General features: G+C 40.6%; 1 protein-coding gene across 2 annotated transcripts; it reads left to right on the top strand.

The window, feature by feature from the left end:
• Window positions 1-18,870: 18,870 nt before the first annotated feature.
• Window positions 18,871-62,135, top strand: BTC (betacellulin). Of its 2 annotated transcripts, none has more exons than XM_059397007.1 (6): window positions 18,871-19,287; window positions 44,487-44,585; window positions 52,581-52,698; window positions 57,481-57,627; window positions 58,706-58,816; window positions 60,219-62,135. In XM_059397007.1, the coding sequence occupies exons 1-5, from the start codon at window positions 19,224-19,226 to the stop codon at window positions 58,812-58,814; spliced, it is 537 nt and encodes a 178-aa protein (XP_059252990.1). In that variant the 5' UTR covers window positions 18,871-19,223; the 3' UTR covers window positions 58,815-58,816; window positions 60,219-62,135. The 2 variants fall into 2 exon arrangements, with proteins under 2 accessions (XP_059252990.1, XP_059252999.1); XM_059397016.1 differs by lacking the exon at window positions 18,871-19,287 and adding an exon at window positions 44,170-44,254.
• Window positions 62,136-72,089: the final 9,954 nt, after the last annotated feature.

Below are 72,089 nucleotides of genomic sequence, written 5' to 3'. Positions count from 1 at the left end.
GCTCATAATATGTTCTTATAATTGTTTGTATTTCTTCGGTGTTTTTTGTGCATAGTGGCATTCTTATTCCTCATCACACCAAGCCATTCCCACTCCAGGGCCTTTGCATTTGCTGTTCCCTCTATCTGAAATATCCTCTTATTTTGTCTTCTAGTTTGTATTTCATATTTTACCTCCTTAGAGTTGTCTACCCTGAGTACCTTATCTAAAAAAGCCCAAACACACACCCGCACACATATGCATGCACACACTACATGTACACACTACAACCTAATTTAAATCTCTACTTCCTAATGCTGCTTTAATTTCTTTACAACACACAACATCGTTCATGAGTGTATTAATTGCTTCAGGATCATTGTGAATCTCCCTTACTCCCCTGTAAGGCAAATACTTCATTTCACTTAATGCTGTATCTGCATTTGACTAGAATTATGTTTCTGCACATAGAGAATGCTCAGACATATATGGGAAATTAATGAATACAAGTATTAAATATATTCTGAGATGGAGACTTTCTGTGAATGCAGAAGACCTCTTTTCCAGATATATGTTCTGGGGAAATTCCACTGCAGCAAGAGCGTCCTCTAATTCTTCCATCTTAAATTAGAGGCATCAAGAGGTTAATGTAGATAGATAATGGAAGTTAGGATTCCATCCACGAAGATTCAAAAATGAGTGAATCTCAGCCTTCCCCACCTTTTTTAAACAGAAGTTATATTCTAAATGGGTATAGATTCTTCTTCCAAAAAGTCCAAGTCCTCTGGAGCCTTCTCAGGCCCATGACAGAGACCAGACCTACCAGTCTGCTAGAATTTGTCTGGTGCCTCTGGCCAGAGTATAGCTTATTTTTCCTCCAGATCTAAAGGATGCCCTAAATAGAAGTCTGCTTTGCCTACATCTTCCTGAACCCGCCTTATGACAACTGGTCATGCACAATGTTGCTAGAAAAATCATGTGATCACAGAAGGATGAGCCTCCTTCCTGCTGCTGTCAGGGGCTGAGACATCCTAGTGCAGTCAGCAAGGGAGCCACATTTATTGAGTGACTTCTGGGTGGAGCAAAGGGGAAGAATGTTGAATTCTGTGATTTTTCCCTGTGAAGATTCACCATGTTCACATGGAGACACTCCCATATCACAGCATCTACATTCTTGATGAGCTAGCCAAAGACCTATGCATGCCAAGGGAATACATGAAAAAGGGGACCAGAATAAGATTGTACTAGCCTGGGTTCTTCAGAGAAACAGAACCAGTGGTATTTATTTTAAGGACTTGGCTGGCACATGAAATTGTGGAAGCCAAGAAATCTCATCGTCTGATGTCTGCAAGCTGGAGAACCAGGAGATCCAATGGTGTGGTTCCAGTCTGAGTGCAGGAGAAGACTGATGTCCCAGCTCAAAAACAGTCAAGAAGAGAGTAAATTTCTCCCCTAGCCCTCCTTTTATTCCATTTAGGCCTCCAGTGGGTTGGATGAGGTCCACCCACAGTAGGGAGGGCAATCTGCTTTACTCAGTCTACCAATTCCAATGTTAATCCCATCCAGAAATACCCACACAGACACACCCAGAAAAACATTTGACCAAGTTTCTGAGCACCCTGTGGCCCAGTGAAGTTGACACATGAAATTCACCATCACAAAAATTGAGGTGGAAACTTCTTTAGGAAAATTTTGAAAGGGGTTTTGAAAGAGGAGAGACTTTCCCAAAGACAAGTGATGGGAGGATTCTCTCTGTTTTTAATGTTTTTTAATTGTTTCCTACTCCTGGTTGTGTGAATTACTTCCAGGGGAAACCTTCCCTAATCCTTACTATGGCTAATAGGCGCACTCCCTGCCCAGCACTTCTTTTGTAACTTATTTATAGCTTTTCTATATACTGCTAAGTGCACCATTTTGCTATTGCAACCTTATATGGCTCCATGCACCATTTAAACTGTGAGGGTTTTGTAGTGTTTCTAGATATCACACAGTGTATGGCACCTAGCAAGTACTCAGTGTATGCCACAGAAGTGCTGGTCAACAAGTCAGTACCAGAGGTTACAGGTGTAGATGTGTAGCTAGGGTAGAAATCAGGAATGATGTCCTAGCCACTCTATATGCTTTATGTGCCTCAGGATATGTGTCTGGGTTTGAATCAGGGCTTGGGCCTTTATCAGTGGGTTAGACGAATTACTTAACTCTCTGTGCTTCACTTTCCTCACCTGCAAAATAGAAAAGAATCATGGTATCTGCCTTTATAGGGCTGTGCGACTTCATACATGAATGAGTTAATAATATGTGAGAAGTAGTGTGTGGCTGGAAGATAGCACAAATTTAATTGATTTCAGCCACCATGGTTATTCTTGTTATTGTCACTTTTATTCTATTCATCGAACTTGACAAAAAAAAAAAATCATTGACTTATTTTTCTGTTCTTTAATCACAGTCTACATTTGGAGAGCAGAGTCTTACTTAATATGCTATTCCCAAAGCCTTGCAATGTACCAGGCACATAGCAGGTACTCTCCTCTTGACTGTTGAATGAATTAATTAGGTCAATGTGAACATGAAGGAAGTGCCGGGGAAGAGGGCAGAGGATTCTCCTGGTCTGTTTATGCTGCAAATGTGTGTTTTGCTGGAAATCATGGGCTGGAGGAAGCAAAGCCATGCCTAGAGTGGGTTATAATATGCTCTGCAAGATAAATTGAGAGCATGGACCACATTTTGGAGAGAACTTTTGGTGGCAGCCCTGTGGGCTTTCCTTATTCCCTGACTCTTGGCCTGCAATTTGAAGTTTAACCGACCTTCACGCACAAAATCCTAGTAATGAATTCAACTCATCTTCGAACAGAAGGTGATAAAAGTAATACTGTGCATCGGGAAAGTAGGGGAATTAATGAAGTAATTAACCTTAGTCAGCATGTTATGTGACCCTGGCCCAGGGAACAGATAACAAAATAGGGAAAAATGCCTGAGCCGAAAGACGGTTTATGATCAGTGGGAAAAGGGAAGGATATTTGAAAGCCATAGTGAAAGGGCACCAGCAGAAAAATTTTATGGGGCTAGGGCTCAGGAATTGCCCCCACTGAAAGGTTATGGGTTGAAATTTAAACCAATGGTGTATCGGGCATTGCAAGGGTGATTTTGATGGAGGAAAAGTAGCACTTTTTTTTTCTTTTCTTCTTTCTTTCTCCTTTACTCTCTCTCTCTCTGGTTTCTCATCTGTTCCTGCCTCAGCATTTTCTTTAGTTTCCACTACTGAATGATTCTTGGAGTCATCCCCTCCTCTGTGATTGCCCATCTCGGGCCCCCACACTTTAGGAGAAACAGCCTGGAGTTGATGCAATTCAGGAAAGCTCTAGAGATCCAGGGTCCTATAGAACCCTTCCTTACCCTCAGGCCTCCTTCAGCAGCTATGAAGGCTGTAGCCGAGGTCTCTGTGTGCTCCTGGTTGGACCCCCGCCTTCCATCCATGCTCAGTACTCTTTGCCTCACCTCCCTTATCTTCCTTGGAAGCATCAGCTCTCGCCTGGAGTTCAAAGCACAGAGGCAGAACAAGCTGACCTGGAGGTGCTTTACTTTCTAACCCACCATCCACTATTAGATGGATTAGAACAAGCAGAATCCAATGGACATTTTCCCCTCCTTCCTATGAATATAGAATCATCTATGCTGAGTATCTGTGATCCATATGACTTGGTTTGCACTGTGCAAAACATTGGGTAAATGAGTAGATTCCTTGCCCTCATGTGGCCTGTAATGTGGTCAAGGTAGAGAGCTATGGAAACAAATGAAGCCAATACAGTGACTGTTGCTGAGATAAAACTCTCAGGATGGACTAGAGGCGCAAAGGGGAGGCAGGGATACGTGTGGCCAGGGATTAGAAAGTCAAGAGAAGCTTCACAGTTGAGGTGTCATCATGAAAGATGGGAGATGTTTTCTGGGAGATAAGGGAGCACAGGCATTCGGGGCAGCCACAGGTGTTCAGCCGGGCAGCTGCAGGTATTCAGCCATGTGACCGGGACACTGTAGATAGTGCAAGTGCTGCAATCTGTCAGAGAGCGGGGCTGAAGGAATGGGGATGGGCTGGATGGTCAGAGCTTTTCGTGTTGGCTAAGAAGTCTGGACTGACCTCTGGCAACAGGGAAATCCTGAAGGGTATTCAGCAGTGTCATAATGTGCCTACTCATTCTTTAGTCAGTTTCATAAGATGCATGTGTTTTGAGTGTGTCACATGCCAGGCACTTTTCCAGGCATTTGCGGCACATCAATAAACTGAGTGGTCCAAGATTTGCAGGAACTGGAGGAAATGATGCAGATTAGGGGGGGGGGGGGGTGGGGGGGAGATGGGGAGAAGGTGTCAAGGGGAGAAGGAACTCTAGTTCACTGGCCCCACTCAAGTTGGGAGCAGGCCAGGCATGTGTGAAGAATCTGAGAGGCCCGAGGGGCTGGAGTTAAGTAAACTAGGAGTAGAATAGGTGGAGAAAAGGTCATGGGCTCTGCAGGACCTTTCAACCACTCTAAGGACTTAGGTTTATGTTGTCGTGAGATGAGTAGCCATTAGGGAGAGAATGAGAGAGAGGGTTGGAGGAGAGCAAGAGCGGGAAGGAGAGTGGGCTCACACAAGCATGAGCAAGAGCAGCAGAAGGTGGCAACTTAACATTCAAAGGGATCATTCAGCTCCTGAGCTAAGCACAGACTGTGGTGTAGGGTCCATAGAGAAGCAGGAAGAACAGTAAAGAGGTTGTTGGAACAATCTAGACAAGCAATGGCAGTGGGTTGGACCAGAAGGGTAACAGTGAAAGAGATGACAAGTGCTGGATTCTGGATAGATCCAGATTTTTATCATAGAATTATCAGTTTTATAGTGTAGAGGATAAAATTTTACATGGGCTTAACATGTTTTGAATGCTTATTATGTGCCAGATACCAGTCTGAACACTTCCCATGTATTGACTCATTTATTTTCCACAGCCACCCAATGAAAGAGGAGTCATTATTATTCTCCACTTTCCATATGAGGGAACCAAAGTTGAGAAATAATAGTGGGGTTGAGAAAATCAGATTATTCCAGGCACAAGATAAGGGTCAGAGTTAATGCTATAGAGTTGGAAATGAAGCAGGAAATCAGGCTGTGAAGTGGTGGGGGAGAGAAGATACTATTTTCCATCTTTTTATTTTATTTCTTTCTTCCTGAGCAGGACATCACGTAAGTGACCATTAAGATGGTACAGACAGCTTGAATCTCTTCTCTGGACAAAAGACTTTTGGAAACATTTTCTCTGTAAAGCCGTGAGAGACGCTTATTGTTTGCAGAACTATCACACTGATTCATGGGGAAAGTATTTTCGATGATAATAAAGCAGACAGTGGAAAGTATATCTTTACACCGGGAGAGATGATAGAAATGTAAAAATTGAGAAGATTGAGGGAAGGTTTTTGTAGTGTTTTAATTTCTTTCCCATGATGTTTTCTGCTAAGTGAATTTCTAAAGAAGGGGTCTAATTTCTTTCTTGTGCCTGCGATGATAGGCAATGACAATTTGCAAGCCTGGATTGACTCAAAATGGGTCTTATTAATGAAGCTGTCAGCATGAAGATGGCAGAAGGAGATAGCGTGCCAGATTATGTGTTGGATTCAGTAGAAAAAGACCTTGATTCTAGCTCTAATGCTGAGGTTTGCTTTATAAAACTTCCTTATGCCTTATTTATAAAACAAAGACCACAAGGGACAACAGTAGGAATGGATGCTTCCAAGGCTTTTTTAGGGTGAAAAAGATGCTAAATAAATGAAAGGTACATAATGAAAAACAAAAATCTCCTACTAGGAACTTTTTGAAGGGAGAGAGTTAAAGTTATTTACTCACTCGAAGGGATTTTTGTGATGCATTTACCGTCTTGACAGTTTGCCCAAAGGAAGGGATATGGCAGTTAGAAGTTATTAAGATTTACAAACGTCATTTGTCATCACAGCTGGAGACTCAGTAACAGCTCTTCAGTCCAGACTGCATTTCAAGGCTTGCCCTTCGTCTTCTCCTGGCATTGGCTATAGTAACAAAGCCTCCTTCCTTTAGATTTCTTTGCTCATGGGAATGTGGACTGTGTTTTAGTGCAATCCACGTTCCTACTGCTGCATTAAATCTCCATACTTAAAAATATACTCCAGACAGCTTAAAGATGGTGATTTGGGCTGTGTCGAAATGTAAGCTATGTAACTCACATTGAAAGGCTTGGGTAATTGACATTACCTTGCGCTTGTGGATAGGCTAAGAAAGCAGAAATTGTTTGGTTGTTATCACTGCTGAGACCAAATAGACCATGATTTGTAAGAAATACATCTCAGTATTTATTTTGGTATTTCCATGGGAGCAAGTGAGCATATAAATATTACGGGTCATAAACCAAAAGTACTCGTTTTAAATTAAATCACAATTTGAAGATAGTCTAGAATATGAGGATGTCTTAGCCATTTATATGCTAATTCACTTTTTAAATTATTTTTTTAAATGTCTAGTTTCATGGAAGATATAAGCAGAAATGGTTTCTTAGTGACCATCTGGTCATTTTAAGCCGCGTTTAAAATGACATGCTGTATTTGCGTTTTATGGCTAAAAAAGACTGTTTAAGGTCATCTCGTCTTGGAATCTCAGCACCTCCAGGTTAGAAGTGAGATGAGATTATTTGAATTTCCTTTTCACTGCACAGCATGAGCATTTCCAGTGCCAAGAAACTCATTATTTCCCGGAGGAATCTATTCTCTCATTAGGACTTTCGACAGATCTTCTTTCCATCGAATCCAAATTCCTCTGACTGTAACCCTCGGGTCCTTGTTGCAGCCACCGGGACTGAGCAGTAAGAATATAACTTATTTTCTATGTGACAACTCTCCAATGTCTACCATGCCAGCCACCTTCCCCAGCTCCCTCCCCGCCTCTGTCCTCTCTGCTTACGGCTGAACAACCGGAAAAATCTATTATTTATGAAACAGGGGCGAGAACCCTCATGAGTCTGGTTATGTTGAGCAACTTATCATCAAGGTGATATACATTCTTCCCTTTTGGGATCACTAAAATATGTTTCCTTATCTTTGGCCTCATGGAACTGATTTCACATAGATGGCTAATAGCTTGTCCTCTCTTCTCCCCGACTCCTGTGTCTTGGGATATAATTCTTATGAATCAAAACTCTTGAATTCATCAAAGGGTTGGGAAACTCTTTTAAAATCTCTATATTGGCTATAGTGTTTGTTTCTTTGTATTTTATTTTCTCGTGGTAAGAACACAACATGAGATTTACCGTCTTAACAAAATTTCAAGCGTACAGTTTATCATTGGCTGTAGGTATAATGTAGTACAACTGGTGTCTAGAGCTTATTTATCATGATAACTGAAGCTTTATGCCAGTTGATTAGTAACTCCTCATTTTCCCCTTAGCATGGCCCCTGAAAATCACCACTCCCCCCAACTCAGTTCTGTGAACTTGACTATTTTAGATACTTCCCATAAATGGAATCGTGCAGTATTTGTCTTTCTATGACTGGTTTAGTTCCCTTAGCATTATATCCTCAAGGTGTATACATGTTGTTACCTAGTACAGAAACTCACACCTGTCAGGATGGGTAGTACCTAAAAAACAAAAGACAATTATTGTTACTGAGGATGTGGAAACATTGAAACCCTTGCACACAGTTGATGGAATGGAAAGTGTAGCGAGTATGGAAAATGATATGGGAGTTCCTCAGAAAACTAAAAATAAAACTACTATATGATCCTGCAATCCCACTTCTGAGTATTGGTACAAAAAAATTGAAATCAGGACCTCAAAGAGATGTAGCACTCATATCTATTTTCACTGAGTTTCTATTCACAGTAGCCAGGATGTGGAAAGAACCTAGATGTCCATCAACTGAAGAATGGGCAAAGAAAATGTGGTGTATACACATATTTTTAAAAAAAAAACATATATAACCTTCAAAAAAAAAAAAAAAAAAAAGAAGAAGGAAATTCTGCACTCATCTCAGATTTTGATACTTCAAATACCCTCTCTGCCTCTTATGTTCTCCAGAAAAATTCAATCACAAAGAAAATACAAACTTTTAGAAGTGCGCATGTGTTTATGGTGAACATAGCATAACATGTAGATGTGCCGAATCACTACTTTGTACACCTGAACTAATGTAGCATTGATACACAATTTTTAAAAAGCTTTAAAAAATGTGTGTGTGTGTGTGGTGCACTATTGGCACAGAGCAACTGGTCATGTTCCCATTTGTTATTTTCATTATTAATATAATTAGGGGAAGTTTTCTGTGGTTGGTCCCAAGTCTTTTGTCTTTTTTTTTTTTTTTTAAGATTTTTAAAATTTATTTGACAGAGAGCGAGAGAGCACAAGCAGGCAGACAGAGGGAGAGGGAGCAGCAGACACCCTGCTGAGCATGGATCCCGATGTGGGACTCAATCCCAGGACCCTGGGATGCTCAACCAACTGAGCAAACCAGGTGCCCCCTAAGTCATTTTCATATATTTCAGCCTTTCAGATTCTGTTGTCACAGGTCTTAACTGGACTTGACTATGTGACTTCCCTTCCAGCTTTTACAGAATTCTTAACTGAAATTGTTAATAATTACATAATTGGTGTCATGTTTTTTGAGAGCTTTTAACTCTTTTAAAGCATTCACTCTTTTAACTTCTCAAGCCTTATAAATGTGGCTGTTTGTCCGTGATATGCCTTTGAAAGCCTGCCTTCTTTCAATTGGGGCTACATAGATGATGCTAGTTTTTCTCCATGTGGCCATAGCTAATGTTAGGGTTGCATAGTTGTTTTTCTCCTATGTTTTATTTTGTTTTAACTGTACAACCAATTTCACCTTGTGAGTTAGAATTACATACAAAGCAGCAATCCCCCCGTCTCTTCCTCTATATTTTGAAAAGATACAATTTTTTCGGGAAGTCAAGTGAAGAACTCATTAGATACGCTCTTGTTTCCACATGAGACCTCCGGCAGGTGGCTGGAGGACCAACTTCACCCATCACTACTATCTGAGCTGTTAAGGTCATAGTCCGTGATTTACTATTCTGGGTCATTGGAGCTGATGAGTGTGCTCAGGGTTGAAAATCTGAACATATCCTAACATTGCTCCGCCACACATCAGCTAGGTGACTTGAGGCAACTTACTTCTGTGTTTTCATTTCCTTATCAGAAATGAGAATGAAAATGAGAAATGAGAATGAAAATCATGCATAACAGTATATTTGGTGAACATGTAGAAAGTGAGTGCCCCTAAAATGCTTAGAATAGTGCCTGGGGCACAGTCCGCATTGCTGAGTGTTCACGGTTACTATTCTTCCAGCCGAGGGATAAGGCACTCCTGTACCTTTAACTGAAAAAAAAAATTTTATTTCTCCCCTACGTGTGAAGGGGACCTATGGAATAACCAGGGAGGACAGGAACATTTGTCTTGTCCAGAATGAGTGTGCCCATAGCTGGGCGAAATAGACGCTCCGTGCGGCAGAACACCCTCATGTCGGATGTGTCTATCTGGGTAACCCCAGCACTTCCTCACAGCATGCCGGGTACCAGGTCAGCTTTCAGTTTCTATTTGACGAACTGGAACATAGGGATGAGAGGAGTGAAAAGTTATTTGGAGACAATTTTGCCATCATATGGATTAGGAAAATTTTCTCTATCTATCCAATTGTTTGCAAGATATTCTCACAGTAACGTTGACCTGTATTCCTCTATCTCCCCTTTCCTTACTGTTAATGCTTTCCACCATGTTTCAGAAGCTCAGCTTTTAGGACCTGAGATTCCCACCGAGACATAAATCTTGATCTCTTCTTCTAAAAAAAAGACTTCCTTTTAATATCCCATACGAGTGATTGCTGTAATTGTACCAAATCTTGGGATAATGTGGAAGCAATCTGGAGTATCATCATCTTAGTAAATATTAAGTATTTAACTATGTGACAGCCACCATGCCCAATGCCTTATAGAAATCTCCCATCTAAGCCTCATATGAACCTTATAAATAGGTTCTGCTATAATTTTCAACTTAAAGATGGAAAACTTTGGGTTTGGAAAAGTTAAATTATTAGCCCAAAGTCACATGGTTGATAAGCCATTGTGCTAAGATTTGAACTAAAGTTGTATCCTTTCTTAAGATTTAAATGTCAAGACTGCAGTATTCCTCACTTTAACTTTTTAATCAATTTTTTTTTTTTTGCTAATAACATTAGCACATATAACACATTGTGGTCTAAAAACTCTTCTAAATTATTTTCCTCATGGAATTTATAGTCGTGGATTAAGTGTTGGTCACTTACATTCATCTCTAGGGGCTGCTCTGTACTCCATCTGTACTATATTCTAAAGAAGGAATGTTGAGGTGAGCCAAAGATATGGGGTCCCCCCAACCTTCACAAGTGAGCCATCACGCTAAGAGATGAAGATTTGAGACAGAGGAGCAAGGGGTCAGTGGTGTTATTTCCATCGTGGTACTATGTACTAGTTTGGAGAAGACTTGGACTTATCATAAGACCAAGATACGGCACAGAGTAAAGGAGGTGGACAGGTAAGGCCAACTTTGCCCTCTATCTGGGGGAAGTGGCTTTCTTTCTAGGGGGAAATGGCTTGGTCTCCTTACTTCCTCTTAAAAACTCTCTGATAAAATTCAAAGGACAGTATCAGGATGTGACCTAGAAAAAAGGTACAAAAGAGAAAATTACGTCTATCATTCTTTAGATTCACTATGCTCGGTTCTCAGTAAGTTCCCCAGGACAATCTGCTAACAGAGTAACGAAATGATGAATCAATTATGGTACCATTTCAGTTGACCAGGAGTTTGCTGACATTTGATATATTTTCCTTTGTTTCCACATTTAAATTTTTATAGTACCTGTCTTTTTCTTGAGCACTAATCTAGAAGTTGGAAGGTGTAATACATTTTCTAGACTTTTTTTTTACAGGTTTTTCAGAAACTTTGCTTCCCCACAAAGGAAGAATTAGTCATTGAGATTATTCCTGGAAGGTCCTCTGAATTTTAGTTATCTGGATTTGGAAAATCTCAAATACAGATTCGTCAAGCTTTATAGAGTCCTATGTTTTTTGCTGTAGTCTATAAAGTTGGTCTAAGATTACTAAGAAGGTTAAATACTTTTCTACTGGGGCTGTAGTGGTAGGATGTTCTACCTTCATCACAGACCTCCCACATCCAGGCTCAGGAAGGAAAGTTGATCAAGGGCCTACAACATTCCATTGTTGGGATGTAGGGCACTATCCATAGAATGCAAGTATGTAGTTACCCGTATTATGTCCCCTATGACTTTATTTTACCTCCACAGCTGCAAACAGAAAGGGAGGCCTGATATTATGTTTTAAAAAGTCTGGAGTTCTAAACCATAGCCCCTGAGAGGCCTATTTATGTCACAAGCCATCTCCATGTCCATAAGCAAGTCATTTAACTTACTTTAGACTTAGTAGTTGTTTGTGTGTGTGTGTGTGTGTATTTTTTTTTTTTTTAAATCTTTAAGGTGGGAGAAGAAACACCTTGTAGGGTTATGATGAAAATTAAATGAGAAAATACAGCAATAGATTCTTTGCATATTATCCACACAGAGAAGGCTTTATAACATCAGCCACAGATACTCACACCGTTACAAGGCTCATCTTAATCAGGTTTTACCTGAGTAAAGAGCGGGCAGAGGAGAAAGGCCTGTTCTCCCCAGGTTCATCTCTACCCCAGCTAGAATGTGGGTTTGCATTTTCAGTGAAATTCTGTAGATCTTTCTGCTAATGGAGGACTGGAAGAAACTGTACCCTGCAGGCCAAAGAGGACCATAAGCAAAATGAAGAAGAGTCAGTAAAGTTTGTCTCGGCCCTCCCTCCCTGGAGCTTTTACTGGGATCTTTCTCCCTTCTCGCATTCCTTTGTCACAGCCAGCTGACCTAATGTTTGAGACTAACATCCCAACCAGTACTCTTTAATGATGCTTTATGTAGCAGTCAGGAATTACTTGTCCCATCTCACCTTTTGTACGAAATTAGTTCATTGAAACTAAGTGGTGATAAATGGTATTAATGCCTCAAGGCGTTAGCTTTCTCAGGGAACAACTTTGAACCTTTTATCAGCCTCTCCAGCAATTTTATTCACTGGAGAACGTAATTTTAGTGAAGGAGAATTTTAGCAAACCATTTGAGTGCTCAGTTGGGGAGCCCTGAAATCACAAATCTGAGTCACTAGAGTATCTCTTGGAGGAGTGCTGCCCAGACGAGAGGGTACTGAGGAGTTCATGATTTTGAGTCCGGGGTGCCTGGGTGGCACCCTCCGTCCAACTCTTGGTTTCCTGTGATCTCAGGGTACAGAGATCAAGCCCCGCATCAGGCTCTACGCTCAGCGGGGAGTCTGCTTCAGATTCTCTCTCTCCCTCTGCTCTCTCTCTCTCAAGTACATAAATAAATCTCTAAGTAAAATAAAATAAAATAAAATCTTCCTTAAAAATAATTTTGAGTCCAAAATGCCATGTTTTATCTAAAATACATTGTCATTGATAAAATGCACCATTATTTTAGGACAATTAAGGAGAATTCGTTTAACATGGATGGAACTAGAGCATATCATGCTTAGCAAAATAAGTCAAGCAGAGAAAGACAACTATCGTATGATCTCCCTGATATGAGGAAGTGGTGATGCAACATGGGGGCTTAAGTGGGTAGGAGAAGACTCAATGAAACAAGATGGGATTGGGAGGGAGACAAACCATAAGTGACTCTTAATCTCACAAAACAAACTGAGGGTTGCTGTGGGGAGGGGTTTTGGGAGAAGGGGGGTGGGGTTATGGACATTGGGGAGGGTATGTGCTTTGGTGAGTGCTGTGAAGTGTGTAAACCTGGTGATTCACAGACCTGTACCCCTGGGGATAAAAATATATGTTTATAAAAAATAAAAAATTAAAAAAAAATTAAACTATGACCAATGCTTTCTTATTACTTAGAATTTTAATTTTACCCTAGTTTAAAGAGATATATTAGTTTTATTTAGACATGGATTCTTAGTATACGTGTTATATTTATACATAATTATTACTATGTATATATTAGATTATGTATACATAAAAAGGAACAATTAATAAGTGAAATAAATTGGTTAATATATTTCTGAGACTTTTTTTGAAGATTATATTTATTTATTTGACAGAGATCACAAGTAGGCAGAGAGGCAGGCTGAGAGAGAAGAGAGAGGAGGAATCAGACTCCCTGATGAGCAGAGAGCCTGATGCGGGACTCCATCCCAGAATCCTGAGATCATGACCCGAGCTGAAGGCAGAGGCTTTAACCCACTGAGCCACCCAAGTGCCCCCTGAGACTTTCTCAATTCCAAGTCCTACTGTTCCTAATCACTTTCAACTTTGAAATCATTGGCATTTTTGTCTTTCCACACATTATTTTCCTTTCTGCCTTTAAAAGGGTTGGTGATGTCGTATTACTTAAAAGGATGTTTCCCTTGGTCTACAGGATTTTCTTCCAAGACTTTGAGACTATGCACAAGCCATAGCAACTTCCCCATAGCTGTGGCCTGACAACAGCACAGATCCAGGCGGAGGTAAATGATGGGAAGACATTAAAAAACTATGCAGCTTAGGACTGATAAAGTCTAAATTCATTATGATTTTTAGGGGTAAATGTTTCCATTTTAAATATGCATTTTTTTCAGTGCATGAAGTTAAATGAGAAATGTTCACAGTATTTCATGCTTGTGTCTAACTTTATATTGTCAAAGCAGGGATGCCTGGGTGGCTCAGTGGGTTAAAGCCTCTGCCTTCGGCTCAGGTCCTGATCCCAGGGTTCTATGATCAGGGAGCCTACTTCCCCACTTCCCCCTCTCTCTACCTGCCTCTCTGCCAACTTGTGATCTCTGTCTACCAAATAAATAAATAAAATCTTAAAAAAAAAAAAAATATATATATATATATATATATATATATATATATATATAGTCAAAGCATTTCCATACATGTCATCTGATTAAGATTTCAGCCTAGAACCAAGGTTAGCAAGAGTATCATTTTCTCTGATGGTAAATAATGTCTTACAAAACAACAAATTAATGTGATATGGATTCACACATGTATTCTTTCATTAGAAGAGACAATAAAGGGCACCTGGGTGGCTCAGTGGGTTAAGCCACTGCCTTCAGCTCAGGTCATGATCTCAGGGTCCTGGGATCGAGCCCCGCATCAGGCTCTCTGCTCAGCAGGGAGCCTGCTTCCTCCTCTCTCTCTCTCTGCCTGCCTTTCTGCCTGCTTGTGATCTCTGTCTGTCAAATTAAATAAATAAAATCTTAAAAAAAAAAGAAGAGACAATAAAAAATTTCAATATACCAGGAGCAGAAGACAAAAATGACAGAATATTCTGCAGGCATGAAATATTTCCTGCTAAGTCACTTGTGAGTATTCTTTTAAAGACTTTTTTATTTATTTGGGAAAGAGAGAGAGGGACACCATGGGTGGGGGAAAGGGTAGAGGGAGAGAGAGAGAAGCTGGCCCCCCACTGAGCATGGAGCTAGACATAACATGAGTCTCCATCCTGGGACTATGAGAAATATAAAAGCAATTCAAAGCCATCATTAAAAGAACACACACGGTTATCTCTGAAAAAACTTAAACTCCAAGGATTAGGAAGTTAGGACATAACTGAGTTGTTTGTAGGAATCAGAAGAGTCACTAAATTATATTGAGGTTAATAACAAATATCCTGATGTTTCACCTTAAAATGAAGGAAAAGTGAGAAACATTCTTGGTATAAGGATAAATATCACCTTCTGTACTAAACCACCCCTTGAAAATACCATTCTGCTTCCATGAAAGATCTTTTAAAAGAATTATTTCAGACGTAAGTCCCCTCTCCTTCCCCGTTTCGCTGCTTCTGACTCCTTACTCTCTCCTGTTACTTTCCTAAGGGGTTGGAGGGAGGAGAGGGACTAAGCATCTAAAGCCTGGAAGATTCGTATTCTACTGACTTTTTTATAAGCTCATTGAAGATTAATTTGTTCGACTTAAAAGATTAATTTATTTTTCTGGACTTTGGAAAACTAGAGAGTTCATTTATGTAAACCTTCAAAACAGTACTTTCTGTTTACTGGTTAATAAATATCACACCCTGGGTTATATGTCATCTTGGTCTCTCCGTAGAGTTGAAAGAGAGAGGAGGGATGAAAAGGAGGGAGAAGCAGGTCAGAAGAGTCTAAGGGAGTATGGAGAGGCAGAGAGTGCCCAGAGCCCCTCAACTTTAGGTTCAGTGTTTCTCTCCCAGCAGGGCTTTTCTGGGTGCTGTGTCCTTCCGTCCACTACAACTCTTAGTGCGAGAGTGATAGTGAAGGAAACCAGTTCCTACTTTCTATGTATCTATAAATAGGTTTAATAGTAATATGACAGCTATTTGCACTGAATAATTTCTAATATGTGAGATTTTTGCCTTACAGAGATATATCTTTGCGAACCATAAACACTGCAAATCAGTACCATCACATTTTATCGATGAGGACACTGGGCTCAGACAGATGAGTCATTTGTGACCACGCGTCTGGTGACCCAGCCCCAATCTGAACAGAATAAACAGAGTCCCAAGCCAGTTGTACATAATATTCCACCTCTGTTGTCTTACCTGGAGGAGTGGCTGGGACCACGGAGGAAGGGGTGAAGCCATGATAGCAGGTTTATGGGGTTGGGATATCCAGGCCCTTGCCATATTAGAGCATTAAAATTATGCCACATAGGTGTTTGCCTACTTAGCCTTACACAAAGCCAACACAAAAGCCCAGATTTTTTAAAAAAAATCAGAAGTTATCTTTTTGGCGTAGATGTGAATATGGGTAAAGGAAACAATCACTATGATGAACTAAAACTCTAGGTATAATATCGCAGAGAAGATTATAGCTTAGATCATTGGATTTGTATTCAGCTGCCACTGAAAAAATATGGCAAGTCAAACAGATTGAGGCATATATATTAAACACAAAAAGGATCCTTTGGAAAGGTGGGTGGGGGGTGGATGAATTAAGTGATAGGGTTTGAGGGTACGCTCGTCACGATGGGCCCAGGGTGGTGTATGGAAGTGTCTCATCACTCTGCCGTACGCCTGAGACTAATAGAAGCCTGTCTGTTCTCGACACTGCAATAAAAATAACAAACTTAATTTAAAAAAGGATCCCTGAGAGACTGAAGAAGAAGGTATAATAAAACAGACAAGGCGGGGGGGGACCAAAACCAAAAACAATAATCCTCTCCTCCCAGAAAAACTAGTGTAAAATGAAATCACCCGAATACAGCTTTCAGGAAGTGATTTTTCACTGGTTTTCCTTAGAGATGAGCTCAGGGACTTCAAGTGGAATATTTGAAAGCTCTCTACATACATCGTGCTTTTAATTTTTAATAATCTACAATGCAAAATATTATCATTATTCCAAAATATTATTTTTAAAACTTTTTAAAAAAGATTTTTTATTTATCAGACGGGGATCACAAGTAGGCAGAGAGGCAGGCAGAGAGAGAGGAGGAAGCAGGCTCTCCATGGAACAGAGAGCCTGATGCGGGGCTTGATCCCAGGACCCGGAGACCATAACCTGAGCCGAAGGGAGAGGCTTTAACCCACTGAGCCACTCCAGTGCCCCAAAATATTATGTTTTAAAGAGCTTTTCACCCTTCCTGTCTCTTTTCATTCACTCACTCTTAGGGAATTAGAGAATGTTAATGACCACTAGGAAGTCTTCTTGTGCTACTGAGTGCCTTAAAGCAACAGGTTGGAGAATGCAAGCTGACCTAGAATGAATACATTCTGAAATTTTCTTTTCTGCCACATGCGTGTCTGCTTATGTGTTGTGTCCCAGAAATAACCACAAGCTTACATTGTCCTGTCCAGAGGCGGGGAGGTGTGTTCCAGCTGGAGGCCGCTTTCTGTGGGAGGAGATGCATGTTACAAAGACCTTCCAAAGGAATCCACTCAAGCTTCATACCAGATTAGGGAGGGCTGGTTTTACCTGCCTAAAGCTGGCACACAGAACACGCCCTCAAGAAATCCCTTGTCTGGGGAGAGTGGGGATGCCAGTCCTCCCTTGTGACTTTGGTGCAGTTTTGACCCACTCTTTCCTTAGTAACAGCTCAGCTTAAAATCTAAAGCCTTGAGACACACCCCAGTTCCCTGAATGAGGCCACAGAAAGGTCAGATTCTCCCAAAGTTTGTAATTGGATCAAAGATTTACCTTCCTCCATGAGTGAATGAATTGAGAGAGAGTGAGGGAGATGAGGAAGAGGAGGAGGAAGAGGAAAGGGGTAGGAAGGAAGGAAGGAAGGATAAAGGAAGTGGCTTGACCTTGAGATTCCAGTGCCAGGAAATTGGGAAGCCATATTCTCCAGAATACATATTTTATTTCTGGCATTAAATAAAGCCCTTAGGAAAGGCTATTAATTTAATCTCTATATTAAATTACACTGGTTCATACTCTAGTGGCCTGAAAAAGTTAATTTACCATTTGAATGGCATAAACGATGAACACTTACATCACATCCGGGCACTTTACGATACCCAACAAACATTTAGACTCATTTATTTATTTATTGTCTAAGTGTGCTTTATTTTTTATTAGTATCTATGGAAAAAGAAGACAGTGATGTTCTGTTGCGGAGAGCAGGACAGCTCCTTGATAGGGTACCATCGCAGAGAGAAAGATGCTTTAGCATGGGGCACTGGAGGGAGGAGAGAATATCAGAAAAGGGAGAGGAGGGGAGATGATGTCAGACCCCTTGCCTTCTCTGCCCCTGCCGTTTTTATTTGGACTGTAGTGACCTTCTATCCCACAGCCTTAGATTTCTCTGAACCCCGTGCCTACCATATCAATGTTTTATGAGCTGTCATGTGAGGGCTAGAACGGGATTCGGGAAATTAACAGCTGATTTTTATTCTCCTGGATGTATCAGTTGCCTGGGGCACTAAAATAATATGAATTGGTTTTGAAATGAAATGTCACTTGTGGAAGAAAAGGGCATCATAATTTGTTTAGTTTAAACAATGGAGAGGAAGGGACAGACATTTGAACTGCATTTCATATGTTAATGAATGTTTATTGGACTTTTGGATACTATATAAACACAAGTCTGGACTGGGGGGGGGCGTGATCACACAGTGATCTTGCAAGAGGGATATGGACCAGCATGAAAACAGGTGGTCCATATTCTAAACAACTAAATAACCTTTAGTTATTTTAGAGGCATATATATTAATTACATAAGGTAACATTGGATGTTGCTTCCCATCTTTGAAAGCTGTGAGGGTGCCCTTGTGTTCCAGAAAATGCTTGGTGCAGAGCCCTTGGATGCCCCTCTCCATGAAGAGGGGGTGAGAAGAAGGAGGGAGAGTGCTTGGCAAGCCACAGGCAAAACGCATTCTCCCTATTTTTATAGAACCAATGCAGTACGTGAATTTTTGAAATAAAGGAGAATGCAGTGAATCAAGGAGTAAATGGATACATAAGAAAACAAATGAAATTGTTAACGTAGCTCTTGGGGAGCTAAACTCCCAGATATGCAACAAATGATGTAGGTAAAGGAAAGGCTTGTAAGTTGTCAAAGCCCTAAGGTTAATCACACTGTGTTGGCTCCGGTCCCTCGGAGACACCAACAGCTGGTTGAAATGAGGGAAGCTAGAATTCAGAGCACGCGTGGGGCTTGAGGCTCCCCCAGCGCCCTGCAGGAGCTTAGAGGAGCTTAGAGCCCGAAGCACCGCCCGCAGGCCCGGCCCCTAACCGCCCTCGGGGGTATTCCCTCCGCTACCGAAGTACCTGGCTCGGTCCCCAAAGGGGAGGGAAGCGGAGAGTCAGGTGCGACCCAGCAGGGGGAGCGGGTGAGCTGGCCCGAGGGCAGCTCGAGCACGTCCCTGAGTGTGGGTGTGGGTGTGGGGCAACTTGGGTGGGAGCAGCGTGGAGGCTACCCCGACCGAGTCCCGCGCCTCGAGGCTGGGGTGTGTGCAGGCAGAGCGAGGATAAATAGGAGGCTCCCTCCGCCCGGGCTGCACTCCCGGAGCCGCCCGCGCCCCGGGTGTTGCCTGCCCAGGCCCGGGTGCCCGGCCGAGAAGTAGTTTCGTTTCCGGCTGGCCGGAGACAGTAGTTTCCAGGCCCGCCCTCGGGCGCCCGCGGCCGGGCAAGGGGCGCAGGACGAGGGGGACTCGTCCAGGGGCTGCCCGGCCCCGCAGCGTGGGGTTGATGGACCGGGCCGCCCCGGGCAGCGGCGCCGGCTCCCTGCCACTGCTCCTGGCCCTCGCCCTGGGTAAGTGGAGCGCCGGACGCCGCAGCCCCCGCAGGAAAGTCGGCGGCGGAGTGGCAGGGGGCGGGAGCCTGCGCCGCGCGCACGTCTGGGCCCCCAGGGCGCGCTGGGCGCTGTCGGAGCCCAGGCGCAGCTCTCTGACCGCTGGGCGGGCGCGAGGTGCAGGTTTCGGCTCTTGGCACCCAGGGCTGCACCTGTTGGGGCTGCCCGAGGGCGGGCGGGATCCCGCGGCTCGGCTGCGGGCGCAGGTGCCCGCGAGTGACGGGGTGGCAGGGGAGCCTGGACGGAGAAGGACCGCTGGGGGAGGCAGAAGAGAGGGAACAGGTGGCTGAAGATGGGGCCCGCGACTGCCGAGGACGGTGGAGAGCAATCGGCGGGCGTGTGTGGGCCTTGGGTGTGCGAGAGATAGGGGGGCGACTCTTAGAGGGGCAGGAATGGATTAAGACCCCCGGCCCTTGTCAGGACAGTGGGGAGGAGCCGGAGGAGAGTGGAAGACAGCTCCTGCGACCTCAGTCCCGGGCTGCTGAGAGGGAAAGGGACATGGCCTGTTTCACGGAGCGCGCTGGCTAAGCCATGCGGAGATGTTCCACTTGGAACTTCTTCTTTCCTATTTTAGGATGACATGGGGGAGAGAAAACTTTCCTTCACTGAGAAAAAGTACACTTGGGCTGTTCGGTTCGGGAGCTCTGGGTGCGGCCCGGCCCGAGGGCGGAGTGGGGGGCTGGAGGAGCAGGACCCCTGGACCCGCTCGAGGCTCGCCGCGCTTCCTCCGAGGCGGTGTTGGCAGAGCGCGCGGGACCGCAGGTGCGGGGACAGTTCTTGCCGCTGGATGTGGGAAGGGACCAAGGAAGGCACGCAGGTGGGCACATCCTACTACATCAAGACATCCCTTCTACACCATGATCATTTTGAGGCAGGTAGGGGAAGGGAGAAGCAATATTTTGTAGTTTTAGGTGAGCTGAGGGTAGGGGCACCTGGGCTTGAGGGGTTGATGTGGGAGCGGGGAGGGGGGGGGTCTCCGCAGCTTTAAGTGTCTCCAAGATATCACCTCTACCTTCAAGCCTGGGAACGACTGGATTTCTCCCGTGGTGGGGAAAGAGGTGAAAACTTTGCGGACACTTTCATCTGGCTTTGGGCCTTGCAGTAGGAGAGGTGGCTAAAATGTGTCATGACCTTGGCTGGAAGTGGATCTGACTTCGCGCCATGATTACGGGGAAGGGACTGATTTGAAGGAACCCAGCGGAGAAAGAAGGGAGTGACAACTAGTAGGTAGGGGCATCACGTGGAGTCCGACAAAGAGCCATAGGTAGAGAGCGTTGGGTCCAGAGACAGTGCTGATGCTCTGGGCTGCATTACTGGGAGGAAGCAGCTGTTTTCTTCCTCCACCTGGTCTGGATTTTCCAACAGAGTATTGATTGAAAATCTGCTCTAGTCAGCAAGATGTTAGCGCATATGGGGATAGGGCTGGGAAGAGGGCTCAAGAGATTCCTAGACATGAGGCCTGCCTGAAGGATATTATGCTGAGGTCCCCCCTGGGTGGCTCAGTTGGTTAAGCCCCTGCTTTGGTTCAGGTCATGATCTCGGGGGTCCTGAGGTCAGGATCCCTGTGTCAGGATCCCTGTGTCAGGACCCCTGCTCAGCGGGGAGTCTGCTTCTGCCTCTCCCCTCCACTCCTGCTCTATCTCTCTAGCCCAAATGAATAATATCTTTAAAAAAAAGGAAAAAGATGTTATTCTGAATGTGGGAATGCAAGACTAACCAATATGAAACAGTAAGAGCAACATTCATAAAAGCAGACAGAGAAGGACTAGCTCACCGGGGAGAATGGAGCAGCGGGAGAAGTTGCGTGAAGGACATGAGTGGGTGCCTTGACACTTGGGTAGGATTTGAAATAGGCAGGAGAGGCCAAAGATACAGGGTGCAGTGGGGGCGAGGGACGGAGCTGGGGGCCAGAGGACCTGGTTGTCTCAGATATAATCCATGGACTAAGAATAATTAAGGCCTAGATAAGGGCACTGTGGCAGCAGAAATGTCGTGGTAGAAGTGATGATTCCAGGTTGATAGATATCCTCTCCCTTTTACTATCACGTAATGCTTTATGTTTTTCTCAAACCTTGTCACAAGGCAGAAAGGAAAAGACAAAACAAAATTCCAACCCAGTTCCGTGGCACACTCACGGTAACCTGATTGGGCAACTGCCCTGTTGAATGTTTGGCTTAGGGAACTGAATTCAGTCTCCAGATCCCCTAAGAGCCCCACTGCAGGCAAAATCCCGAAGGTTGTAATCTGTTGGCATCAGTGGTCCCATAAAGTGGTTCTATTTCTCTCACACGCGCTTGACTTTTCAGTCTCATTCCTGAGTTAAATCACATGTTAAATGTTAGTTACTTTTTGAAGAAAATGTGAGCAATGTACTGTATGATGCACTAATGTGTGCGTGTGTGTGTGTTTGTGTGTGTGGCAGGGGAGGGGTTCAGTGGGAGAAGGGAGTGCCTTGAGATCAGGCATGGAGCAGACATGAGACCTGGTTCCAGCTCTGCCGATCTGTGACTGAGATGTCCAATTTCTGAACAGTGTTTCTCTCATTTGTAAAATGAGGGAGCTGCTTTAGATGGCCCAAGGCCCTCAGCAACTTGACATTGTACTCATCTTTAACTAACATTTCCACTGGGAAGTTCAACAGAAATTTTTGAGCACTTTGTAACTTTCATTTACTTTGTAATGGGATCTTTGTTTCATGCAGAATTTATCATAATAGAGAGAACCATGGATGCTTATTTCTTTGAGAAATATGGTAACGACGCAATAACTTTGGGGCCCCTGGGTGGCTCAGCTGGTTAGGCATCCAACTCTGGATTTCAGCTCAGGTCATGATCTCATTGTTGTGAGATCTAGCCCAGCTTCCTGTTCTGGGCTCAGCAGGGAATCTGCTTGAGATTTTCTCTCCCTTGCCTGTCTGCCCCTCTCCCAGGTCCTGCACACTTGCCTGTTCTCTCTCTCTCTCTTTCTCTTTAGGGGCACCTGGGAGGCTCAGTCAGCTAAGCATCTGCCTTCCGCTCAGGTCATGATCCTGGGGTCCTGGATCCAGCCCAGCATCAGGTTCTCTGCTCAGCAGGGAGTCTGCTTCTCCCTCTGTCTCTGCTTCTACCCTCTGCTCCTGCTCTCTCTAATGAATAAATAAAATCTTAAACAAATAAAATAAGCAAATAAATCTTTAAAAAAAGCAATAACTTTGCTTAAAGTATCTTTTTTTTCTATCTCAAAGAAATCAGAGTATCTTTTTTGATTCTGTATTAAATTTCTCCTTAGTTTTAAGGGCGCCTGGGTGGCTCAGTGGGTTAAACCGTTGCCTCCGGCTCAGGTCATGATCTCAGGGTCCTGGGATCGAGTCCCGCCTCGGCTCTCTGCTCAGCAGGGAGCCTGCTTCCTCCTCTCTCTCTGCCTGCCTCTCTGTCTACTTGTGATTTCTCTCTGTCAAATAAATAAATAAAATCTTAAAAAAAAAATCTCCTTAGTTTTAAGACTAAAAATATATTCCCCTCCTCATTAAAATTGAAAACATTAATATTTGTGGGTCGGTTTAAGTTCTGCCTGAGAATATGAGTGTGATCATACTACGGATCCAGCTTCCAAGTCACCAAGCAGATGGGTGACAGCAAGTAAAATTCCCATTGTACAAATGAAGTCACTGAAACCCCAAAAGCTGAACGATTTTAGGCTTTGCCTCTCCAGTTATACTTCTGGCTTAGAAGAACATTAGGAGTGTTTTTTCCTTTTTCAAAATCCCAGGTTTTGCACTTAAGCAGCTGTTACAAATTGATTTTTGCTTTTTCTCCATTCTCAGTCATTGTGTGGAAATTCCCAAATAATCCTGGAAGATCCCACCACTTGCAAGCATGCCTTGTTACACCCAGCTGAAGGTGCCCCTGCGGATGCTTTGGGCTGCCCATGTCTGTGCTGAAGTCAAAGGCCCTGAGGACAGACAGTCCCCATGTCTGTCTCAGGGTCTCTGCAGACACTGCTCACCCCAGTGCCTGGGTGCCCGTGAGTCCTCAGAGAGCCCAGTGCAAGAACCTCATCTTGTTTTTTTTCCACCCTTTTATTGTAGTCGGCTCATGCTGGGACACAGACATGAATGTCATGAGGAGGACAGTTGGGGGGACAGTCAGAGGGGACAGGCAACACGCTCTACTTTTAATCAACTCTATGAACAATGGACCATACTTGTAAACTCTCCATTAGGATTAGCAACTTCCAGGAGGGTCCAGACAAGCCAGGGTCCAGGCTGCATGCAGTTAAGCCTAAGCCATGATCTTGAAACCCTTCCAAAATGACCATGACGGATCCCTGGATCCCCAAAGAATCTGTGAGTGGGTGGGGGGAGCAGTTGGGGTCACGAGAGCACCGAAGTAAAATCTAAGAAGAAAGCGATCTGATTAAAATGGATATGCTTTGTAATGCTATTATTAGCTAGTCTTCCCAGACGTATTTTTATCTTAAGGAAGAAAATTTGGTAGCTTAAATGAATCTATAATTGTTAAATTTAAAGAAATGAGAGGTTTTTTTTTTTTTTAATGGTTGGAGAGGGTGTATTTAATCTTAATTCAGTTCACTTAGGCAATAACCTACTTTAATTATCAGTGAGGTAAATTCCAATAGCCATGGAGTACTTTTCTTCATTCTTTATTTATTTTTTTTTTTTGAGGATATGTAGTATGTTATTTACTTGACTGGGAGAGTAAAGGCATGGATTCCAAAATGGTGATGAAAAGTGTAACCGAGCTATAGCAATGTTTGTGTTCAGCCTTTTTTTAGTTTAAAAGTGCCTGAGTTGATAGTATAACAGGATGGGTTATTAATTTAGTATTTCCCTCACTGCAAAGGCTTGGATTTATTCATTCATTTAGCCTTATTTAGTTTTTTGACTGGGGGATGCACAAAGAGTGCCTGGCACATAGTAGGACCTCAAAAGCTGTTAGTTGACTGACTGAATGTAAATTTTTGACAGTATCCAGTCATTAAAAAAACAGCAGATTGGATAAAGAAAACAGTTCTGTTTCTTGCTGGCAAAACATGCACACAATTCAGAGATGTAGAGAGATCTGCTTCTTCATCTTTTTTCACTTGGGACTTGCTTCCAGTAATGCTAGAGATCCTTTCATCAAAGGACTTTCGTTTTGCAAGTAGTAAGTTTACTTCTGTTTCTTATGTTCTGTATGGGGGATTTGGAGTGCTCCTTGTCTCTCAGTGTTTGCTTCAAGGGCACATCTCCTCAGTCAGAATAGGGGCTTTAAAATAAATGCTTAATGGGTGCAGAAAGGGCATTCTCCAACAGGTCGTTAAAAAATGACCTTTGAATTCTGTAAAGTGTGAGGTAATTTGCTGACTTGTTTGGCTATAAGTTTTTCTTTCTCTTTGTTTTTTTAGCCATTCTTCTTTCTTTTTTTAAAATTTAAATGTAATTAACTAAAATATAAATATATTATTAGTTTCAGAGATAGAGGCCAGTGATTCATCCATCTTATATAATACTCAGTGCTCATCACATCACATGCCCTCCTTAATGATGATTATAACTTTTTCTATTACACACGTTTCATTAGCTGGGAGTAACCAAGTTGCTTTGTTCATGGTTTCTATTCAGTATTAAATGGAATCAAACCTATGGTGGATGCTATAGAAGTTGAGACAGGTTGGCTGTCGAGGCTGACTGCAGTCTGACATGTTAATGTTGAGAAATCCCTAACTAATCTAACATTATATGTAAATATTTCATAGTCATCGATGGTCTGGATTTCTTGGTGGTCCCCTGCCCTGTGGTGAGTCACATGGTCCAGGTCTTTCCAGAGCAGGAGAAGACAGCTTCCTTCTGCTTCTTACTCCAGGAAGCCTAGTACAACTACCAAAAAATTGTCATCATTCTTCAGAGCTGAATGAGGCAGTTGTAGGAGATGGAGACTTGACTTTTTCATGACCACCTCCCCACCGGGATGTCATTCTGAGTTTCTGAAACTTGATTGGTCCCATCTCCTAGGGTGACTGACACAAGAGATTGCTGATGACACAAGCAGATGCCTGCTTGACCTTTCCTATGGAATCTCAACATAACCTTTACATTTGGGGGACCTTTACAGTTGAAAAAAGCATTTTAATATCATCTTCTCATTGATCTTTACACCCAAAATCATAAGAGAGCAGTTCTGTCGTATGCATGCCAGGCACTGTTCTAAGAGCCTGATAACTCATTGTATCCATATAACACTGTCCATAGAACACTCAGGTTACACATTATTATCATTCCCACTTATTAGGAGAATAGGAAACACAAAGGCATTCAATAACTTGTCTAAGGTTCTCGCTTTGTGAGCATGAGCTCTGAAGATGAGGCCATAAAGCCTGGAACATAGTAGATAAATACTTGTTGTTGAATGAGGTAGACAAGAGGAGACGGGTCACTGACGTGCAGTGCAATGACATATCATGGCACTGAAGAGTGACCCACTTCTTCTGACTTATTGAAAAAAGCACTGAAGTTCATCCTAGCTATTCCTACCAGCTTTGCTTTCCCCGATGCTGACCTATATATCTGTGGCATCCCCAGCTCTGGATGCTGTAGGTTCTTGGATTCCTGGTTCTTCATCCCAGCCAGGAAACCTGCTTTCTTATATCCTAGGCACAGGCTATCCCAACCAATAGTGAACAGTTGGTGAGATGATGTTCTTGACTGATGATGGCTAAACAGCATATCCTGAAGTGGTATGATGCTGTGGTCAAGAGTGTAGACTCTGAGCTAGGCTATGTCTATTCATGACCTCTTGGTGCTGTGACTGAGTAACTCCTTGATGGTGGGCAAATCTCTTAAACCCCTTTGGCCTCAGTCTCTTCATCTATAAAAGCCCATAGAAATAGAACCAAGGCTATTGTATGGACTAGCTTAGTTACTTACAGCACAAAGCACTTAAAATGTTCCTGGAACATGGTGAGTTCTGGATAAACATGAGCTATTATAATAGATAACAGGAAAGTACAGAAGAAATCACTAATTATAATCAGCATATTTTTTAGACTGTGGATATTTTGTTTCTGGGTACTTTCTTATTATAACCAGGGTCTATTAATTGATAGAAAAACTTTCTCTTGCCTTTATTTCTCAAATTCCTGCTCCCACTAGTTGTGAAAGAGGAAATAGATACAAATTCTCAAAAGAGTTCTATTTGACTGGTTTTGTTAGAAAGGAACAAATGTAAAAAATAATTCTGCAAAAGCAAAATGAATATCTGCTTTCTAAAAGTGTCTCTATAGATTCCTCCTCATCTGCCAATTTTGATCCTAGTTTTATGCAGTGAAAAGCTCTATAGCATTTGCCTGGCATTGACACCCAAGACCAACATCTTAAGGTTGGACCAGACACAAAAGTCAGCTTGCACTAGCAGAGAAAAATAAAATACTTAGGTTATAATTTTAATGTTTTAGGTAATCTTATCAAAATGGGGTTATCTCATTTATTTGAGTTAAATAAATAATTATCTAATTCAAAAGAAATAAGTCTGTCACTGTGGAAAAATGAATGATAACACACTGTCAAAATTTGTTTCTAAAAATCAGAAAAATGGAAAAATAAACAGAAATTGTTTCTTATGACAAAATAATTTTTTTCAGATTATAAAGAGTAGACAGCCATGCATAAAGGTTGTTGTTTCACAATATTATAGCATCGAGAAAGTTATTTAATCATTGAATACTGTAGCATCGAGAAAGTTATTTAATCATTGAATACTGTAGCATCGAGAAAGTTATTTAATCTCCTTGTGCTGTGTCATCTTATCTAGAGAATGGTATCAATGATAATAATGCCTATCTTTGGTGACACAAGATTGTTTTGAGGATGAAATGAGATAATTCAGGAAAAGATTTTAGCAGAATAATTGGCTAATAAATGTTCAATGTGTTATTAATATTCTCACTTTCATAACTATGTAGATAATTAAAATTATCTCATAGGTATTGACTAAAAAGGTGAAACAGAATGATTGCATTCCTTACACCAGTTGGAGTGTTGGTGTTTTTGTGCTTTGAGCAAAGGAAATTGCTGTAATATTCACCACTGGAAGCAAACGGAAAAAGGTAGGAATTTGCTCCCTCATAACCATGCTTTCAATAATGCCTTTAACTGCTTCGTTAGAATATAAGTACCATGACGGCAGAAATTTTTGCCTGGTTTATTTACAGCTGTATTCCCAGGGCCTAGAACAGTGCTCCTACATGATAAGTGCTCACTAAATATTTGTCCAATAAATGAATCTCAGTGCATGTAGCATAAGCGTCCTCCTAGACCAGTAGCTTCTCATGGTCAGTCACAAAGATCATGATGTAAACTTTGCATACAGGCACACACACACACACACACACACACACACACACACACACCAGCTTCCATAGTCAAATCAAAGAACCCTCATATTTCCCAATAACTCTTTATATTCCATCTTTAATGTCTGAATTTGTAAAAAAAATGACTTATTTTAGGCAGTTCTTCACTTAGATGGTAGCTATGCCTGGTTTTACTGAGTAGGTTGACTTGAGAGAATGAGATTTGTTCATGAAATTTTGGTATTGACTGCCACCACCAGCAAAACATGAACTTATCCAAACACAAGACTCCTTCTCCCATGGCATAGTGTTGGGGGTGGGCTGTTGGTAAATAGTCTTTATTTCTAAAACAAATAACAATAAGGAAGACATATCTAAAATTGTTTGCTATTTTACAGTTTGTCTAATACTATTATAAAAGTGTGTCTAATACTGTGTTTAGCATTAAGGAGAATTGTCTAAGTATGTCATTGTCTTTCCAAAAAGAATTTGCATTATATTGGGCAAAATGTTTATCAGAAATGAAACATTGTATAGTAGTTGAATACCTAACAGTTTAAATTTCATAGTGAAAACTAACTATGACCTCAGAAGGAGAAGTTATGGGCTGGAGTGATTAGGGAAAAAAAATCAGGGAAATAAGGACTTGAGTTAGTTTTTCTAACTAACAATGGAGAAAACAATGGGAGAAAGATTAGAAGGTGGACAAGTTAATAATGACCTTTCCTTTGTGTGTGTGTCAGAGAGTGAGCAGACCCACATGCCTAGAATAAAGAGTTAATTTTGTGTGGTATCGAGGGGAATACTGACTGGGTCAGGACCTGGTTTCCAGAATGAGAACATTAGTCAGGATCCTGAATTCTTGATGCAATGTCATCTTCTCAGGATTTCCTAGGAATTAGAGCCAGGATATTTTCTAATTTAGATAAATCCATGCATTTAGTTATAGGTAAAGACTTTACTTTAAAAAGTTATATGGTCTACCTGTGGAGTTGTTCGATTACTGGGGAAATATCCAGATTCCATTTTACTGTGTGCCCTGTAGCTTGGTGAAGAGCTGGCCTCACCTTTGCTTAGGGGTGATCTTGCTAGAAGCTGACCCCAGTGGTTTGCTTCATGGCTTCTAACCATGTGCTGCTAGGCTTCCCAAGGCTGGGGGTGGCTCATGATCACGAGGTAGCTCCAGGCCCGTTTAGAGCACCAATTGCATTTGGAGAAAGAGACTAATCAAGAGAATTAACTCCTGGCCACAGAGAAAAACAGATGGGAACAAATTCAATGAGCTTTATTTTCAGTGACTCCCCCTTCTCCTCCACCAGCCCCTTCCAATGACAGCTCCATTCGTTAACCTCGAAGACGTCATTTTATCCCTAACTCATGTCAGAAGGCCTCCTTCTCGGGAGTGTAATCATAATGGATAATGGGCAGCTATTGTAGCATTTTCAATAGGGAATGAATACAGGGGACGCAGTGGCTTGTTTTGTTTTGTTTTGTTTTCTTTAGAGAGAGCAGGGGTGAGAGCTTGGACGCATAGAGGAAGGAGAGAAAATTATAAGCAGGCTCCATACCCAGCACAGAACCTGACAGGGGCTCCATCTCACAACCCTGAGATCATGACCTGAGGCAAAATCAAGAGTCCAACACTTAACTGACTAAGACATCCTGGTGCCCCAAGGAAAGCACTGGTTTTTAAGATAGGTTTTCACGTGCAGATGAGGACAGACAAATGAGAGCAAGTAAAAAGAAAGCTGCTGTTCTAGGCTAGGAAGTAGCCTAAAAGGTTTGGACCAGGCCATAAAAAGAAAAGAATAAATCCAATAAATGCTTCTAAGTGAGATTTTTGGGGGGTCTAAAAACAAGTCATGTGTAGGTAAGAAAGGGGAAAGAGGAATTAAAACTGTCTCCAAGACTCTTAACCTGAGAGAGAAAAAGAATTTATGCTGCCGTATGTAAAAGAAAGCTGCTTTTTTTTTTTTTTTTAAATTTTGGCTGTAATATAAAATGCTTTTGAGATATCCAAATGTCTTTTGAGCATTTGGAAATATGGAGGTTGACTTCAACTCAGACAGTAGACCCCAAATCTGATTGCTATCCCAAGAAATGTAAAAAGTACAAATTATCAGGCCTCTCCCCAGACCTACTGAAGTCTGGTTGAGATGTCCCCATCAATCTAAATTTTTAAAGGCCTTCCAAGAGAAAAAGCCAATTTTCCTTTCAGAGTAATTGCAAATAATATATATTGATATTCCCCCATATAGAAGGTCCTTTTGGGTGTAGGCTGGTTTCCAAAGGGAAAAGAAATGGTAACTTTACAGTTTAAAAATCTGGCACACACTACCTTAACGAAGTGGCCAAGGTCAAAGTCACCAATGATGTCATGCACCCCCCCTGTAGTGTGATGAGGGGAACACTTCCCTTCAGTAGAGTTTGCTCCTAAAACCCATAAACCCAGTCCAAACATTATAAAAATATCAGGCAAACCCAAAATTGAAGGACATTCTATAAGACACCTGACCAGACACTTCAAATTTGTCAATGATATCATTAAAACAAACAAACAACAACAACAAAAACAAAAAATGCCAACACAGAAAGACTGGGAACCCATCACAGACCAGAGGAGACTAGAAATCCTGACCCAGGGAAAGCACTTTAATGGGAATTTGTGGAGTTAGAATAAAGTCTTGAATTTAAGTCAACAGTAATGTGCCAATATTGGTTCTTTGTTTTGATCGTGCCACGGTAATGTACAATGGAGGCATTAGAGGAAAAAAAAAGAGGGTGAGGAGGGTACAGGAATGCTTTGTATTTTGCAGCTGTTCTATAAATCTAAAATTATCACAAAATAAAAAGTTTGGCCCAAAAAAAGCCCTACAGGAGGTCCTAATGGCTAGTCTGTTTGGACAATCACCTGGTTAGAAAATAGGGCTGAAAATAGAAAGTAGTCATTTAGCTGATTGTAATTTCAGAATCTACCACAGTGCCTAGTGATAAATTCTAAGTAAATATTTATTTAAATGCTCAGACCATGGGTGTTTTGTGACATAAAATGGCATTATGGAAAAGAATACAAAGGCAAAATCATAGGGATAGAAAGTAGGACGGTGGTTGCCAGGAGGTGGGAGAGGAGGGAATGAGGAGTTACTGTTTAGTGGATATAGTGTTTCAGTTTTTCAAGATGAAAAGTTCTAGAGCTGGATGGTGTGATGATTGTACAATGGTATGAATGTGCTTAATACTACTGAACAGAGCATTTAAAGATAGTGAAGATAGGAAATTTTGTGTCATGAGTGTTTTACCACAATGAAAACATTTGAAAAAAAATAGAAATCTGAAAGTAGAGTATTGGTGGCACCCAAATATGTGGTGTGGGAGTTGGAAAAAGAGCTGGAAGAGTTGAGTAAAGAGGGAAGGACGAGTCAGGAAGCTGAGAATAGGGGTGGATTTTAGGTGGAAGATTTGGGAAGGGCAACCATATCAAATACTGCTGAAGGAGGGAGCTGAGGCTCAGGAAGAGGCCACTGGTGGGTGAATTACAGGAAATCAATGGTGTTCTTAAAAAGCCAGTGATAAGACATTGGTGGTAACTGAAGAAGACACACACACACACACACACACACACACACACACACGACTGAGAGGATAGAAGTTGGAGTGGTGGGTAGAAAAGAGAAAATTTTGGTTTATAAGAGTCAACTTCAAGTCATTGAAAACCCTCTTTGTCTCAAAATAGGTTTCCTCTGTATAGTTCAGAGGGCACAACTTGGATTGATGAACTAAAATTCCAGGAAGGCCACTCTCACCTTAATTTTCTCCCAGGTGGAACTTTGAAAAAAATGGGATCAGCGGCTTGGGATGTGGTGAGCTTTCCATGCCTAGACAAGTTTATGGTCTGGTGGCACTTATGGAAGTTGTGTAAGGTGATTCTTGAGTTAGATAGGAGGTGTGCCAAATGACCATTGAGGGTTCTTGCGTCTCTACAAACACAGCATGATGTCATTGCCATTTGGGAAGGCTTTGGAGTTTGGAAGAACAGGGTTTCAAAGTAAGCCACTGTCAACTGACTTCTCTGGAAAGAAAATAGGCAGGACCCTTGAGAACTTGTCAACCAATGGTAAAAAATTTTGAAAAGTAATTTGAGGTTACTGTATACAGTGACCTGGTCTTCTCATGAATGAGACATCAAGGTTAACATCACCAGTGATGTCATGTGGATATAACATATTCCTCACATGATGTGATAAGAGGATATCTTGGGATTTAGTACTAATCCCATGCCCCGAGCTCAGGTTTGACCTTTTATTTTACCATTTATTAGGATAATAACTTATCAGTGAGGATTCAATTATGAATTGGGAAAAAACCCTGGCATAACTATAATTGATAAATGATACTGACAAAGGCTTCAAATGTGATTTTTGGTTATTTCAGGAGACATATTTTCAACATTGCCATCCTTTGATAGAAAGCTTCTATGAGAAAATTCTCTGATCACTTTTAGATACATGACAATTGTCCTGAAATGGAGGGCAAGAAGAGTGACTGAATATGTGATTTAGATGCGAGATGAAACTACACCCCCAAAATAAGCTACACTTCTGTTTGCGTTTGCAGGAGCCTGCCAAAGGAAATGCATCCCCTTCTCTCTCAGTGATTTCTACCCAACAGTATTCACCACTGTTAAATACTTCTTAAGTGGTTTTCTAGACTAGTCAGATTCTTTACTGGGAATCTGTCTTTTGGATGTGGCAAATGACACTTCAGAGCTTCAGCTGGAAATATGTGGTGTGACCATGTCTCCATGTGTCTTACTTTCATAGGTCACACAGGAAAATCAATTGAATCATTTCACAGTCACACCAGACACTTCAAGAAGGCCCTTGTTCTTAATACCCTCCAGAATTCTTCACTGCAGCTGGGCAGCTTGACTCAGTATCTTCAAAACACATTAGGCTCATTTCTGTGTCAACGCCTTTGACCCAGTTTTGTTCCCAACCTCTGTGAAACTTTTCCCTATGGTTTTTCCAGCTCAACACATTGCTTCTTTTTGGGATTCCAATAGTCTCCATTTTATATATACCTGACATTTAAAATATACTACCTTGTCTTTCTTTCTTTCTTTCTTTCTTTCTTTCTTTCTTTCTTTCTTTCTTTTTCTTTCTTTCCTTCCCCCCCTTTCTTTCTACTTCTGCTCTCTGCAAATCATTTTGTTGATAAAGATAATAATGGATTAATGTTAAGTTGGATTGGCTTTCCCTAGCTCATTTTAAGAGCCTAAATTCTGGGGCTTTTTCAGGTTGGGTAAGCATCTACTCTTAAGTTCTATGTTCTTTCCCTTACCATTATTAAAGTTTGATGACTGTTACCTCATGGGTCAGAGACTGTGTTATCACTAAATCCAGAGGCCAACTCCACAGTCTCTCCTCATTTTGCAATCGGATAATCCTCCCTGATAACAAATTGTTCTTTTGGTTGGTTCCTTTCTCCTCCTGTCTATGAACTATTATGGAAATTCAGTGAGCCCAGAGCTTTTCATTTAAAGTATTGTAATGTCTGACTGTCTGGAATGGTCTTATCATAAAGGAATGGGAATCAGAAAGTCAATTGACAACTGATGATTTCTAAGAAACTAGCTCTAGGTTATTATGGAATTCCCATTCAATTTAGTCATTGTTGTTACAGATTTAATAATGGTCATGGTGAGAAAAAAAAAAGAGGTTGATTTACTGGCAAAGACATTATTGCAGTGTTGACAATTTTCAGATATATGAAGTAGTTTATGTATCACAGGTGGCTAAAATACTTACCTCTCTGGGCTTTAAAAATTTAAGATTGTGGAGTACTTTTTTTTAAGGTTTTTTAAAATTTTATTTGTCAGAGAAAGAGAGAAACAGAGGGTACAGGCAGGCAAAGTGTCAGGCAGAGGCAGAGAGAGAAGCAGGCTCCCCTCTGAGCAAGGAGCCCCATGCAGGAGGATCCCAGGACCCTGGGATCATGACCTGAGCCAAAGGCAGAGGCTTAATCGACTGAGCTACCCAGGTGTCCCTGGAGTACTTTTTTTTTTTTTTTAAGATTTTATTTATTCATTTGACAGACAGAGATCACAAGTAGGCAGAGAGGCAGGCAGAGAGAGAGAGAGAGAGAGAGAAGGAAGCAGGCTCCCCCAGGAGCAAAGAGCACGATGCGGGGCTCGATCCCAGGACCCTGAGATCATGACCTGAGCTGAAGTCAGAGGTTTTAACCCATTGAGCCACCCAGGCGCCCCCCTGGAGTACTTTTATAAGTTAAAAAAGTGTTATCCATCCTTCTTAGCTTTTCTTAAACACCAAGATACTGTTTCTACCTTTTGGGATAAAATTTTACATGTGGAGAGGAAAGAGTTCATATGTTACTTTCCTGATTTTGAATGAACATAAACTATGAAGAACCCCTTATTTTTTTTCTGTCCTGACTCTACTTCCTTTCCTAGTCCTGAAAATCCAGAAGCCTATCTTAAGTTTGACAGTATGGGCAGTTTTTCAGATGATATGATTTGAGAGACCTTTGAAGGGTCCCTCCTTCTCTTAGAACATGGTTGTCCATGAGATGTCCTGATGCCTCAAATGTTCCTTGGGCCAGGCCACAAACAATATACCCCTCTGAAGAGCCCTTTGACTATTTCCTTTTTCTTTGCCCAGCTCCCTACCTATAGTGAGTTGTCCCTTGTTTTGGACATGGAAAACGCCATGTCCAGGGCACTGGTTCTGGCCTCTCATTCAGCAAAGGGCCAGAGGTTGAGGCAATTATCACCCCTTACTTGGAATTTTGTCTAGGAAATGGGTGATGAAAGTGATTGCGGCAGACGTATTTCTCCTTCATTCTTTCTGCCACAAACTACTTTAAGATGAAGAGTTTTTTGTTTGTTTGTTTGTTTAAAATGCTTTATATAGCTTCTGTATGAGTGGACATGTGGTCCGAGCAAAGTTTGGTGTCTCTTTGTGACGTACTCTGGAGCTGCATCTGCGAGATGGGTACATACATTGCATTGCTTTGCCTTCTTTGCTTCATTTCTTTTCTTTTCTTTTCTTTTTTTCTCTCCTCATTCTTGTGACTCCAGAGCTTGGACCTCCTAAATAAAGTGATAATCCCTTCATATATATCTCAGGTTCTGCTTTCTAGAAGACCCAGGTTGAAGCACTTAAGTTTAGAGTATTTGAGTTACTTAATTTCTCTCCTTGCACATCTGCTTTGAAAGCAAACGCATTTGGAAAGGAAATTATGTTTAAAAGTTATCTTCTATTTGGGGGAATGTCAAGGAAGTACAAAGATACTGGTTTATAGGAAGGCAAAACAGCAATGAAAAAAAGATGGAAAAAAAGTTAATAAGAATAGATGGAAGAGAATGCTAATGTCAAACTTCACCTCTTTTAGTTTTTGTCTCAGTCAATCACAAGCCCACAATGATAAACATCATTCCAATCCCCAATATTTTTTTCAACTGCATGTTTTTTCTTCTTTTTTCTTTTCTTTTCTTTTCTTTTTTTTTTTTTTTTTTTTGAGAGAGAGTATGAAGGAGAGAGAGAGTGAACATGAGCAGTGGGGGAGGGTCAGAAGGCACCCAAGAGAATTTTAAGCACCCTCTCAGCTGACTGGAGGCTTGATCTCATTACCCTGAGATGACGACCTGAGCTGAAATTAAGAGCCAGATGCTTAACTGACCGAGCCACCCATGAGCCCCTCCAACTGCATGTTAGATGTAATCTCTTTTCAGACTTAGAAAATGCTCTCTGTATAGTATGTATACTCAGGGTTCTGTTTCTCTTCTTGACAATGGAGATACAATGAAAAAAATCCCCCAGATCCTTATAGTTTTTATATTCCAAATGTTGATTAAAATTTTTAAACCTTTTTTAACTTTATTTTTTTAAAATTGGAGCTATGATTTACAATCCCCTTGGTTGTCAGCACCATCCAAGATCTGACTTGGTCTACTGTGTTTGTATCACTGAATCATTTAACCAACCCACTGAATCAGTAGCCCTGGCAGACATACTCAGTATGCTGAGTCACTGGCAGAACTGTCCTGAGAATACAAAGAACCATACAAGATGCCATATTTCTGTTCATCATCTGAGGCGCATTCACTTCCAATGTCTTTTAAAAACTCTGGAGAGAAGCAGCCTATAGAAAGTCCAACATGTTGTTTTGCCTCACTAAGTACATACATATAAGCACACTGTAGGAATGTGGTGTGTACATGTATATGTATATGTATATATATTTAGCTTTCATGTTTTGTTTCATAGCCATATTTTACATATGGATCAAATCACAGCATATATGTAGAAATTTGTCAATATCCATTTAGGGGAATGATAATCTACTGTTTTACCAGAGGAATTAGAATCTTTTTGCTTCAGCTCTTTCATAGCTGCTATTGGGTTGAGGACCTACCCTGTGCCAGGCATTACCAAGGTTAATAATTCATACCTTATTTTTTCTCTTTTTTAAGCATATAGCTAGATCTACCATGTAGTTTACTCAGTATGGGCCTCAGTTTAAAGATGGGGACCCTTAAGTTCAATGTTGAGTCACTTAATCATAATCGCAAAACTGGTGATTAGAATGTACAACCAGGATTCAAATCTGGTGCCATCTGACTCCCAGTTTATCTTTTTCCCATTAATCGACACTGCTTTCTTCCAAATAAACAGAATTTTAGGGATTTGACTATGAGATGTTCTCCCAATTTCTGCTTATATTCATAGATTAATAAATTCTCATTTGATTTACAGTTGGATTTTCTAACAGGGCGTGGGGTGTGGTTTAAATCCTAAAATGAGATTGGTACAATATCATAAGAAATCCCTGGATTTGGTAGATACAAATAGAAGCTAAGATATCGAAGATTCCTAAGTCATCAGAATACAGATGAATGGCTATTTTTTTGATAATGTTATATTTATTTTTAAAATAAAAAATGCCCTTGGCTGTAAAAATGGAAAATTCAGCTCAGAGATGAGGCAAATACAACCTACATAACTGTTGATGTTGGTCACATTTGATCTTTTAAATAGTTGACCCAGCTGGTGTACAACTTACCTCAGCATTTAGCAGTTAACTATGAGACAGTGGGTCATGCTCCTTGTCAGACTGGGTCTCTTTCAATGCTCATATTGTTCCCAATGACTTCATTCTCCATGCTGACTGACAGGGATAATGTTTTTAATACATTCTGTAATTTTTAATGTGAACATCTCATAAATGGAACTTTGACTCATGAAAGTAGAATTGGATTTCTTTTCCTTTTTGTCTTCAGTTTTATGAGTATGGTTGATATTTATAAACTAGCACCAGAAATACAGACTCAATTTCTCATCACTTAGCAGACACAATGAATCTAACATTATTTTGTTTTGTTTTGTTTTTATTGCTTTAATCATCTCTCAGAAATTATGCAGGTCACATGAAATAGGTTGAATGAAAGAATAAGAAAACAAAAAGATTATGAAATATTATACTGATAGGTGAAACCGAATACACATTGTAAAGGAAACTCTAAAAAGTCTAAAATCATTTTTTTAAGTAAAAAACAAAAGTGAAGCAAAACAGAGCTACAATGAAAAAGAACAAATAATCCCATCCTTACACTGCTTTCCAGTAGCACAAGAGATGTAAGAGTTTCCTTTTATTAAAAACAGACGGAAACCTCAGTATTTAATCAGACAGCCAAAAATGGCTGATGTGCTACGGGGCTGCATTACCAGAAATACAGCGCCTACAGTGTGGGGGACGAGAGCCCCAGTCTATTCCGTCTTTGCCAGAACCATGTGAAAAGGCACGTTGGTTTGACCTTACATTTAGGGGACCATGGCAAGGATTATGAGGGTCTTGATGATGACAGGTAAAATGTGGTTGAAGGAACCAGGATGCTCAGCCCGAAGAAGAGGAATCCTTTCAGAAAGTCTCGATATCTGGCTTCAAATAATGAAAATCTGTCATGGGAAAGAGAGATTAGACTTATTCCAGATGATCCCAGTGAGTGGAGTAAAGTTATGGGAAGGCAAAAAACTAGCTTAATGTAAAGCATCACTTATAGAGCCTTAGAAATAAAAGCTCCATAATCTTTTTGAATGAAATGGCTGCAATTGAAAGAATGGATGGAAGGTCTCACGGAAATGGAACGGCTTGGAGGAGAGAGAAGACTCTGTGCTGAAATTAGAAGGCAGGGTTGAGGAACTTTTCCAGAGGATGATTTCAGGAAGTTGAGAATTGCTTGGTAGGATATTTTAATTCCTCGAAGGTTTTTACTAATTCTGAAATTTAATAAAATTGTGACTCTTCTGAATGAAAATCTTATTGTTTTCCACATCTAGGTACCATATTTTCTTTCATTTTCTCTAAAGTATAATCCATACGTTCTCTGATGAAGATAATGATCATTTTAATAACATGTTTTTGAATAAATTATTTTACTATATTATTTCATTTGATTTTCACGAACCAGATTATGGAATGGGCAGGAAACTTGTGATTCTAAGTTTTCTTAAGGAAAAAGTTCAGGATAGATTGTTAATTAATTCAAGGTCACACAGTGAATTAATGACTGAGTTTGGTGATCTTTCCACAAGATAATGAACCTTTCCCATAGAAATTCTTTAAGAAGTGAAAATTTAAGGCTTTGAGGCTGTTTAATTGATTTATAATAAAGCAACACATTCAAAATGAAAGGTATATTTTGGACAAAAAATATTAAAACAGTTTGGAGAGAATTGCAGTGGTTCTCAACCAGGTCAGTTTTCCTCTCAGGGATATTTGGCAATGGTGGGAGATATTTTCGATTGTGACAACTCAGAACTAGAGGGAGAGGTGGGGGTAGGATGTTACCAGCATTTGGAGGGTAAAAGCCAGGGCTAATCATTATTCTGTGCTGCACAGCTTCCCTTAACATGGGATTATCCAGCCCAAATGTCAATAGTGTAAAAGTTGAGAAACCTTTGGGTGTTTTGCATTCAGTTTGAGCCAGATTCCTTTGAACAATGACATGAGATGTATAGAATGTAAAATACCTTTAAGCCCTTATTTTCTAATGACCTTTCATTCACTGAAAATGAAGTGATATTTGCAAAGTTACTAACTTTGACTACAAAGGATCAAAAACTGCAGAAGAGGCCCTGCCTTTCAGACTATGATTTGTAACCTTTTCTGCCTCTACTGGTAGCCCATCTTTTGCCTCTTTCCTATACCTTTGGCTTCTTTCTATCAATTTTCTCTATATTAAAAACAAAAACAAGTCCCCTCCTTTTTTTTTTTTTTTAAATCTGTTCACTAGTCTTTCCCTTCCCTTTGCAGTTGGACATCTTTGAAAAGTAATCTGAGATCATTTGCATACTTCCCATGCCACTAATATTTCTCCCTAATGTTTATCTTCTGGTGTCCCATATGTCTGTGATTGGAACCACAATCCACTCAGCCATTCAAGCTCCAAACTCTGGAGTCATTCTAGACTTCTTTTTTCTCACTTCCCACTCTGTCCCACTAGCCACCAAGTCTTATAAATTTTACTTTGTGAATATCTCTCGTGTTCATTTCTTCTTCCCCATACCCAGTGCCACCCGCTTGGTTTACATGTGTCTGAATAATCTATGCTGGTATTCAAGTAACCTTTTCAAAAAAACAAACACACACACGCAGAACAAACCAAATGAAAAGATTATGTTGTTTCTCACTTAAAGCATTTCAATGACCCCAAACTGGGTGCCTAACAGAATCCAGAGTAATGAAGATGGTCATATTTATTTTTGCCCCAGCCTCCTCTCCATCACAATCCCTACTCACCCTCCAGACAAGCTAGACAAGTTGTATTACTTCCACTGTGTCCTTTTACAAGCTGCCCCTTTTGTTTAGAATGCCTTGGCTAATTACAACTTTATTTACCATTTTCTTAAAAATTAATTTTATTTTTGATAAAGTAATAAATAGACATAGATTTTTAAAAATCCAATAGTGCTAAAAGGTTTATAACAACAAATAGCAGATCTTGGCACCATAATTTCCCTCCTCTCCACCTCTTAGAAGCAACCACTTCTGAATATTTTAAGTGTTTCTTCTGTATTTATGTATTTATCTCCATCTTGCTAAATACCTTGCTTGTAATGCTATTTATTGACTTGTCAAGTTTAGATTTTACCTACTGAGTTCCTCTACTCTCATAATTTCAGTATATTGCTATAGGGGTGATAGTCTAAACATTTAAGAACTGGCACAGCATAGATACTGATTCATCACCGCTGTTTCCCCACATGGTGTATGTGGAACTAATTACTGGCCCTGATTTTTTTTTTATCATTTTTGATATAATAATTTCAATGATCAGTATTTGCATTATTATCATCATATAAATATTATCTACTGCAGAAACAAATAACATCAATGATTATGTTACCTTGCCTACACAATTTTTATCTTCTAGAAGTCACTAACTGATGTGTTAAAAAATCATCTCTTCCTCATTAAAAACTCCCCACAATTCTCATCTTCTCTTTCAAGTCTTTGCAGTTAAGTAGAGTTGACTCTCTATCCTGTGTCACCTCTGCTGTTGTCTTTACTACACTACACCTTAAAGATCTGTGTGTCTACCTTCCTTACCAGAATGTGAGCTCCTTAAGGTCAGTGATAGTATCTGTTATCTTTGAGCCTTCGGTGTCTTGTATCATGGTACTCAATAATATTTGTTGAATTATGGATGGAACAGGAATGCCTTTCCTCTGTGAAGCAGTCTTCAGTATTGAGTAAATGGTTTTGTAAGCATTTCTGCGATTCCTGAGTTGCTCCGTACAGATCACAACTTGAAATTCCTGTCAGGGTCTAGGCAGGTCAAGTAAATGAGCACAGCAAGCCTGATGGTCTGGGGCATTAAAGGGGTCACCTGCTGCTTAGTTGCACCCAGTTGTTGCCAGGAAGCTATTTCACACCGTGTTGCCACAATTTCTGCTTTTTCAGTGGAAGCAGAAAAATCCAGGTTTAATATGAGCTGTAATGATTCAATTGTTTAAAGCCATGCGGATCAAGAAAATGGTTCTTCAGGCTGGATTTGGTTCACGGCCACCAGGTTGTGACTATAACCTGATGTTTGTGGGTGGGGAGAAGAGCACGGGCTACCCCAGTGCCTTGGTTTGCCTGAGAGAGCCTCCTCCCTAGGGTTCCCGTCTGGGGTGCTCCCAGTGGCGTCCGTTCACCAGCTAATGCTGGCATGTGGAGTGATTCATAGCGGAACAGAGTCTGGGCGCAGGCACCAGCCAGCCAGCGTGCTTGAAGGCCCTGCGCAGGGGTTCAGGGCAATCAGAACTCCCTCTGTTAGGTGGAAGTGGAGAATGGTGGGTTAGATGATAAGTGATAGAAAGGAGTGTGAGTGGACTTAAAATTGTATACTAGATGTCAAGCCACATGCCTTTTTGTGTTACCTAATTTTATTTCCACAATATCCTCTTGAAAAATATATTGTCATCCCCAGTTTGTGGATATGGAATCTCTGTAAGATTTAGAGTGTTTTGTAAAATTCCCAATGTTAGAGTAACTCCAGAATTAAGTCCTCCTGACTCTGCCCATGGAGAAAGCTCATGTATGGGAATTTAAAAATGAATTAAACCTATTTTATAATAATAAAGAAATTGATTGATATTTTCCACTAGAAAGAGATACTAAGATTTTTTTAATCTGAAAGTTGTTTTGTTCTTTTATAGACTGATCTGTTCATTTTTTCAACATTTGTGTTCTGTGTTAGTTACCAGGATTACAAAGAAGAGTAAATATATAATCAACATGCTTGGAAAGCCCAAAATGATTTTATGTTTCTGGTTTATTATAAGTGTGAAAGGAGAGTGGCAGTGTTTGGATAAAAGATACGAAAAATCTAGAAATTTGGTGTCCATATTGTGTGTGTGTATTTTTTTTTTGAACCAAAATACTGATATATATATATTTAAGATTTTTATTTATTTATTTGACAGAGATCACAAATAGGCAGAGAGGCAGGCAAAGTGAGAGGAGGAAGCAGGCTCCCTGCTGAACAGAGATCCCGATGTGGGGCTCGATCCCAGGATCCTGAGATCGTGACCAAAGCCGAAGGCAGAGGCTTAACCCACTGAACCACCCAGGTGCCCCTGATACTTGTTTTTTTTTTTTTTTTTAATTTTTATTTATTCTTTAAATTTCTTTCCAGTGTTCCAGAATCCATTGTTTATGCACCACACCCAATGCTCCATGCAATACGTGCCCTCCTTAACACCCACCATCAGATTCACCACCCCCCCAAAACCCTCAGAGTGTTTTTCAGAGTCCATATTCTCTCATGGTTCATCTCCCCCTCCAATTTCCCCCAACTCCCTTCTCCTCTCTGTCTCCCCATGTCCTCCGTGTTACTCCTTATGTTCCAGAAATAAGTGAAACCATATGATAATTGACTTTCTCTGCTTGACTTATTTCACTCAGCATAATCTCTTCCAGTCCCATCCATGTTGCTACAAAAGTTGGGGATTCGTCCTTTCTGATGGAGGCATAATACTCCATAGTATATATGGACCACATCTTCTTTATTCATTCCTCTGTTGAAGAACCAAGAACCAAGCATCTTGGTTCTTTCCAGTTTGGCAACTGTGGCTATTGCTGCTCTGAACACTGAGATACAGATGGCTCTTCATTTCACTACCTCTCTATCTTTGGGGTAAATTTCAATTGGGAAGACATTCCCTTTTTTACTGTTGCAACAAATAAAATGTGCTACTAGAAAATTAGAAAGTGCAAATAAGGAAAATTAAGATAAAAGTCTCCTAACCAATGTGAACAACTCTCTATCTACTTACTTACCCAACTTTTTGATTATCTATCTATATGGGCCTATTTTATACTATTATCACACACTGATGCAGACAAACACACAAATCCCACTACATTATTATTCTATAGTCTCAGTCTCTCTCTCTCAGGAATATATCAAAATGTTCTATTACTGTTTGAATTATGCTTGAATGGCATTTTATTGCATGAAAATAGTTCCGTGTATTTAGTCAACTCTATCTTTATAAATACTTAGGGAATTTCCAAGTTTTTAGAACCCGTGTTATGTAGAGAATTTTTCAGTTACATCTTTTTATGTATCTTGGATTATTTCCTTCTGAATAATTACTAGAAATGAAATAATTGCATTTTTTTGGGTATTTTTGCTTTTAGCACATACAGTACTAATTTGTCCTCCAGTAAAGAAGTGCTAATTTACCCAATATCAGTGGATTTGAGTTTCTATTTCTATTCACTATTTCCAATGTTAATTACCACCTTTTTAAATTTTTTTGAAACTTTTCTAATTAGATACCTAGCAAAGAGTCTCCATATTGAAAGATTCTTTTTGAAAACTCTTTGGCCTTTGAACTTGCCAGATACTATTGTGTTCAGGCGCAACAGTCTCACTTCGTGTTACGGCTAATTGGTTAGCTGATTGCCTGTCTTACTAGCTTCGGAGCCCTTTGAGGGTAGAGTCTGTCCTGTCCACCTGTGTTTTTCTGCATGCTCATGGATGTTTGCTGAACTGAGCTGAATTATAGAACATGCACAGTTTAGAAACCATTGGCTAGGTGGATAAATGTCAATATACCCAGTGGGCAAGTTATCCGATTCCTGCCAGGTACATAATAATGAGTAATTTAAGTGAGCATTGATTACATGCCAACAATGTGTTGTTTTGTATACTTACCTGATTGAATCCTCACAGTAATGCTCTGAAGAGGAGATAATAATTATCTCCATTTTGCCAATGAGGAAATTGAGAGGTTATGAAATTGGCACAAGGTACATGACTCTAAAGTGGCAAAACCAGGTCATGAACTCAGGTCTAGCTAACTCCCAAGCCACTCATCTCTCCACATCTGCCCTCCCTTACCTTTTGCCCTCTCCATCTTCTTATTATGTGGCCAATCTTGTCACATCTGTAAGTGTCTCTCAGCATCTTGTACTCTTCGCCCCTTGTTGGATTATTTTAAAGTAAATCTTGGAAACATTAATTTCATTAATAAGTATTTAAATTTATATCTTTAAGACATATGGGTTCTGTTTTTTTATCCTGAACCACAATATGATTATCACCCTTAAAATTATCTGTAGTAATTCCTTAATATTATCCAATGTCTAGTCAGGGTCAAATTTCTCAGATTAGCTCATTAGTGACTTTTTACAGTTGATTTTCTTGAATCAGGTCCACACAAGAACTACCCATTGTATTTTAAACTGTTCTAACCAACACACAGTATTCCGCTCTCCACCATCCTTTCCATGAGGTTTGTCCTTCTCAGCAACAGGAGTACCCAGCTGAGGGAAGGTGCAATTTTCAAATAGTTTCCACAAATTGAATATCTAGTTCACATATCTCAAGAAGGAAGTACGAACAATAGTTAGTACCTGAGAAACGTCGAATCGGTATGGAATGGAGAGGGTACGTGTTCTCCATTCTCCCTGGAGATTTATCCGTGTATCTGTGCAGCAGCTGAGAACCCTTTCTATTCCTCTGCTTCTGTGATGTCTCCATCATAAACTATGGCCAAGTCTCTTCACTCAAGATGCATAGTTACATGTAAGTGATGTTGGCTTGAAAATTCTGTCCTTGTCCTTGAGGGTGAAAAATTTAGACTTGCTGGTCTGTGTACCCACTCCCACGCCAGGCCCCTTGCTGTGGGAGAATGCCTTGGAAATGAAAGTCACAGGCTTGTTATTTTCATAAACAGGTCATGACTTTGGTAGAGTACTTTGCATTAAGGAGATTTTCAACTTTTCATGCTTGTTTTGGTTCTGTTTTGAACTTGAAGGTCTAGTGATCCTCCACTGTGTTGTGGCAGATGGGAATTCAACCAGGAGTCCTGAAAAGGATGGCCTTCTCTGTCAAGATCCTGGGGAAAACTGCGCAGGTAATGCTTAACAAGTGATACATTTGTATTTTATCAGCCTCATGTGCAATCTTGGAAAGCTGATTTCCTTAATTTTAATTTTTAATACTCATGTAATCATAAAACTAGGTAGTTTTTTGAGCACATACGAATGTCCCAGGCTCTCTGCCAAGTGCTGTATGTATAGTAATGCCTTTGTTCCTCACAAGGGTCCACTGAGCTGGATAGTATTTTTGACTTTATTTCAAAGTGAAGCCCAAAAAGATTAAGTAACTTGCCAAAAGTCACAGAGCCGGTAAATTGCAAATCTGGGATTCACACTCAGGTCTTTCTGATTCCAGGGTTTCCATTTTTAATAATTATACTATTTTAGGTGTCACATGTGTGTCCTCCAGACTCTAGCATGGAATATCTTGGAATAGATTCATAAAAAGTTGGCATATTCTATTCAGATTATTTTTTTTCTATTCCACAACTTAAAAGAAGGGGGAAAGGCAATGACTTTTACATATTTTTTACCTTAGAGATGCTTGATTCAGTATTCTCAAAGCCATTAGTCCAAAGAAAGAATGAGTCTTGATAAGAGATCAAATAATAAATATTTTAGGTCTTGTGGGCCATGCAGCCTTTTTACAGCTACTCAGCTTGGCCATTGTATTGTGAAAGCAGCCATAGACACATTGCAAATGAGCAACTTTAGATCTATTTTAATAAAACTTTATTTAGAGAAATAAGCTGTGGGCCAGATTTGGCCATTGGACCATAGTTTGATGACCCCTAGTCTGTCCTTTTTATAGACTGAATGGTCTGGTCTTCTGGGGTTGTTTCTGTTTTAAAATAAAACAAAGGCCAATTCTAAAAGTAGGTTGGAGAGAGCCTCCTGTATTCCCTGGAAACTTTTTGGAGCTGGGAGGGTAGTGACTTGTTGTTAAGTGCTCCTTTCCTAGCACCCTGCAGAAGTCATAACTGAGCCAGGAACATACTGAGCAAGTTGTCCTGTTGTGAGTCATCAGTTCCAGCCCAATCTTCCTCTTTCTTTCTCCATACTAGTAGGTGGTCTGGAAAGTGCCCACATAATGTGGAATCCATTGGTGTCTTAGGTCATGCTTGTGTGGGTCTTGTCACTCATGTAGAGAGAAGAATAAGGCAAATTTTATCTTCAGTTGAGTTTTAAATAGCTTCAGCGATGGCATTTTCACATTTCTTTTGGGAGATTATTCTGTCATCCAGTGATTGAGAGTATTAAAAAACCTGCCTCATCATTATCTTAAATGTGTTGCCTATTTTTTTTAAACTTTAGTAAGAATATTTAAATATGAGATCTACACTTTTAACAAAATTTGAAGTGTAGAGTATAAGATTGTTAACTATAGGCAGGATGTTGTACAGTATATCTCTTGAAATTATTCATCTTGCATAACCCAAACTTTGTACCCATTAAACAGCGACTTCTCATTCCCCCCCCCCCCCCCCCCCCGCAACCCCCAGCCCCTGGAAACTACCATTCTGCTCTCAGCTTCTGTGGATTTGGCTATTTAAATACCTTTATAAGTAGAATCATGTGTTTGTTTTTCTATAACTGGCTTACTTACCTTAGCATAATGCTCCCAAGGTCCATCTGTGTTGTTGCAGATGGCAAGAATTTCTGCTTTTTTAAGGCTGAATAATATTCCACTGTTTGCATAAACCACATTCATTCTTATTTTGATGGATATTTAGGTTATTTCCACATCTTGGCTGTTGTGTATAGTGCTGCAATAAACATGGGAGTATGAGTATGTCTTTGGATTCTTATTTCAATATTTTTGGTTAAATACTCAGAGGTTGGAATGCTGGATCATATGGTAGTTCTGTTTATCAGTATTTTTTTTTTTCTCTGTAGTATTTCCCATAGCAGCTATAGGTTGTCTTTTCGGTCTATTAATTGTTTCTTTACCGTGCAGAAGATTGTTGGCTTGTTTAAAGTCACACAGTAAGTGGGGTAGCCTACCACAAATGCGGAGAGATCGGGTCTAGAATGTATAATTGTTATTCACCTTGCTAAACTGCTGGAATCACGTGGGAAGATCTCAATGCTGAATATGCAAAGAAAATTCTGGAAAATAATCCTTGAAAGTAAAGCCCAAAAGGGAAAAACTGTTCTTGAAAAGGAATTAATGTGGAGCAGGAGCATAGTGTCTATATTGTCTGTGCGACCTTGGGCAAGTCACTTAAGCTTTGAGACACTCGTTTGCAACCTGGAAAATTAAGAAATAAATCAGATGATCTTTAGGAGTTGTTCTCGTTTCTAAATGATTTTATAATTTTATTTTCAAATAGCCCCAATCTCTAAGCATTTCATTTTTATTTTGTCCTTTTCTGTCTTGAGGAAGGAAAATATTCATTCCTACCAATGCTTCTGTGTATCAGCAATGCAGCAGACCCTTTTCAAGGTACCCTGGATGCAATAAGGAACAACATGGCCAAGGATGAGGTTGTAGAGGTAATGGGGAAAGAGAGGTAAAGTGTAATGTCATGGAGAGCCTTGCTGGGGATTATAAAACCTTCAGCTCTGAGTTTTAATAACATCATTCAGTGTCTGTGTGCAGATGAGCGGGGACAGAAAGAAGCAGGGAGACTAGTTAGAAATTGTTGCCATGGAGACTACTTCTGGTCTAGAGATAAATGTCACGCTTAGACCAAGGGAGTAGAGATGGAAGGAAAAGTGAATATATTTTAAACCAATGGAATTTTCTGACGAATTGAATGTAGAGTAAAAGAGATAGACATCGAAGTGACTCTAAGATATGTGGCCTGAATCATAGAAAGAAAGTAGGTTTCGTTTACTAAGATGAGGAAAGACCAGATATGAGGGGGGAAATCAGGTGTTCCATTTGGGGAGTGTCAATTTCAAATGCCAGTTAGACAACCAGGTGGAGATGTTCATTGTGCTGTGGGACACTGAAGGAAGACATCTGGAATGGAAACATAAATTTGGGATTGTTACCATAAAGGCATTCAAAGCTAGGAAATGCCCAGAAAGGGAGTGTAAAGAGAAGAGATGAGAAAGCACTGAGTCCCAAAGCATTGTAAAATTTAGATTCTGGGGGATACAGGAAAGAACCAGCAAAGGAGACCAAGCAAAGGAGGCGTTATATACACTGGAATCCCATAACACGTACTCTCAAAAAACAAAAGAAATACAAGTTTTCTTCTTGTCCAGTTTTCTTTATGTGCCCCCCTGCTGAATAATTTTAAATGTACAAATACACTCACACACCAACACTAAGTTATTTTTTTCTTCCTTTAAAGGGATAGAATGAGAAAGGGAGCTCTAAGTGAAGGCCCTCCCCTGTAAGCTAAGAAATCCTTGGCCTAACCCTCCGGGTTAAAACACATGCCGATCTGTTCTGATTAACCCCCTTCAAAAGCACATTCTAGTAACACTGGAAGGTTAACAAATACATCTGTGAGACCTTTTTTTCTTTATCTGGAGTCACCAACTCTTACATTTCTGTGGAAAACGGCATTGGATGTAACACAAATAGGAGTCCTCAGATAAGAGAGATTTTCAAATTTTGAACTTCTTCAAGGGCAGTATGAATTTATATTCCCCTGTCTCCAGGAGATAGTTGGCAAGATAAGAAGGAAAATTAACTTAGAAAATATAAAACTTTCTTCCTCACCTCCCGACTTAAGAAGGTTGTGAAGGGAGGAAACCCCTATTGGGAAGTTGCCAGGAAGTCAAGGACTAGAAGATTAAAGGCTTAGCCTCTACTTCATAGACTGGAAGATATGTCTCTGCAAACTTAAACTTCTCTGTCCACTAGCTGCTCCTTTTTTAAGGTCGAATATCTATTGGGGTGGGGGAAGAAAAATTTATAGGTTTATTTTACTCCCTCTCTCTCATTGTTAACACGGATGGGAATTTCATCTCAAAATTTAGGCCTGCCTTTTAAATCTCTTGCACAGAGATTTAACTGCGTATTTACCTAGGGGGTTAGAGATACTATGCGGTTATCACACTGTAATGAGAATTACATAAAACATATTACCCTTGAAGCTGATTTTAGAAAAGCTGATGATATTGATATAATTTATAAAATCATTAAGTAGATTTATAATGAGCACACCTGGAAGAACTAAGTGAACGTTTTATGAAAAGTAAAGCTAATGTATCAATTCTGAGGAGTTTTAAACATAAAACATCCCAAGGCCTGATTGGGTTTGAGAATAAGAATTATCTCTAAGAAGGACCAGGGAACTGTGTTGTTTAATCAAAGCATCCATCAAAATGAGAAAAATTCCATCCCTAAACTACATCATTTGATTGTGTGTGCTCTTCCTCCACTGAAGTCTGACCCAAGATGAATCTATCACATCTCATCTAAATGTTCATAGGACCCAAGGAAGGCAACCACTTCTTGTCTGTCTGCCCATATGATGGAAACAAAGATGTTCTTACGTAGAATTAGATATTGTCATACACCTACCTGCAGGAACCCTCATAGTTTCTTACTTAATTGTCTTTAGAATCTTTGGAACTTGGCATCCCAAGAAGAGACCGAGGTATGTTAACCTGCGGCGCCCAGCCGCTTGAGAGTTTGTGCTGACATTTTTCAGTATGTGGGACCGACGGACTTACTCCCATAGAATGTTTTGGTTTTGGAAATGTGGATTGGAAAAGAGTAAGGTGGGAGGGAAAAAAGATCAATTAGTTTCCACCACCTCCAGTGTGAGGGGAGTTTTCACATTAGGTTTTCAAGACCAGGTCATTTGCTTCTCAACAAAGAAACACAATACATGGGACGAATTATTCTTTTGTCATAGGATTAACTTCTTGATAAACATCTCTGCAGTGGAAGGGTAGGCCTTGCCATCCCTTGCTCAATGTCATCAGGTCTCAAGATAGGCAGAAAATGTTAGATTTCACAGTTGTTCAATTTTCAGATAATGTGACCTTGATGAGTAACAGATGAAGGCACCTGGATTTGAGGGGGCCCTTTGGAAAGGGTTATGCTGATAAGCCTTCCCATTTCCATCAGAGAGAAACGATGATCCCATCAGTTTGGGGAGGTGGGCGGAGGGCCGCGCCGTATGTGCGATGTAGTTTTCTCCAGTTTTTAAAGTTCCATAGAGAAATCACTGGACGTTTTCTGCTTGGTGGCATGGAAGGGCTTTTAAACCCGAATAATGCTGGGATATTTAAGATCGTGTTTATTTGGCAAAGGAGAGAGCTCTGTGAATAATTCAGACAGGGCCTGGCAACCATTTCCCTGGCCTGGGTCTGTGCTGCTTGGATGGGCCGAGGCCGGTCAGGTCACGGCACCCAGTAGCTGCTGGTCAAGGCACTTTTTGGTATCTTGCTGTGTAGGGGCTTTATTAAAAGGCTGGCTACATTTAAAGGAGCACAACAACTAGAGGAAGTAGGAAAGCTCAGGAAACAAAGCCACATAGCTTAGCTTAATGTCAGGTTTGCGTTGCAAAGAAGGAAGGACCTTTCTGGACCATAGCAGATCTATCACTAAGTCTTACAGCTTCTTAAATCCATCTCCTAGACCTCCGTGCCCCTGCTGCAGGCCTACGTCACGGGTTTACATGGCTCAGGCAGTGGCTTTCTCCTTGCTCGCAGCCTCTTCCTACTCGAATCCAATCTTCAGCTTCCTACGAATGCACTGATACAATGCTAAACTCAAAGAGCAGAGTTCGTACATATACCATTTAATTTAATCTATAAGAACCTTCTTCAGCTCTCTCCTGTCTTGTATTTGAAGTGTAAACACCTCAGCCTACTGATGTGAGGTCTCTAACTTCCATTCACAGCTGCCCTCAGCTGTTCCCCACCAGGTCCCCTACATCTCCATTAAATCTGCCTCCTTCCTGCCGCCGGATCAGGCTTGCGTATTCCTGACTCTGAGCTTTTGTTTCCAACATTCTCCACAAGTGCACAGCTTGCTTACCTCCTCCTAAAAAAGCAATCCGTATTTTCCAGAACTTTCTCTTTTATTAGATAAACACTCTTTGTAATGATACAAGTTCTCTTAGAATTGCCAAGATTTTTAAGATTCTAGAATCAACTCAGTTACAGAGAACTTGATGGTCTGGGGTCCTCTGCTAGGAAGTTCTGCATGAGTTCTTATTTGAGATCCACAACAGCCCTCCACTGTAGATGGTATCATCTTCAGTGTCCAGGTGGGGAAACTGAGGCTCAAACAGCTTTGTAACCTTACCCAGAGACGAGATAGGCTTTACTCTTTTGATGTTTTCCAGGGCTTGCTTACTACAGGGCTCTGGAAATAGAAAGTACGAATGGAAGTTGACTGATAAGTTTATTTGCCAAAACATACAGATCTTTGTTTTTGAGACACTTTGCAGTTATTTCTGGAAGAAATTTCAGTAAGAATCCCATTGACTGGCATGCGTGGGAGCAAATGTCTGGCATGCACAAGCTGTCAGCATAGCTGGTAACCAAGTCACCAACCAAAACCAGGTCAGCCGGTTCCTCAGCGACGTTCTGCCGCCCCCTGAAACTTTGTGACCTGGCATCACAGGAATTCGCTGGTTATAGATCATTCCAAGTTCTTGGCAATTCCTCTTCCTGGTGGCCCTGGGCAATTATATGTACTCATTTTTATCATATTAATTAAGAAGTTTTAGGAGTCGTTACTATGAATGTCATCGGGATGGCAGGTGCCACACCAAAGCTTGTGTGAAATGACCTTCTGAAGTGAACATCGTGGTCTTTCTGGCTCCACAGGTGTCCGAGTCCTGTGTGCTGCTGGTCACACCATGACTGTGGAAAAGTCTAACCCTGGGTCAGAGCTCGCTTGTTGGCTGTAGTTCTGGGTGTGGGCACGCGTCTGGTGTGGATCAGCTCATGGGCCACAAGTCACTGTCTCTGTACTGTTTCTTTTGTCAATCCTTATCTATTAAAACCTTCTACATGCAAGCAGGGGAGAAACTTTGACATATTACTGTCCCAGTTTAAAAATTTAGGCAAGGAAAACTCTAAAAGGTAAGACAAGGAATACGGAGCAGGATCAAATCCTGCAAATGAAGCTTCCAGTATTTTCCTCTTTCTTCAGAGCAAGAGAAATCATTCAGGGGTTAAATGAGGGAGAATCTCTCATTCAGGCAAGCGTGACTTCTGGGTGCCTCAGGCTGAGAGCACATGACAGCTACCTGCTGAACAGCTGGCTTGGCTGAGTGCCAGAGTCCGGCAGTCAAGGGCTCTGGGGCAAGACCCACTGCATCTGGGTCTCGCTTCTGCCCTTTAACTCGCATGTGATCTTGGAAGGTGACTTAGCCTTCATGTGTTGTTCTTTGTTCATTTGTTAATGTGAGATTAGGATGATGCTTACCTCACAAGGCTGTTATAAGCATTAAATTAACATATATATATTATTATATAATTTATATTGTTATATGCATTGTTAACATATATATATTATTATATTATACTTACCGAGCTGGATACTGGTTATATATATATATTAATTAATTAATATATATAAATATATCAATATATACTATATAAATAAATAAAAATATAAATAAAAATATAAATATATAATTAATTAAAATATATAATATATTAATATATATAGCTGGTTATATATATAACCAGCATCCAGCTTGGTAAGTGTTATGTGCATGTTTAAGGAAAAAAAGGAAAGGAAAGGGAAGGTCTTTTTTTTTTAATGGAAAAAAACAAGTCTCTGTAGCCTTCACAGAAAGAGTAGCCTTCTCTCATCGCGACTATGCTTTCCCCTTTAAGCAAAGCCGAGGTTTCTGAGAGCCAGGCTGGACATAAATCTTAATTAAAATATGCAACATTCCCACCAAGATCCCCAAGACCCTATCTCTAGAGCTATCTGGGGACCACGCAAGTCTGGCTTGTATCCCAGCGCGCAGAGAAGGAGAACCGAGAAGCTGGAGCCGGTTCAGCAGGAAACCTCCGCGCAGAGGGGAACGGGTTCTCGACCCACGGGTGTCCGCGAGGCCAGTGCACTGACGGCGCCTTTTCTCACTTGGCAGCTACCACCGCGCGGTCGAAGCGGAGGGGCCACTTCGCGCGCTGCCCCAAGCAGTACAAGCACTACTGCATCCAAGGGCGATGTCGCTTCGTGGTGGCCGAGCAGACGCCGTCGTGCGTGTAAGTGGGGCGCAGCCGCCGCAGGGGCAGGTGCGGGCCGGGGCGTGCGGGGACAGGGAGGCCGAGCCCCCGAGCCTAGGTCGGGTCCCCTTTCCCCGGTCCTGGCCGCCCCCGCCCCCGCCCCCGCCCCCAACCCCTGCCACGTGCCTCGGGCCCCTTTGGGCGGCTCCTCGGGGAGAAACTGGGGACACTTTCCTCCTGAACCGAGCCCGGATGGGCTCCGGTCCGCGTCCAAGCAGAGCCTCTGCCCAGCCTGAGCGCTTTAGCCTCCGTCCCTCTGGAAGCGAATTCTGGCCCGTGCGAGGCAGTTCGTAGTCAGCGTCAATACGGAGGATTTTCTGCCGAGGAAAAGCTACTCTCGTAGGCGTCCACTCGGGCCGGGCCCTGAGCCTGTTGGGAAGCGCAGGTTGGCAAGGCTGATCCTTAGGAAGCGGCGGGGAGGACACTGCTCCCTCCACCTCGTGGGACACTGAGGCCGAGTTTGATTTTATTCAGGCACAAACCACTTTTTTGAAAAAAAAAAAAAAAAAATTATTTTCTTCTAAAGAGATGTCCCTCTCAGTGTCTTTTGAGACCTCTCCTGATGGATGAGCAACGTGATTGTTTAAGTATAATATTGACGGAAGTTCATAGAATGTGTATGTTTTTACGTGGATTTCCTACAGTATACGTTTTTTTTATTTCCCCATAAGTGTCTCAGAACAGAGATTCCAAACCCTAATTTAGTGAAACATGTAAGGGTCATGGATGCCATCAAAATTTAATTAAAATTAAATTTAATTAAAAAATAAATACACTGGTTGATACTGACAAGGGAGTAAGAATTGCTAATGTAAGGAAATTTTAAAAAATGTGTGTGTTTGTGTGTGTGTTGGGAAAGAATAGAGCTGCTTTCTTTCTTTCCTTTTATTTATTTTATTTTTTTTAATTTCCTCTAATTGCTCACTGGCTTAAGAGACTATATTGAGTTTTAAAAAAATATTTATTTTTATTTTTTATTTTATTTCTTTTAGAGAGAGAGGGTATGCATGCTCACACAAGCATGGCTCTTGATGGGGGGTAGAGTTGAGAATCTTAAGCAGGCTCCACGCCCAGTGCAGAACCCTACCCGGGGCTCAATCTCAAAACCCTGAGATCGCTACCTAAGCCATAATCAAGAGTTGGACACTTAAACGACTGAGCCATCCAGGTGTCCCAAGTTTTAAAAATATTAATGGTCTTTAACCCAGTACATTTTTCCAACTTATCCCTAGGTCTGCAAATTTATTGTTCTTTAATATTCCTACGTTCCAAAATGAAAACCAAACGTGTAATCTACCTGCCCAAGATCAAAACACAGATCATATCCTTCAGTGTGAGGTTAAAACTCATTTCCATGGCCTCTGCAAGCTCTTCTGATCCTGGCTTACCTTCCTAGCCATATCTCTCACTGTATGCCCAAATGTTCCTCTGAAATCCTACATTCCTTTTCATGCTTTATCACACAAGCTCCCACAGTCCTGAGAGCTTATCATTACTGATGTTTTAGGTGTAACTCGGACATCAGCTCCTCCCGGACCCCAGCTTTGGCATTGAGTTTCCTTTCTCAGACACATACTCAGGTCTGTTAGATGTCCTTTCCCTGAGATCCAGTCACCCTCCTATGAAAACTCTTTTCCTCTGGAGCATGGCTGTTGGTTTCTTTGAGAGTCCCTTCTGAGTCTGTGAGCACCTAAAGGTGGGTCTTGTGGCTTATTCATTTTTTGTGTTCCAGGGCCAAGCACAGCGCCAGAATTTAATAGGTGTTCAGGAAATGACCAGTGAATAAGTAAATAAGTCCCTCTAGCATGGTCCGTCTAAAGTTATGCTGTCAAAACTAAGAACAACTTCCTCTGGGCCAAGAACAGCTTCTTAGTGGTAAAAAGCTATAGAATCAATGGGAAGCTGAAGAACATAGGAGTCAGGACACAGATTTTTGATTCAGGTAGACCTAAGTTAAGATTTTTGTCTGCACCAATTATAAGCACTGTTAATAGTGGGTCTGTTACCTTTCCTGGGCCTCAGTTTATCTACTACAAAAGGATGTAGTAATATTGCCCTCTCAGGTGTTGAAAATAAAGCAATCTGTTAAAAAAAAAATCCTTATTATAGTACCCAGCACAGAGTAGACGTTCCATAAATTGTACCACTGAGATGAGTGGAACATATTTGATGTGACTTGACCTTTTGAGTGACTTGACATAGTATAGGTTTAGACAAAACCCTCTTGCCATAGGGGACTCTGCTATCCTGAAAAACCAGAGGTACCTCCTTTTGCTTGGAATTACAGGAATTGTGGACTCCTGTTTTTACATTAAAAAAAAAAAAATGGTGTGTTTCCAATAACTCAAATCCCTTGAGTCTTCTCAGTATTTTCTTAGAATGGGGATGATTTGTTTCCAGACACATACCTTTTATTTATTTATGCAGCACAGTTCATTTAAGCAGGGTTGCATGTGCTTGGGGCAAAAACTCGAGTCAAACTTCCTGAGTTTGAATCCCAGTCCCACTCATGTAATTTCTCTATATCTCTGTTATTAATAAATGGCAGCTATCTCAAAAGATGTTATAAGGATCAACTGATGTAATAGTTAACAAGTCTCTTACAATAGTGTCTGTGATTATTTCACAACAGTGATCTTAAATCTGGTTTGCCAGAATCCTGAAGGGTCATGGGAATCTTTAAAAATTATTTTACATTTTGTAAGATGCTTATTAAATACAAACTCATGTATTCAGTTATTCAGCATTTAATAAACATCTACTAGGATCTGGCCCTCTTGATTCTCTTCCACTAAAATCACCATTAGCTGATATGTTACTGGTTTGCTGAGAAGGGACTAGCATAAGAGCCACTATATAACTTGGCTATGGACATGTTTGACCTTCTTGCATGACCTTATCAGGTTATAGCTTGCAGGTAGTACTGCTTACTGAGAAATTCAATTAAAGCTTGGTTAAGCCACTGAACCCAGAACTTATCATTAGAAAAACATTCTGAAAGAGCAGCAAGTAACTGCTGTGTATTTTATGGGCAAGTTATTGTTTAAAAATGCCATATTCAGTAAATTTGTTAGAGAAACAAGCTAATTGGAAGAGACTATATTTGTAAGATCTTAATTATGACCTTAAAAAAAAAAACCTCTTTAAAAAATATCCCTCTCACACATGTAATTAAATGTGATTTTCCCCTCCAGTGCCTTTCCTATGTGTAAGAGACTTTTGATATTTCAGATATTTCTAAGCTCTCTTCCTGTGATTTTGACCTTGTGACAAAGATGCCTGGCTATCTTGCAGGAAGCAATTTTCCCTCATACATCCTTGGGGTCCTTTTGCAATAGATGCCATTAGATATCTTTTCTCTTTTGCTTGCATTGAGCCTCACCTTTCAATTGATGGCCGTGGCTGAGCTAGTTTTTGTTGTAGTTGTTTCAAGCATTATATCAGTTATAATGTTGGCGTTAAAGGATCTCCTTACTTGCGCAAGATAGGCTTTGTGGGAATTAACTACCTTGCTCCTATCAAACATAACCTATAGATTGGCCTGGCAAATAGATCCTTTGTTTAAAAGATAAAAACAGAACAAAATAAACAAAGCCAAGAAAACCAACCTAGGTTACAGAGAAATCTGTTTAAGAAGCAGAATTTCATCTTTTTGAGGTTTATATGATTGTATATGCCACCACTATCTCTTTTGTTTTGAATGAGTCTGAAAGGTTGAATTTGCATTGTTAATGCTAAGGGACTAAATTTCACAACATATATTTTCAGTTGGGAATAGTCTTCCAACAAACTTCTTATGCACATTTGAAGCATCTAACGTGATTCAGAGAATACTTTAGACAGTCCCCAAATCACTGAGCCTTTAGCTTCTTGAGCGTTGCTCAGACAAGTCTTGGGTTGGTCAAAGGGAAACTGCTCTATTGGGGTATATCCTAAGTCTATGTTGATAAAGAGTTGACAGACTGAGGAAAGTGAACATCCCCCTAGGAGATTTGTTGCTGTCTGGTCACTGCACTTTATGACAACCACAGAGAAAGGGGCCACTTACAGGACAGTGGAGGACATGGCATCCCTCGAGCATCAGATAAAGGAGCTGGAGAGGATAAGACTCACTGTGTTTTGGAAGGATGTGGTTGGAGAGGTGATGTGTAGCCTCACCTCATCTGTGGCCACGTTGAGTAGCAGAATCACAACTGGTGGATGGACGTTAGAGAGAGAGAGAGAGGAATCCTGTTGAATCACATTTATCGAGCTTCTACGTGTTAGGCATTGGTCTATGAAATTTCACACCCATTACCATATTGGATCATATTAAATAGTGTAATTTTTAAATAATTTGCAAGAGAACTGGGACATGTTGAGGGCCCTACAATGGAACGGGAAGTCCTGGGGATTTTGAATTCCTTGTCATAGTATTATTTAAGTGCTTGGGAAGGCTACGAAGGGCATTTTACCAGCCCCTCTTTCAAGCTCGGAATCTAAATCTTTAAACTAAGTTTTGGTAATTGCTGTCATCTCTGTTTATTTATATTAGCCATATTGTTAATATTCAAGTGATGACAGGTTTTCAGCCAAGCAAAGAAAGTGAAATTACTTGTGAACACAGCGGGATACAGCTTAATTTGAAAAAAAAAAAAAAAAATTAAAGGAACTGCGCCTTTTAATTCCAGTTAATGACAACAGTATTAGTTTCTTCAAATAAGAAATGGTAGAGATTCTTCAAAGTCTTGCACTGTTTACCTTGTTGTGTTGTTTTTCCAGCTGCGATGAAGGCTACACTGGGGCGAGATGTGAGAGAGTTGACTTGTTTTACCTCAGAGGAGATAGAGGGCAGATTTTGGTGATTTGTTTGATAGCAGTTATGGTCATTTTTATCATTTTGGTGGTCGGTGTCTGCGCATGCTGTCAGTAAGTATTTTTTAAATTTACTTTTAAGTAAATCTGAGAAATTGTATGTTGCTCTGTGTTCTTTCCTTCCTTCTTCTTTCTTCTTTCCATTTTGCTATGATTTAAATAAATCACATTTTGAGGTTTGCCATTATTTTTGTTGAAGTATCTACTTATGATAAAACACACAATGCATAGTTTTTGTCATGTTACTGAGCATAAGTATTTTAATTATAAATAAAGTGTGTTTAAATTTCTTGATTGAAAAAATAAAAAAAGGTGGACCAAAAGTGTGAAGGTGATCAAAGGTATATACTTCCGGTTGTAAGATAAAGAAGTCCCTGGGATGTCAGTATGGTATAGCAGCTGTCATTAACAATACTCCATTGTGTATGTAAGGCAGACATTCAACAGACTGAGCTACCCAGGAACCCCTTCTGAACATATTTAATCTGGCATTTTATTTTCTGTAAAACAGGATGATTAAACCAGATAATCTGTATGATTCCTTTTAGCTATAAAATGGAAAGTTATTTAAAAAATTTCTTTTACTTGCCTGATGGCAAAAAGGAATTTTTATAACACCAGTTTTGGGGCAGAGCTGAGAAATGACCTATTTTAGCACATCGATGTGGAATTATGCTTTAAGAAACTGGACTGCAGACCAGAGTATCTCACACTTTTTTTTCCTTAATGTATCGGTAAGTGTAATTAACATATCCAGAGGCCACTCTCACTCTCTTGGTTTTCTTATGTCTCTTTACAATTTGTACTATTTCTTACTCATGCACTAAATAGTGCTTATTAGTAAAATAACTGGTCCCGGAAATTTTGCTTGTGCTAACCAAGCTTCATCAACAACTAGGTACCATAGTATTTCTATTTAGGTAACTCTACTCTATTCACATGTTGGCCAACTGTGGCTATCATTTGGGCCTGGAGAGAGATAGGTTGAGAGAGAACTTAACATATTTAAGAAAAAATGAACCTACAAATTTTTAGCCATCTAGAAATAAGATCAAAGGCCCTCTTGATGGTTGATTATATGTTCCCATGAACTAACAGGCTTGTGCTAATGTCTGACACTTTGTTTTCCAAGTCCTCTTCGGAAGCGTCGTAAAAGAAGGAAGAAGGAAGAAGAAATGGAAACTCTGGGTAAAGATATAACTCCAATAAATGAAGATACTCAAGAGACTAGTATTGCTTAATGGTAAGTGTGATGAGTTTTGTAGATGGGGTGCTCTTCAGGTGACTGTTACCTGGTGAAACGGGGCTTAATTTGTTTAATAAATCAATCATTGGAATTTGATTGTGCTTAGAAACAGCTAAAATTAAATTGATTTTTCTCATAGACTCCGAAGCTGAATAAAAGACCTTCTCGTGTCTCTCTTTTGCATGTTACCGCATTGAGGGGCATGTGGTATGAGGACTTTCCTACACTTTTTCTGGTGTTCTGAGATCATCCTCTTTTCTAATTCTGCATGGTTGTGGTACTTAGTTTATACTTTTTCTTCCTCGTTTTTGGGTGCGAGGAAGAGGTATTTTGGTTTAATAATCTCACATTAAAAATTAATAACTGTGTTTTAATAATAACCACATTTACTGAGCATTTATGCTATGCCGGACACTGTTCTAAGCTCTTTAAATGTTACATCAATTAGGATCCCACCTGGATCCAAGAAGGAGATTTTGGTGAGGGACAGGGAGGGCAGGGTTGGGGAAACCGCAGGAACTTCAAGGCTCCTGGAATTTTAACACTGGCAGGAGGCTGCTCCCTCCCATGCCTGGAAGGGCTGGGGAAGGTTACTTTGGCACTCAGAGGCTGGCCACCAGAGGGCCTATGCTCTGTAGGAGCTACATCTGAGGATGGAAGTAGCCACTGCTGGAACCAAAACAAGGAAGAGGAGGAAAGGCAGAACTTTCTCACCTCCTGCCTTCAGGTCTCTGTAAAGTACCTCCCATTAGCCAAACCCAGGCAGCACCCAGGTGGAGGCATGGGAGCCCTTGGGATGTGTCAGGCCCCTCCCCTTGGAGTGCAGAGTTGGGGAGGGAGGTGGGCAGAGAAAGGCTCCTAGGGTACAAAAGGCAGAGGGCTAATAACATTGGTGAGCTGGGATAGTTTGGCTGTGATAGAGGCAAATCCAATCTGACTGATTTAAAATGAAGGACATGTTTTGGCTCACATGAACTGGCAGTCCAGAGGGAAGATAGTCTGCACACTTGGATGAACAAGAGGCCCTCACACCAGGAAACATTATTTCTCTTTTTCTGCTCACATATCAAAGAGTTGGCTTCATCCTTGGCTAGTTCCTCTTAAGTCATAGTGGTAGCACTGAGCCACGTGCTTCCTTGATCACCTCCAGCAAGAGAGAGCAGTGACTCTCCATAGCTCAGGTAGCAGTAGAAAGAATCTCTTTTCCCAGAAACCCCAGCAGATGCATGGGGTACAGCAACTGCTTGTCGAGAAATCATAATGTTCTCTTAGCTTATTACAGGATGACAGTAATCATTAATGAACTGAAGACAAAAATGCTGGCTCTAGATTTTTCTTTTTTAATTTCTATAGTACATTTCTCTTAACCAGCTTGCTGTCTTTTCCCTTATTCCTGCAGGCTATGAAGTTACCTCCAGGCTGGTGGCAAGCTTCAAGATGCCTTGCTCATTAGAAAATGGACAGAATGTGTCTCAGGAAAAGAGCCAGGAGAAATGAATTTTAAATGATGTATTTACTTTTTGTCTGTAATGTTAATCTGTGTTTTTTACTATTTTTATAATAATAAGTAATTTTATTATTGTTCGTAATTGGGAAAAGCACTCAGTTAAGAAATGTTAATAAACGTCCACTTAAAGTTTTGTTACCAGTATTACCAGTCAAACAAAAAAGGAGAGTGAGAAGGAGTTTAGATTTTAGGAACTGCATTAAAAATAAAGCTGCCATTTATCCAGCATATACTGTGGACCAAGAGTTTAAAGTATATCATTTCCTTTAATTCTTTTAAGAACCTATGAATATCTCCTATGAACCTCATTTCCCATATATGGGAAAAGACACAAAGAAGTTAAATAACGCAACCCAGATTTACAGAGGTAGGAATTGGTAGAGCTGAAATTGGTACCAAGAGTTACCCAACTTCAGTTTGGGTTCTTAACTATGATTTTTGTAGATCAGAGTGGGTACAACCCAACTCACTGATATAATCCAAGACTTTATACTACATTATGTTTTGCCATGATACTGAAATGCTGGGGATATTTTCCTGGAGAAACTCAGGTTGGAGAGTCCTGGCTGTATATGTTAATATTACCATCATGTTTTCTGCAGCACTGACTTCTTTTATATTCCTTTGCTCCTTTATAAATTCTCTGCGGCATGAATAAATTCTTACATTAGTAAAGCAAACAGATTTGCCCCCATAGCTAGGGTAATGAATAAAGATGGAAAGTAAATGCCTGAGCATCTTTAAGCCCAGGTAAGTGTTCACGCTAACTAAGGGATAAATTATAGCACTGGAAGAAGAGGTTGTTTATTCCTGGGCAATGGTCAGTGACACCACAGCAGAGCCCAGGCACACACTGTCTGTGACCATAGCCTCATTTTTGTTCTTCCAAAAAACAGTACCTTTGATTGCTCTCAAGTGACTGTTGATGCAATGAAATCATGACCGTGAGCATCTGTTACTTGGGACCATCTTGCCAAATGTTCCTTCAACTCCATAATATATTTAATAAAGACTCTTAAAAATAAAAAAGCTAAATCTATATTTAGCCAGTATTCCACAGAATATGAAAATGTCTACACTGACTGGGTGGGTGATTTATGAAAACCGATGGAAGGTGTCCCCCACTTGCTGTACTTACGCTGTTGTGAAGCTAGCTAAGCAGGTTTTATTCCAGAATCCTAACAGATTTTACTCTGCAGCATAGATTTCATACACAAAGTGAAGAGGGGAATTCAGACTGAAGATGAAGTTGGATGTCACTTTCTAGCACATATCCTGTTTTGAGTGAGAATGAGGTTATCTTCACAGAAATAGCTCAAATATATAAAGCGCTAAGCCAAACAACTAGTTATCTTCTAAATCTGTTTTTCCTTCTGACTTAATAACCATCCTTGAAACAGGACTATATCCATCGGATTCCTGCTGCATATGCTTTGTTTCCAAAAGTCGTCTTCTGGGCTAATCTATGCCCTTGCTTTTTCTCGGTGTACTTTGATACCAAAGTGCTTGAAACAAGTGGTTGTAACAGCATTTTAAAACAAAACAAAATCCTGAAAATGTTTCTCCTTCCTGGAACTGATGTTGGTTGACCAGTGGAATCTCTCAAACCAAGTCAGGCTTGGGAATTTTGTTTTGATCCTAAAATGTAAATGGCGTTTCTTAAAATTTGGTAGGTCTATTATCAACAAAGAACTTCAAAGATTTTCATATTTTTTAAAAATGTATTTTATAATTGTTTTGTATATTCTAAATGATGCTGTTTATGTTAACTGTTAACATTATCATATAATAAAGTAAATTTATTTTTAAAACAAAGTGAGCATATTTATTTGGAAGTTTTTTTATCAGTACCATGAATTATTAAGAGAAATAAATTTTCAGATTATTGTTTAAAACACTTTTATATTTTATAGAGATTACAATTCATGCATTTGAAATAATCTATTTTGGTTATAGGTTTTTCTTAGAAACTAATGAATTTGGAAGTGTGGTGGACACCTGTAGGATTGTCTGCACAGCTGGGGAGGGTATGTGCTATGGTGAGTGCTGTGAAGTGTGTAAGCCTGACAACTCACAGACCTGTTCCCCTGCAGCAAATAATATATTTTATTTAATAAAAAAATTAAGAAAAAAAAGACTGCCCAACAGCATGGCCCTATTTTTGGACCCCCACCTATAGCATTTGGTTCGTCTAAGGGGAGTACTTCATGAAGTCGGGTTAATTGGAATCATTCCCAAGGGGACTGTGAACCTGAACAGAAGTTAATCTTTCTGGGTTCTTAGGACATAAAAATGTGGATTTTGAAGCTATTGTGGCCATGTTTTGCTTCACGTGTCCCAGAAAAGCAAAAGAAGCTGGTCAGAGGAGAACAGAGACAAGACTCAAGTTTTCTGACAGTCTGAGTCCCTGTTACGTGTAATTCTAGTACTAGCTTCATTCTATTCCTGTCTGTGGGCTCTATGAGACATATTATCATTACATTAAATACTTCATCTGGCTTAAGCTAGTTCTATTTGGATTTTCTGGAACCTGGAACAAAGGTCCTGACCAACTCTGGTGCATCATGAGATTGTGGAGAAGTTTCTTCTCTCTCTCTCTCTCTCTTTTAAGATTTTATTTATTTGAGAGAGAGAGAGCATAAGCAGGGAACAGGAAGGCGGAGGAGCAGAGGAATAGGCGGAGGCAGGCTCCCCACTAAGGAGGGAGCCTGATGTGGGGCTCGATCCCAGGACCCTGGCAGATGCTCAACAGACTGAGCCATCCAGGTATCCTTGGAGTTTTTAAAATCAGAAATGACATCTTCTATGAAACAGAATGTCAAGTTATGTTTTTCAAATAGTGTCTACCATTGTAGGAGAGGAACACTTCTATCAACTGTATTCTATCTTCACCATATGGCCATTCTAAAGGATGGTTGCAGGGAACATGGAATTCAGCAAGCATTGTCTGCATACCTACTGTTCTAGGCACTGTGCCACCCACCATGACAAATGCTAGTCAGGAATGAGACATGGACCCAAGGAAGCTTGCAGTTTGGTGGGAAAAGCAACTACTCACTGATCATTTCAGTTCAATTTCTTGCTCTGGGAGAGGTTGCAGGTAAATAAGATACGAGAAGAGGATGACTAAACCAGCTTAGAAGGCATTGCAGAATGCTCCTGAAGGATATTACATCTGAACTGATGACTGTTCTTGAGAAATAAAGGTCTCTACCCCTGGGGCAGGCTGGATAGTTCTTGGATCTTTGTTAAATTCTATAGAATTTCTTGGGAAGCTCTAGCAGTGGAGGAGCAGAGACTAAGAGAAAAGAACAAATCAATGCTCTCTGCTTCATTCCAGAATGCTCTGGGCATGATACGATCAAGTACATGAACATATGAGTTGGCAGGTGAGATGTTCCTGGTTCCAATGATATTATATTATTAAGTGAATGGGATCTCCTTCCTGAAGAGGATTATGTGGGTCTCTCACATTTCCCACTTCATATCATTGCCTATGGAGTAGGCGAGCTACACAGAGAATGGGGTAAAATGCTCTGGGTCACATTATCTTGCTATTTGGACAAGGCTCTGGTTAGTGCAAAATTTTGTGAAGGAAGTCCAGGACACATTTCAGTGTCATGGATTTAAAACCAAGCTGATGCCTCAATGAGACCTTCATTTGAGTATATTCTGTATATATTTTGTTATGAGAGCCTAAACACATTGGGGCATTGCTGTCATTCATTCAATCAGATTAAAAAATGGGCAGAAGATATGAACAGACACTTCTCCAATGAAGACATACAAATGGCTATCAGGCACATGAAAAAATGTTCATTATCACTAGCCATCAGGGATATTCAAATTAAAACCACACTGAGATACCACCTTACACCAGTTAGAATGGCCAAAATTGGCAAGACAGGAAACAACATGTGTTGGAGAGAATGGGGAGAAAGGGGAACTCTCCTACACTGTTGGTGGGAATGCAAGTTGGTGCAGCCACTTTGGAAAACAGTGTGGAGATTCCTCAAGAAATTAAAAATAGAGCTTCCCTATGACCCTGCAATTGCACTACTGGGTACCTACCCCCAAAATACAGATGTAGTGAAAAGAAGGGCCATATGTACCCCAATGTTTATAGCAGCAATGGCCACGGTCCGCCAAACTGTGGAAAGAACCAAGATGCCCTTCAACGGACAAATGGATAAGGAAGATGTGGTCCATATACACTATGGAGTACGATGCCTCCATCAGAAAGGATGAATACCCAACTTTTGTAGCAACATGGACAGGACTGGAAGAGATTATGCTAAGTGAAATAAATCAAGCAGAGAGAGTCAATTATCATATGGTTTCACTTATTTGTCATTCATTCAAAAATATTTAGTAAGTGCCTACTAAGTACCAAGTGTCTTAGTGTTGGGCTTTTATCAGTGAAGAATATGGTTAAAAACAATCTGTGACCTCATGAAGCTTATATTCCAGTGAGTATAATCTTTCACAGCATGGAGTTTAAAACAAGGCATACCCAAGAAGTTATGATATCCAGAGGGTGTTACCATTAATTAGAATTGTAATCTATGCCACAGGCTTGGAGCATAAAATGCAAGAGGAGGACTCACAGAAGAACTCATTATTTGAAAGGATTAGCAGATTTCCCTTGATCTCCAAATAATTTACCTATTTTAGTAGTGACTATTAAGAGCAAAAAAGTATAACCATGTTTCTTTGGTATGAAAATCTTGGTTTATGCTTTTTTTTTTTTTTTTTGTCATGGTTAATGAATAAGGTGCTACATCTGGGCATCTGTTCTTCTTCAAAGAATCATCTATGCTTCAAATAATCTTCCTGAAAAAGAACCTGTTCCCATGTGATCATCTTTGGCAAGCTGAACGTTAATGCCGAACATAACGTGCAAGTACTTTATTCTTGCCTGTTTGCTAACGTTACTAAGTCCTGGGAATGTGTATCTTATAATAACATCTAGTTGGCACTTCTGTAAACCAATTCTCCCCCAGGGCCTTTTAGCTATTGGTGTTTGAAGTCGTCTGAAATTCTGTATTAGGAAACTAAATAAACTGTACAACTTCAAAAACTATGTCAGCAATTATTTTGGGGAGCTAAATTAGGAGGAATGTTTCTGCTATTGGAAATTTCAGCGTGGATCTCCAGGTATGTTTAGTCAACAGTTCCTGTCAGAACTTGTATTATAAAAACAATGGTAACCAGACATTTTTTAAAGACTTTCTCCGTGTTTTACTTCGCTTTCTCAAGCTTAAGTTACACAAAAGTAAATGTGCAACAGAGGTACCTCAAGAGCAGTCTCCTTTTTTCTTCTCCTTTGGTCTATTTAAAAGAAGTCAAACAAACAAAATTCTTCACAAACACAGATCTCCTTAATATCACTCACTGCAGCAAGTGTAATTATTTTTGTAAGATGTGTGCAGAATAATAAAATATTCCAAAACTCTATGAGCCAAGCTGGGGCTGACGATTTTTCATGTGCTGGGTTTTAGTAATAAGTGAGAAAGAACCTTTCTTTGACTTACCCTGTAAAATGATTTTTGAAATACTGAAAGGTGTAAACTAATTTTGATAAACCTGTTTCTAGCATTATTCTTTTTTAACACCTAAAAACATTTGTTTACTTAATGAAACAGAACTATCAATTCTTAAAAAAAAAAATCATGTACACAGTGATTTTTTGTTGGTTGGTTGGTTTTGTTTATTTTACTCTTTTTTTTTTTTTAAAGATTTTATTTATTTGACAGACAGAGATTACAAGTTGGCAGAGAGGCAGGCAGGGGTGTAGGGGGAAAGCAGGCTCCCTGCTGAGCAGAGAGCCCGATGCGGGGCTCGATCCCAGGACCCTGAGATCATGACCTGAGCGGAAGGCAGAGGCTTTAACCCACTGAGCCACCCAGATGCCCATGTTTTGTTTATTTTATTCTTAAAGAGAATCTAGTCTTGGGTATTGGATCTCTACCCTTCTGCTTCCTAACTCTGAACTTTAAAATATCTGAACTCTTAACCAAACCAATGCTCCTGATCATTCTCTCAACAGCACAGAGATGTGGGAAACTTGCTTTCGAACTGTTAAAATGCACAGGTTTCAAACACAAGGTCTTCGTTCAGACAAATCTGGGCCTCACTCTTTGGTATCTCACATATAGTGAGGCCCTTGCCAGTTGCTTCACCCTATGAACGTTCTCATCAGTACAAAAAAATAAACAATAAATAGAGTGGACTGTAAGGATTCGATGAGGCAACACATGCAAAATACTTAGCTCAGCACCTAAAATATTTTAAACACTCTCTGGGTCTGGGCCCACTTAATTTTAGTTATTATTACTATGATCAATAATAGTAGTGACTATGGTGATGATGTTCTCAAAATACTGTTACGGAAGACAAGGAAGACTTTTTCTGAAGTTAAGTCACTGCCTTGATACACTGAAGTCTTCTATATTTTTCAGGATTCACAATCCCTCTGGAAAGGTGTATCTTTCTACTCTTGTCTGAATGAGCCATGAGTCGTTAGGGTGAAGAATTCCAACTCAGGGACTGGCCCTATGAAACTGCCTTGTTTCTCTCCCTAGATTCTTTCTCTCTCCCTCCTTGAAAGTACCCAATGAGAAAAATTAAAGAAGAATTATTACAATGCTGGTGAAAATACTTCAAGGTCTAATACTTTTAAATGGCGCTGAGATAAGTCCGTTATTTTTGGAGAGGGAGTTGGACTTCATTCCTCACATACTGCCATCACTGGAAGTTGTAAAAATAACTTGGGTCGGGGACTGGGTGTAGCCTCTCAGGACTGCTGTTCACAGTGTGTTTGCACAGTAATAATTATTATACCCATTTCCTTGATGACAAACCTAAGGCTCAGGAAGCTAGAGTTTCCTGCCAAATCATACTACCGGTAAATCCTTGTCACCTGCCTCTTAACCTTGGTATCTCAGATCTTGAAAGAAAAGTACAATGAAATTGCCTATTTCAAACGGAAAGAGACAGAAACATGTTGTTCTAGACTCTACCCACTGGCTAAATAAATGATTACTAAGACTATGGTTGACAAATCTTTGAAACATTTTAAAAAGTAAACACCCGAACCAGAAGACAAATGAGAAGATTCTGTAGCAACTAGCTGATTTGTTTATTTGTTTGTTTTTAAAACTCAGACTTCAGCCAAGTTTACCAGCCTTAGTTATTTTTCCTTAAGTTAAAATATCTGAAAATGGAGAAAAGGACTTTGAGTAAACACATGAAGATTGAGCAATATGGCATGCACACAAACTTAACATAGGCATATCGTGATCTTAGTGGAGAGTATTTAATTTGGTGGGGCCAAAATAATCTTTCAAACCACAAAAGATATGAACGATATGAAGAGATAAACAGCCTGGGAAGTATATGGCTGTTTCTAAAGCTTTTATAATTAGTAAAGTTTGTACAAACTGATGTAAATTTAAGATTTCTTTTTGATAACTAAAATTAATTCCACATTGCCTAAGTCTCTTGAATTCAATGGAACTTCATCAGTTTAAACCTCACCAATCCAAAATTTGGGACAATTCAGGCATGGGCTAGGCAGATGTTTACCTTCATGAGAAGTAAGAAATAGCATTTTGTAGAAACCATAGAGGAGGTTTCAGTGTTATAAGCTTTTCCAGTACATTGAACATTATACTTATACAGCAGCATCTTATATTTTTTTTAAAGATTTTTTTTTTTAAAGATTTTTTTCTTTAATTTATTTGACAGATCACAAGTAGGCAGAGAGGCAGGTAGAGAGAGATAGAGAGGAGGAGGAGACAGGATCTCTGCTCAGCGGGACTCGATCCCAGGACTCTGAGATCATGACCTGAGCGGAAGGCAGAGGCTTTAACCACTGAGCCACCCAGGCACCCCAGCATCTTGTATTTTTTTTTTCATGGTAATATCATCACCTCCTGTGACATCAGTTATGTGTTTAAAATCAAACTCATCATTTTTGTAAACTAACCTTCAGATCCTAATTCAATTAATTAAATATTACCAAAAGCTGATGATGGGCACACACACAGAACAAAAGAGAGCATATTTTTCAAGTAGGAGAAAAGACTTACACACAAGTAGCTATAAGAAAAATCAGAATAAATTCATTCATTCGGAATAGTCAACATTGACTATATGCATAGCATAGTGACAAGTGCTCAGGGTAAAGGGTGACTGGACTAGACTTAGTCCATGTCCCCATGAATTTTGTTCTCTAGTAGAGAGGATAAGAATTTTACATGTACAAAGAATATCTTTGTAGTTTGTACTAGGGATTATAGTGGTTAGGGAAGACTCAGGAAAGATGACCTTTATCTCGGCCTGCAAGGTTGAGTGGGATGTGGTAGCAAGTGTAGGCAAGAAGACATTTCTAAAGGAAAGTTCAAGCTGAGACCAAACTAACCCTTTTCTGGCTGGGTCACTGCCTGTACGGAGATGCTCCGAGTAAGCTCAGCAGCCCACCTTGAAGAGATGGCTGGCCAGCCTGTGACCAGGAGAGTGGGACACTTGCCTACTTTGCCTGAAAGCAAATGTGTACTATATTGCAGACCCATTCCATCGCTGAAGAGATTTTGGCAGTTGTCCTCAGACTGTTCAAGCTAAGAACTGGTAGGGAGGAAGTTGGCCTCATTCAGGGCCATCCCAGGACTTCAGAGGTTTTCCAGTACTTAAGGGCTTCTTTTCTACTTCCCCTGGATTCTGTTCCTCCTTGATCAGATCTCAGTCTCCTCAGGTCCTTCTGGGGTCTCACAAGCTTAGAAGCTTAGCCATAAAATGTCTGTGTTTTTTCATAAGAAAGGATGGGCTTTGTCCCAGGGTTGGCTGGCTCTTTCCTACCCTCTCCTTAGGTAAGGTGGAGAGAGAGGGAGGATTTCCAATATTTCCTTATTAAGTATCTAAATAAACAAACCTTGCCACTAAGAGAATTTGTTCTCTATCATGCCCCTCCCAAAGAAATGAGTTCCTTTTAATATGAAATTTTTACACTATTTTTGAAAATGAACAACTTGGCATTGTTATGCTAGACAAGCCCTTCTGTCTTCCACATGTATTACTCGAGTTACATCACAAAGCTTTCTCTCTTTAATAAAGAGAGCACTTTATGGTGATCTCAGGGTGGTGAGATCGAGCCCAGAATCAGAATCTGTGCTCAGCAAGGGGTCTGCTTAAGATTCTCTCTCCCTCTGCCCATCCCCTCTACTCTGCATGCATATGCACACACACTCTCTCTTTCTCTCAAATAAATAAATAAATCTTTAAAAAAAAAATAGCACTTTAGGGGAAAGGAGAGGGAGGTCTTGCGTTTAACTCACTGCAGATGAGGTCTATGCCCCAGGAAGGAGAAGAGCTGGATGTCCTCTATGGGTTAGAGAGCTCTAGATTGGATGGAAATTAGTAAGTGAGAGAGTTGAGCAGAGAATTCCACTTGAGGAGAACAACCGTTATGACAAGATCCCACAGGTTTGTGAGTGGGGGCGCATTTGGAGAAGGCTGTATGGGACAATGTTGAGGTATAAGCGAAAGACAAATCTGAATTTCAGGTAACCAAAAAAAATAACATTTTTGTGTAAGGATTTCCGAACATGCTATCAATGTGGGCATTTTGTATTTACTTGCTAAGTCTGACAACCCTAGCGTGGGAGAGTGGAGCATGGGGTGTTGAGGGGAGTACACCTAAAGAGGAGGCTGTTGGGTAGGGATGGTACAAGATAATACTGCACCTTCCATGACATGCTAAGAATTTGTGAACTTTGCTGGACAGGAAGGATAACACATTCTGGGCAAGCAAGTGACAAGGTAAGATATGTCATTTAGGAAGATGATTCTGCAGGCATTGTCAAGGGTACACTGGAAAGCTGAGAACAGAAGGACAGGAGAAATGACAGGCGCTGGATTGGGGAGGTATAAATATTAAGGCTGTGATATACTGAGGGCATTTTGGTAAGAGAATCAACATGATCTCGTGATCTTTGAATTGGGGGATGTGAGCGTAGGAAGAGGCAGAGGACTGAGAGCTCCACAACAATGATGGGGTGGCTCTTGATGTGATTAGTTGAAATCTGGATCGAGGAGAAGGAGCGGGCCGGGGTGGAGGCTTGGGGGAAAAAGCAGTTGAGATGGCAGCTTCTGTTTAAAAAAAAAATAGATTGAGGATTCTGGGAACATCTTTGTAGAGGAGCTAGCAAATAAAGTAGACCTGAAGTTCAAAGCAAGTCCATGTCAAGAAAAAGACGAGCCTGAAGCAGGAGAAAACCATCATGAAATAATAGGTTCAGGAGGTATCATCCAAGAGTGTTGGAGATGGACTGAAGATGCTGGGGTCATAAAGAGAATCCTGCATGTTGATGTCCAGTAGCTTGGGGTGCTGTAATAATGTCAACAAGGGGATAGAGAGATCTACTTGGCATTAGATCTGGCCTTAGAAGCAGTTGGGGACCAATGAGAGAGAGAGAGGAGACAGAGGTGCCTTTGATTCTGTGAGCAAGGGAGAGCAAGGGAGATTGGGCTGTGGAAATGCCCCGCTCACGATTGCAAGGGCAAAGTGAGACCAGTGCTGAGGTTAGGGAGAGAAGACAGGCTCTGCCGTGCATTCACTGAGTTTCAGATTGTTTACCGGACATCTCAGCTAAAGTGTCTTGCTAGTGGGTGCAATATATAAATTATACACAAGGATTGAACTTACAGATTTTGCCAAGATGTAAAATCACAAGTGATTGGTATTTCTGAAGCTATGAATGTGGAGTGACAGTCTTAGCTCTCCAAGGTGCTATGAAATCCTTGAAAAGAAATGCAAATTTGAGTGTTTTAGTAGAAAAAAATGCTACTCACGCTCCAGATTGGTTGTGTAGGAAAAAAAAAAATCCAATAAATTAATTTGGTTCATTACTAATTAGTTTTTCTCTCCTGAATGCTTATATGCTAGTAAGTGAGAAAACAAACTAATTAAATGTCCAATCTGGTTTAAATTTAGCCCAGATGAGTAAGGTAAGGAGCTCCATCCAGAAATTTCCTGGGCCCCTCAGAATACAAAGATCAGGCTCTCAGAGGCCCTCTATCTCCTCCTGTTTCTCTCACTTAGATGGTGGGCAGGTGGTGAGGAACAGGACTTCAGCCTCATGTGGGTCCTTGGATTGTTTTGGAAGGTTGCCCATGTTGTCTGGGGGGCATCCTCCTGTCCTGTGTGTTCTGCTGGTCTCAGAGGCTGAACTCTGAGGCAGGTGACCAGAGATTGGAGGAGAACAAAGAAAGTGCATTGTAACGAAACCCAAGGGGAAAGAGAGAGGGCATAATCAGGAGTGGGTGACCAGTGGCAACGTTTGCCACTGGGATAAAGCTAAGAAAAAGTCATGTTTCAAGCAGTCAGAGCAATAATCTCTACTCTACACGATATAGGAAGTTGTCTTTCCAACCCACATGCGGGGAACCCATTCAGAGTAACGTTTGGAAGAGTCAGCTCTTAGTAGATGACTGAGGGTCTTCACCCAACTGTATACTCAACACAGTGACCGGACTCAAATAAAGAATCTGGGAACATGACCTGGGTTCAGGTATTAGTGGTCATGGAGGCCATTGTGGGGTAAGGTGGTGAACATGATTGCTCATTCCAGAAGGGGCTTTGTAAAGGCTAAGATGCTTTATCAATACTTGGCTGCAAGCCCAGCTTGGGGCATCAGATAAGTCAAGGCAATGGGGTATGTAGGTTTAGTACAGGCGTCTTGTTACAGAAGCCTCTGAGGTAAC

Source organism: Mustela nigripes, chromosome 1, assembly GCF_022355385.1.
Source record: "Mustela nigripes isolate SB6536 chromosome 1, MUSNIG.SB6536, whole genome shotgun sequence".
Taxonomy (NCBI): domain Eukaryota; kingdom Metazoa; phylum Chordata; class Mammalia; order Carnivora; family Mustelidae; genus Mustela; species Mustela nigripes.
Note: the sequence above shows the minus strand (reverse complement) of the source record. Positions and strands in the feature narration are given on the sequence as shown.

Bases quoted from the DNA above. Each gene is read 5' to 3' on its own strand.
- BTC (XM_059397007.1), top strand. From the start codon at position 19,224: ATGGACCGGGCCGCCCCGGGCAGCGGCGCCGGCTCCCTGCCACTGCTC. The intron at 52,699-57,480 runs GTAAGTGGGGCG...TTGTTTTTCCAG, and splicing joins GAGCAGACGCCGTCGTGCGT to CTGCGATGAAGGCTACACTG. The intron at 57,628-58,705 runs GTAAGTATTTTT...TTGTTTTCCAAG, and splicing joins GGTGTCTGCGCATGCTGTCA to TCCTCTTCGGAAGCGTCGTA.